The sequence below is a fragment of the Tiliqua scincoides genome, chromosome 1 (assembly GCF_035046505.1).
Source record: "Tiliqua scincoides isolate rTilSci1 chromosome 1, rTilSci1.hap2, whole genome shotgun sequence".
Taxonomy (NCBI): domain Eukaryota; kingdom Metazoa; phylum Chordata; class Lepidosauria; order Squamata; family Scincidae; genus Tiliqua; species Tiliqua scincoides.
The window spans coordinates 32,221,039-32,281,986 of record NC_089821.1 but is presented as its reverse complement, the minus strand read 5'-3'; the positions used below and the strand labels follow the sequence as shown (position 1 = coordinate 32,281,986).

Below are 60,948 nucleotides of genomic sequence, written 5' to 3'. Positions count from 1 at the left end.
CAGACATTTACCTCTTTTTTGGAGGTCTCCTGAAACTGCTGCAAAAATGCACCATCGGTAGAATATAGGTAAATCTGCATCCAGAGCCCCCCTTTCAAGCGGTGCCTAAGGCGATGTCCCCACTTGCCGCACCCTAGATATGCCACTAGTTCAAGCAAAGTCATTGTATGACAGGATCATTTCTCCTGTGTTTTAATTTTTTTATCTGAAGGCCCAGTTCTGCGATGCTATGAAAAAAGGTACATGGAATAAAGCATCTTAACCAGTAAATAAATAGTAGTTAGATATTAAAACAATGTTAATTGCTTAATAGTTGCTAAATATCATAGTTCGTGGCAAGATAGATGTCAGGAAATATCTGCAAATAGACTTATCCAATCCCTAAAGCATAACACCCTCCTAAACTGAAGATTAGTAGTAAGATATTATTTGCGAAGAAAAGGGTTTCCTGCTGGGCCATACTCACTGGGATACCAACCACATTGCTAACTTTGTGCGTATCTGTAGTGTCATAGCATTGCTTAATTTGGACAAATGCATGCCTAGTATCAGCTTCTATACAAGATTAGAATTCTTCCACTTATTGGGAAGCTCCACTGGTATGAACTGCATACCTCTTGGGATGAATTGTTACCCTTGAAAGTTCCATGACATATTTATTTGTCTCGCTTCACAATCTGAAGCATACCTATAGGCAATAAATTTTATCAAAATCAATGGGATAGAGAGATCCATGGGCACAATTCAGTCAAATTAGTCGTGCATGCTGCCCATTGGGGTCAATTCATTTTTTGGGAGCAACCCCCACACACACTCATCATAAACTGCAAGTTACTTTTTTCATGCCTTCAAGTTTAAAAACAGATTTATGGTTCACAGAACGGGGGTGAAGATGGAGATGAAGATGGAAGCTGCTTTGATGGAAATGAAAATTCCCCTGGGTATGTGCGTAGAACTGGTATTCATGGGGTTCAAAATTGCAGTTAATACATTTAGAACTGGAGTGTAAGACAAGTTGACGTTTGCTGGGAGAACAGGGAATTGAGAATGCCATAATCTAAGTATTAATAAAGCTCATGTAAAATGTGTGACAGCCCCACAGAGCTAACTGTATTCGATACGTACCAAAGTGCAAGTTCACATATACAGCAGAAGAGGCAATGCAAATACTGTATAGTTTACATGTTACTTAATGCTTATTAGCCTGAGTCCCTAGAGTACATCAGCCATCTTGGCTTTTTGATCCTTTGCAGCATCTCCATTCCCTGTTTCTTAGAAAAAAGAGGAAGACCAGCCAAAATACATTTCTCAAACCAACCAAGTGTTTTCCAGCTGAATCAGTTCAAGTGGTAACACAAGTGAAACAGATGGTTATGGATTATTTGGTGCAGACGCTGAAGAAAGAATGACATGAGACCTTTTTCTAAGTTTCAGTTAACAGCGTTAAGTAAGCAGATACTTTGTGTGCTAAATGGAAAGGGCAAGAAATCCTCTTAAATCTTGATATCGGCTTTTACCATAACTTCCGGGGCTTATTAAAGATGGACCTGGATTGCTCATTCCTTATTTCTCATGTTTCCAAGGTTCTTCTTCAGCAGCAGTGAAGTCTGCAGATTTTCCATTGGTTGCCAAGGTTACCTGCAAGTAATTATCACCAACATCTATCTTAAAGGCCAAGGCACTTTTGTATGTCAGCAATTAAACACCAAAACAGAATATTTACAAGATTTACATTAAATCCATGAGTGAAAATATGCATATATACATACATGGTTTTGTTCTATTTTGTACAGAATCTGTATTCAATTATTCTCACTTTGTAGGGGAAAAAAATTACAACAATATTCTCTCTGCGAAGCAGAATGCGGAGGGAATAGGGATTCGGTCAATAGGCTCGAAATGCACACATTACACATATATGTGGAAGCACACACATATATACACATTACAAAAGTCATAAGGGTAAATGGCATAATTGAACCTCCACAATAAAATACTGTATTGGAATAGATCATCATTCAATACTATGTCAAACTGAATGTGTTAGAGGTTCTGTTGGTATTTGGAACAAGTCTGCACTTTGCATAGGTGACAATAGTCATATCAGAGTTAAAATTTCACACTTCAGCATTAACTTGATAATAATGTTGGAAGACCACAAATGGGCAATCATTCCATGGGAAGTGCTGGCTAGTAAGCAACCTCTCAGCAGTCGATATTTTAAACAAACCAGTCATTGATCATCTTTTCGCAGCAGAGAATCACTACTCATGACTGGGTGAGCCAAAATGGCTACTTGCTTGACTGGGCAAAAATGAACCGGACCTTTACACAGTAAGGGAGCCTTTCAACTAATTCTAAATGGAATCCCATTATTTCCTAGCTTACCTTCCATGTTACTGTCCTCAGATTCACATGAAAACTTAAAGACAGGACTGATACTCCACATGACGGACAAACTGGATGCATGGGAACATTGGGACATGGAAACATGAGAAAATGCACCCCGTGTTTGAAACAAAGGCAGCCTTTCTCTTAGACAATTCAGAGGGAAACACATGCGTTATAAAGAATAAACCACAAATTTGGAGCTGAAACCATAGGTTAGATCACAAAGGACGCAATGTGAAAGGTGAGAGTAAAAATAACACAGCAAAATCCATGCAATAACATAGTTTGCTTATAAATGTACTATACATTAGTTATGCGAAGCTATCAAACTAGGAAGCCATTTAGAATATATTAGAGGAAAAAAGTAGTGGTTGCATGTTGTGTTAATAACTGGAACAGAAAACCCCATGCCTGACCAGAGTAACAGCAAATGTCTCCTCCCCCGCTGTGAACGGTGACATTCATATTTACATATCTTTCAGTACTACTTCTCATGTTTAAAAGTCATTGGGAATACCCCGAGTCAAATTCAAGCACAGTTAAATCCCATTTATTTCAAAGGAAAAGATTTAAGTACACGCTCAACAAACGTCAAACTGTTGACATTTTAAAGTGCCTGAATTTGACCTGATTATAGTGACTAGTTTTAAACAATGAAATTCTTTGAACCTTGTGGTTTTAGTTCTGTGTGTGATGTGAGAAGGGGTTAATATATGTTTGCTCCACAGAAATATGTGTTTAAACTCAGATCCTAGTCACAGCACTGCACAGTGCTACTAGTGCGGGAGGTCAGCATGTCACCCCTATGATGGACCTCCTCTCATGCAGTAGACAGGACAATGCCCCAGGTGGTGGGTGTGGTGATGTACCACTGGCTATAACTTTTGATGGAACAGAGATATTTCACCATGGTTTCTTCCACTGCATTCGGAATGAAATTACACATCAATTGATATATAACATGATGGAATTATTCGAAAATACCACAATTAAATTTTTGGTGAGTAGTGGTGTCGCCTTCCCATGCATTTCACCCAGCGCAGCTCGCACTCCCCTACTGACACCTCTGGTACTGCATTATTGGTGTATCTTTTAGAAAATGATGCATGTCTAACAGTTTTCCATCACAATGTGTTCAAAGTGATTTTGTTTTAAATAAATGCAGCTTACACTACAATCTGATGAACATTTACTCAGAAGCCCCACTGAATACAGTGGAATTGTAAGTGTATTCCCTAGTAAGTGTGTATATGGCTGCATCTTTAGAAACCTAATGTGAGGGCACAGTCATCAATGATTACCATCTGGAATTTAGAATATCAGTGTTAGGTAAACAAGTTTGATGGTCGTGCAACTGAAACAATCTAGAACCTGAAATGGTTATGACAATTCTGCGACAACAGCACATTAGGTAAAACAGCAGCTGTAGATTGACTAAAGAAAGCAGATTGACTAAAGAACTTTTTTTTGGTCCAGTTCTCTAGCCAGAACCAGCCTTTTCATTCTTAACTAGGCAAATCTTTAGATCAAAGCAGTCAGTCTGGTTCTTCATTCAGTCAGTGGAGTTTTCTGAATTTCATTTCACTCTTGGTCAGAACAATTCTTGTTATGCTCCTTTCTTAAACCAAGTTATTGACAGACTGGATTAGACAGAAAGCACAAAACTGGCATAGTAGTGACTCAGTGACAATGAAAACAATGCGTAAACATGCTCCATGAATACAACAGCTCCCAGATAGTGAGATGGTACAATGGTAGTGTGTCTTACAGTGCATCATGGAAAACACCGATCTGCAAAAACATTAGGTTGACTTTCTCTTGTGCCAATAGCTGGGTATGGGAGATGTATAGTAGGGTGCTTCCTTCCACATGCATTTGTCTGCCCTAGCCCTGAATGTATAAGAACTGCCAAATTTTTCTCCTCCAGTTTCTTTTACTGGAGAAACAGTTCCTGATCCTGATAACTGGAGCGGACGGATGACATCTGGATGATGGTGGGAGGGAGAGGGCAGGTTTAACAGCATGCAGCTAAATCGTATCCGCCTCCCTCTCCTTTTCCGCTGCCTTTACAAGCTTTGGTCCTGTTGCAGCAAAATAGCTGGCACAGGACCAAAGAGTCCCAAAACTTCACTTATCCCAATGGGACGTCTCCAACTGCCCCCCCCCCTTAGATGTGTGCCTCCTTAGCATGTCTGCATTGGTGAGGGAGGGGATTTAGTTGGATTGGGCTGTTAATTATTTCAATGGACCTTACTCTGAGTATGTGTGCCTAGGATTTCAGCCTATTCCTACTCATCTAGCAAACTGGCAGCCTTTGTTTGAATACAATGCATTATAATACTGCTCAGGCCCTGCCAATATGGCTGTCTTATGTAGCACAATTTCAGTAGCGGTTGTATCAGAGCACTTCCTTGTTTTGAAATCTTTTCATATTCTAAATGGTTAGATCTTGTATTTTGAAAATCACATTAATGTCATTTTCTTCCCACTTAATAAAGTATGATCTGGAGGGAGAAAATGAATCCTAGCTGAATTTTTTTTTTCTCCTGAGAGACAAATTTAATTGTTCTCAACACCATAAAATCTATTCTTCTCACCTGTTGGTGAATTAGCCGTGGGCCTGATTTTACTCAAGTGATAGCCTCTTTAGCCACAGGGGAAAAGCAGTTTGCCAAAACAGGGTACGATGCTACATTCCTTCTGAACCTTATGGCCTTCCATAACACACTGTGGAACACCATGTTATCTGTAAACATTGCATGCAACTGCAGTTTAAACAATACTGCAAAAAAATAAAATAAAAGTAGAAATAAAAAAGGAACACCTTTAGCAGATTCAGCATGCTTAATGTCTGGTATTTGGTGTTGTCACTTTGTCATTAGTGATAAACTAAAACAAAAAATTACATGCAGGTTAAAAAACACTGAACGATGAAGTGTGACCGGTGCTAGATGCAAGTCTCAATATCCATAAATGTGAAAGGTACCTTGCACTCATCTATTATGACAGAGTTGTGAGCTGTATAAACACACTGGTTTGAGTTGTTTTCCCTGTGGTTTTTCAGGTCATCGTAAGTGAGCGAGTGAGTCTTGGTCATTTCGATATCTTCATGTCCTTTGTGATGGGAATCAATGTTTTCCAGTTCTGCCTTAGAGAGGTGATAGACAATGCCGGCTCCAAATGAGTCCCCTACAACATTGACTGATGTTCTCATTCGATCTCTGCAAGGCGAAAAAGCCACAGTGAAATTCTCAAATCAGAGAAAAATTGGTTTCTATCACTTACTCATCTTGGACTCTGCACTGAGAAGGTTAATAGATGACTCTCAGATAACTGCCTGTCCAGTTATTTGGGATTTGTTTCAGTTTAAACAGCCTGAGGATGTAGACAGGATTCTCTATGAGGCCTGCTGCTTCTGCTCTTAAGCCTTGCCCAGTGTGGCTAAACAACAGCTGGGGGGGGGGGGAGGGGGTTGACTGAATGAGTGAGCAGGACAGTAAGTTCACCTCTTAGGAAGGGGGATTGTCAAAAGCCTTAAGGTTGTGGTAATTCACCCTCTGCTGATAAAGTCTTCCCTAGACCTGATGGTTCGGGGTAATTTCTGACCAGCGTCCAACTTCCCTTTTTGGGGCAAAGTGATTGAGTGGGGGGTGATGTCTTGGCTCCAGGGAATTCTAGATGCAGTTGCATAGCTAAAGTGGTGTGGTAAATACTGCAGGTGCCACAATGTGCCGTGCCCACTCGCCATCAGAATCATTCCAGGAGGTGACATGTAAGAGACTCCGTTTGATTTGGTGAGTGCCTGTGTGTTGCTGTCTCCACCTGGAATGGTTCAGACAGTGAGTGGGAGGGGCTGCTTACATGGTTGCGGTACCTGCAGTAGTTACTGCACTGCCCCCCCCCCCCGGTAGCAAGGCCACTGTCTGGAAGAAACAGATTAGCAGACAAACACAGAGAAACCTGTTTCCTTATGGATCATTGATGCTGGATTAAGATGACATTCTGAATTCTGTGTGCATTCTGTAAACATGTGCTATGCTTGATGTCAGGTGGTGAGAGAATTCTAAAGTTTACTTTGGATTACCTGAAAGAACTGTCCACGCAACAACCAATCTTTATCTTACCATGAGAATATGAAATACACAATGCAGAATGCTGATCCCAGACAGGCCCTGTGCTAGCCTACCATGAGCCTAGTTTAGTCAGGCAACATTTACTTCCATCTCTCAGTGCCAACTGCTTGCCACAGTAGCTGCAGTGACATGGAGAAAGCCTCCCAGATGATATGGTGCTCTGCTGCACACAAAAGAGTTTGCAGAGTCAAAACACATAGACGAACAGGCCTTGCTGAGGGAGAGTCAGCATGGCTTCTGTAAGGGTAAGTCTTGCCTCACGAACCTTATAGAATTCTTTGAAAAGGTCAACAGGCATGTGGATGCGGGAGAACCCGTGGACATTATCTATCTGGACTTTCAGAAGGCGTTTGACACGGTCCCTCACCAAAGGCTACTGAAAAAACTCCACAGTCAGGGAATTAGAGGACAGGTCCTCTCATGGATTGAGAACTGGTTGGAGGCCAGGAAGCAAAGAGTGGGTGTCAATGGGCAATTTTCACAATGGAGAGAGGTGAAAAGTGGTGTGCCCCAAGGATCTGTCCTGGGACCGGTGTTTTTCAACCTCTTCATAAATGACCTGGAGACAGGGTTGAGCAGTGAGGTGGCTAAGTTTGCAGACGACACCAAACTTTTCCGAGTGGTGAAGACCAGAAGTGATTGTGAGGAGCTCCAGAAGGATCTCTCCAGACTGGCAGAATGGGCAACAAAATGGCAGATGCGCTTCAATGTCAGTAAGTGTAAAGTCATACACATTGGGGCAAAAAATCAAAACTTTAGATATAGGCTGATGGGTTCTGAGCTGTCTGTGACAGATCAGGAGAGAGATCTTGGGGTGGTGGTGGACAGGTCGATGAAAGTGTCAACCCAGTGTGCGGCGGCAGTGAAGAAGGCCAATTCTATGCTTGGGATCATTAGGAAGGGTATTGAGAACAAAACGGCTAGTATTATAATGCCGTTGTACAAATCTATGGTAAGGCCACACCTGGAGTATTGTGTCCAGTTCTGGTCGCTGCATCTCAAAAAAGACAAAGTGGAAATGGAAAAGGTGCAAAAGAGAGCGACTAAGATGATTACGGGGCTGGGGCACCTGCCTTATGAGGAAAGGCTATGGTGTTTGGGCCTCTTCAGCCTAGAAAAGAGATGCTTGAGGGGGGACATGATTGAGACATACAAAATTATGCAGGGAATGGACAGAGTGGATAGGGAGATGCTCTTTACACTCTCACATAATACCAGAACCAGGGGACATCCACTAAAATTGAGTGTTGGGCGGGTTAGGACAGACAAAAGAAAATATTTCTTTACTCAGCGTGTGGTCGGTCTGTGGAACTCCTTGCCACAGGATGTGGTGCTGGCGTCTAGCCTAGACGCCTTTAAAAGGGGATTGGACAAGTTTCTTGAGGAAAAATCCATTACGGGGTACAAGCCATGATGTGTATGCGCAACCTCCTGATTTTAGAAATGGGTTATGTCAGAATGCCAGATGCAGGGGAGGGCACCAGGATGAGGTCTCTTGTTATCTGGTGTGCTCCCTGGGGCATTTGGTGGGCCGCTGTGAGATACAGGAAGCTGGACTAGATGGGCCTATGGCCTGATCCAGTGGGCCTATGGCCTGTTCTTATGTTCAGAGAAGCCTCCCATAGAAAGCAATTTTCAAACAGCCACTGTGGGGTTTCCATTTCATTGACACTGACCAGCACTCCTAAGTTTTGAAGAAACAATGAGACAATGGAGGAGGAGATGTGATCCTGTTTGTACTCCAGCCCCACTGCCTCTAGAGTTAGAGGCAAGTCTGCTGCTTCAATCCTTCTCCTACTCACTCTCAACAGGTGAGAAGAGGACAGATGGTGAAAAGGGTGGCACAGTGAGCTGGAGGAGATGTCTGGCAGGTACAGGACAACAACCAGTTTGCCACCTCCCCACCAACAGTTCAGTTGTGGTCCTGGCCCTAGTGCTGCTCGGGGTCATGACTGCAAATTTCCACCAGTCAGGCAGCTACCACCCCACCCATCGCAATAGCTGCCTCCTGCCCGGAGGCCTTCTGAGAGCCAGAGATGCCACACACAACCTCCCCAACCCATGGAAGACCTCGTAAGGCCTTCGGAGGGCCTAAAAATGTCACTTCTGGTTTCTCGGGGAAACTGGAAGTGACTGATTTAGGCCCTCTGAAGGTCTTATAAGACTGTCTGAGGGTCAAGGAGGCTGTGCATGGGCTCTCAGGCTCTCAGAAGGCCTCCAGGTGGGAGGCAGCCAGCACAACCAATGGGGGGGCACAGCATGACTGGTGAGTGCTACCACCCCCCAGATGTACTTCCTGGGTCACTTGACCCCCTGGACCCCCCCCCCCAGTATGCCACTGCTACCATTTGAAGTAGCTCTCTCACCAAGACTCATGATGAGACTACAGCCATGGTCATGCGTCCTGAACATGGCCAGAGGCCTGATCAAGGGAACAAAATCCAATGTTCAGGCTAACTTTTGCATGGGTAGCTTTACATTTCAGCAATTATTTGAGAAGCTGGATCTGCATCACATCCGCAAGGCTTCCTAATTCCTTGTTTCTCAGGGCATTGCAACTCTGTGTTGGGAGACCTTTTTGTGACATTTGGAAAGCTTGTCAATTTCCCCTTTGGAAAGTAAACAGCTTTTTGGCTATCACTAAGGTCACTGGATTAATTCCAACTGTTGGCAAATAGCACTGATGCCTCTTCATAGTCTGTTCAATTTGAAGTGGAACACTGGCAAAAGATCTGAAAACAGTAAAAGACTGCCTACCGAAAATCCTTGTCTTTATGACCCTAATTCTCCACCTCCTAAAGACAACAGAAAAGTAAATTCATCTAGTATATTTGACACACTTTTAGAGCTGGTCTTTGTAACTCAGTGCCACAGCAATTTTTAATTAGGTTCTAAGTAGTTACAGGGGTGCCCAAACATTTTGGCAGGAGGGCCACATCATCTCTCTGACACTGTGTGGGGGGCCCGAGAAAATAAAGAATTAATTTACATTCACAATTTGAATAAATTTACATAAATGAATATATTAGAGATGGAACTTAGATGAATGAATGATTAGATGAATGAATGAAGGTCTTGCAGTAGCTCAAGGCCTATAAAAGGCCTTATACAAAGCAAGGCCAGCCTTTCCTTCACTGCCAGTGCTACATCACAGATGTGAAACAGCATGTAGTGGAGTGAGCCCTTGTCCCACAGCTCACGCGAGGGGTCGAATAGTCGGGGTCGAACACACTGAGAGCAGTTGTGTTGGGCCAGCATGGGCTCCAGCAAGTCTCCGGAGGGCCAGAGGCTCATTGGAGACTGGGGGCTCCCCGAGGGCCTGATTGGGAGCCTCCGAGGGCTGCAAGTGGTCCCCGGGCCGGGGTTTGGGCACCCCTGAAGTAGTATAATAAAATAGAGTTGTGCTTTGTATGTAGAAGGTGCCAGGTTCAATCTCTGGTATTTCCACATAAGGAAGGAAATACCCCTCTGACTCCCTGGAGAGAGACTGTAAGTTAGTGCAAATAATATTAAGCTACATGAACCAATGATCTGTCTTGGTATAGGGCAGCTTCCTAGGTATACTTCCAAAAAAACACACACCTTATATTTAAGGCTAATCAAGCTATATGACAGGGTTGGACATTCAATTCAGGATGACACAACCCAAGTCATGCTGTTTTTGACAACTCGAGTCATGGACCCCGACTTGCAACTCAGGGCCAGTGACTCTAAAGAAGAGTCCAGACTCTAAGGCCCAAATCCTAACCAACTTCCCAGCACTGGCATAGCTGTGCCAATGGGACGTGTGCTGCATCCTGCAGTTTGGAGGGCACTCATGGAGGTCTCCTCAAAGTAAGGGAATGTTTGTTCCCTTACCTTCAAGCTTCATTGCCTTAATGTTGGTGCTGGAAAGTGGGTTAGGATTGCATCCCAAATGACTTGAGTCCCGACTCTCTCTTGTGCGTGAGTGTTCTCTTGCTTACTTTTTTGCCACTTCCTCATCACAAGAAGACCCTGTGGGCAATCCAGAAGCATGTATTCTGAAGAATGGCAGCAGACATGGTGGGAGGGTAGGTTTCAGGAGGCAGGGGGGCTTGAGGGAAGGAGGATCCTCCTTGACTCAATAAATACATCTTTTTATATATAAATAAATACATCTTTTTAAACATCTGGTTCATAGGCTTGGAGCTTTTATAAAATTGCTGCTATTGCCCCATTTTACTCTTTTAATGTCTGATTGCTTGTTTTTGTTACATTTTGCTACATTTTGTGAAGTGTTTTAAACTTGTTTTAATTGAGTTTTAAATTGTGTTTATGTTTTTGTATTCTTTTATTTATTGTTGTAAGCCACCTTGAGTCCCCTCAGGGAGAAAGGTGGGATACAAATGCAGTAAATGAATGAATGAATGAACTCGTTTCTCAAAATGACTCATGACTCAACTCAATATGACAAAATTTCTTATTGGACAAACTGCGATGGCTGGCCTGCTATGACTTGAGAGTCAAGTCAGGGAATCGCTGACTCGGGACTCGACTTGCAACGTGGGCTCCATGTCATGAGCACAGCCCTGTATATGGTCACTTGTGCCTCAGTCAAACATAAGAACATAAGAACAGCCCCACTGGATCAGGCCATAGGCCCATCTAGTCCAGCTTCCTGTATCTCACAGCACACCACCAAATGCCCCAGGGAGCACACCTGATAACAAGAGACCTGCATCCTGGTGCCCTCCCTTGCATCTGGCATTCTGACATAGCCCAGTTCTAAAATCAGGAGGTTGCACATACACATCATGGCTTGTAACCCGTAATTATTTGCCTCAATACAAATCTGGAAGCCTATTTGCCTCTATAGACTGCAACAGCTATTAAAAGTGGACACAAGAGTTCTTTCCGTGTAGGTCTTTGTTTTCAAAGTACGAAGTGGAATTCACAAACAAGTGTGAATCATATTGAAGCAGTTTTAAAACTCCAGACCCTTCTTTGCATGTCTTCAGATCCTATAAGGCTTGAGTTCCCTTCTTTTGGTGCTGCGGAGATCCTCCTCTATCTATGACCTCTTCTATTGAAGCAAATGTCATCACTGTAATTCACCACAGGAATTGCTTTAGGGGACAGGTATTTTTGCCATTACTTAACCTTATACTGAGTGGGATCAGATAACACCATGGTAAGCCCTTAGATTTGCCCTTTCTGTAGCTTGCCTCTGGTGGTGAATTATAATGATGGAGTCTGTCCATGCAGGTGGGGTTTCTCTGTCAAGTTTTAAAATGACATTTCCTTGAAATAACAAACCACATGCACTAATTTAACAACATCCTGCTTTGCTGCAAGTCTTTGCCCATGTTTGCTCCAACACAAACATCTATTTAAATATGAATATGAGCCCATCCATTGCCAATGTGTTTCTACATTTTCTTCCTGTTTTGAGTCATGCCTTTATAATACGCTTGAAACACAAAATGTTATCCTTTCCCTTTGCAAATTATCTTTTAGCAGCTGAGCCACACCCATTCCCATATATAGTGACAATTTATCTAAAATTAAGGATTCCAGGTTATTGTACTGGGATAGGATGAAGGATTATGTACTAGTTGTAGTAGCAAGTGGTTCTTATTCATTATTCAGTTAATTATGAATTCACTATGAAACTAAACTGTATACCAGGGGTGTCCAAACACTTTGGCAGGAGGACCACATCATCTCCCTGACACTGAAAAAGAATTAATTTACATTTAAAATTTGAATAAATTTACATAAATGAATTTATTAGAGTTGGAACTTAGATGAATGAATGAAGGTCTTGCAGCAGCTCAAGGCCTATAAAGGGCCTTGCACAAAGCAAGGCTGACCTTTCCTTCACTGCCACTACTGCATCACAGATATAAAACAGCAAGCAGTGGAAGGAGCCCTCGTCCCACAGCTCACGCAAGCAGTCAAACAGTCACCCTCACACGGAGAACAGTTGGGTTGGACCAACATGGGCTCCAGCAAGTCTCCAGAGGGCCAAAGGCTCATTGGAGACTAGGGGCTCCCCGGGGGCTGGATTGGGAGCCCCTGAGGGCCGCAAGTAGCCCCAGGGTTGGGGTTTGGGCACCCCTGCTGTATACCAAAGCATAAAATAAGTTCCGTGTCGCTAACTGGCTGTTCTGGATGGGCAAATCTGAACTGAATGCTGCTTCATGAAGCTAAGAGATGCAGAACTTCTGGATAAGTCTGTGTGCAGGAAAGCTGAGTTCTCTGTGCATGACCATCCATGGCCGTACCAACTAAGCCAGTCCTGACACTCCTGAACAGTCTGGGTAAGGATTAACTTTTCTAGCCACCTGGACCAGAAGAAAGATCCTGTCTGGATGTGGCTGTCCCTAAAGGAATCACAATTGTGTGCAAAATTTCTTGCATGCTTATGAGATTGGGGCTCATTTTTCCATCCCTTATTGCCAATTCTAAATCATACCAGAATGAAAAATGGAATCTGAAATGGACAAGACGGGATTCCCCAGCATAGTTGATAAGCTGGACACAGTAACTGTGAGTAGAATTATTCAACTTACATAGCTTTGCGATGATCACTACAGCAACTGTTACCCTGCACATGCCTGATCTCGTCTGATCTTGGAAGCTAAGCAGGGTCAGGCCTGGTTAGTACTTGGATGGGAGACCGCCTGGGAATACTGGGTGCTGTAGGCTTACACCATAGTCTTTCGAGACTGAAAGTTGCCAACCATTTACAAGCAGATGCCAAAAATAATTCACATACATTTTCCTAAATGCGTAACGATATACACATTGGTCAGCTGGACAATTTCTGGCACAGGCCCAAGGCTAATTCTCATCTAAGGTATTATTAGGGTGGATAGTTAACACATAGCACATCACCATTTTGACAAAGATTCCAAGAAGAGTGTCCACAGTGTTACTTACAGGAGCCAGTCTACAGCAACAAGCAAGCTAATGTCTTGAGTGGGAAGACCCACTGCGGTGAGGATGAGAAGCATCGTAACCAGTCCTGCACTGGGAATACTTGCAGCTCCAACACTTGCGAGGGTGGCTGTCAGACTGTAAAATGAAAGATTGTTTAAAAAGAAAATTCTTTTAGCATTTCTCTTAGCAATGGGACTGGGACTCTACACGCCTTGATTTTAAGCTGTAACCCATTCTAACTGCTATAGAAATATAACACTTTCCATGATCTATTATAGCTAAGAACATAAGAAAAGTCCTGCTGGAGCAGGCCATAGACCCATCTAGTCCAGCTTCCTGTATGGAGAACTCGTGCAAGGAAAGCGCCCTACAGGTAGACCCCAGCTGCGATACAAGGACATCTGCAAGAGGGATCTGAAGGCCTTAGGGATGGACCTCAACAAGTGGGAGACCCTGGCCTCTGAGCGGCCCGCTTGGAGGCAGGCTGTGCAGCATGGCCTTTCCCAGTTTGAAGAGACACTTTGCCAACAGTCTGAGGCTAAGAGGCAAAGAAGGAAGGCCCATAGCCAGGGAGACAGACCAGGGACAGACTGCACTTGCTCCCGGTGTGGAAGGGATTGTCACTCCCGGATTGGCCTTTTCAGCCACACTAGACGCTGTGCCAGAACCACCTTTCAGAGCGCGATACCATAGTCTTTCGAGACTGAAGGTTGCCAATACAAATACATCATCTTTTCCTGGTTGAGTTTTTAAGTATGGTTCATCATGTTATTAACACACCTATAGTTTAAGTTACAAGATGATGATTTTGCAACCACATTTCTTTCCAATAAACATGCAGACTGGTTTTTCTTACTTAAAATCTTTGGATTCAAGCAAAGTGTGAGTCATTTAATTAAAGCTACTGCAGGTGATCTCTATAGTTGCTAGTTTTTGCAATCAAATATAAGCAACATTTCTTTGCAATCAATAAAAGCATATGGTAGATAACAATAAAGTGGCACTTCATGTGGGGACATGGTGGCTCAGTGGGTTAAACCCCTGAGTTGACAAGCATGTTGACCGCAAGGGTGGCAGTTTGAATCCATGTAGCAGGGTGAGCTCCCATTGCTTGTCCCAGCTCCTGCCAACCTAGCAGTTCAAAAGCATGTAAAAATGTGAGTACATAAATAGGTACCACCTTGGTGGGAAGGTGACAGTGTTCCATGCGCTTAGGTGTTTAGTCATGCCAGCCACATGACCACAGAAACCATCTATGGACAATGACAGCTCTTTGGCTTAGAAACAGAGATGAGCACCACCCCTAGAGTCGGAAATGACTAAAACACCGGGGGAACCTTTACCTTTTTTACCACTTCATGTGTTATAAATTCCTAAACAGAAGCTAGTTCCTTGTATGAAATTCAGATTTTTACTATTTCCATCATAGAACAAGAAACCCACCTGACAGTGACTATCTGTCCCCCATCCAGCACAACACCATTCATTTGCGCTATGAAAATGGCAGCAACAGCTTCGTAGAGGGCAGTCCCATCCATGTTAATAGTGGCTCCAACAGGCAACACAAATCTTGTCACCCGCTTATCAATGCCCAAGTTTTCTTCAAGACAGCGGAAGGTAACAGGCAATGTACCAGCACTGAAGGGTGAAGCAACAGGAAAGAAAAAGATGTAGGTTCTATTTTTAATTTTTAAAGTTTTGACTCATTTTTCTTTTTAAAAAAATTCAGTATATTACACTCTTAGGGCACAATCCTAACCAGATCTACTCAGAAGTAAGTCCTATTTTGTTCAATGGGGCTTACTCTCAGGAACGTGTGGTTAGGATTGCAGCCTTAGTTGAGGAACTTCAGGGACAACTTCACATAGTTTTATGGATACTCTGAGGCAACCACTTTGCAAGCAATCTCTTTGCATTCCTGCCACTTTTGGATATATACAGAGGAATAGCTAGGACCTGGGCTTGTTCTGTTTGTCCCAAACAAATCTTACAGCTTGCCTTGCCACCTTGCATACATTGACTGATAATATATGTAGAAAAGAGACTGAGCTAAATATCAAACAGTACAGAACAGGAGCCATCTGTGCAATGATGTGATGAACCCTGGGTAACCCAGAGTAAATATTAATCCAAAGTAAAAGGCAGGTTGTTGACTGGTCGTGGTGGCCATGGGAACTAGATAACTCAGAGCAGGAGAGGCCTACTGGGAGATGGTCCCAAGAGGTGACAGTTGAAAAATGTTAGTTGTGGAAGAGATCTTTATGATGATGCTCTTCTGGAAAAACTAAGAGCCCAATCCTACGCCAGCGGTCTGCATGCTGCCCCAACAATGGCTGTCATGCAAGTGCTATAAGTGCCATCAGGCTGTCTTAACCACCCCTCCTTCCAATAAATCTAAACCCTGTTTGAAAAAGTATCTGGTTCAAATCAATACAGCAAAGGTTACACACACAGAAACACACATACACATGAAATTTCATATCGGATACCTTGAAGCAGTGCCTAGAGCAGTAATCCATGCTTGGAAGATTCCGGCAAAGAAGGAGAAAGGATTTTTCCTTGTTACAACAAAGTACAACAAAGGCAAGAAGATCCCTCCATGGATGACAAGGCCCACGATCACAGTTACCATATACATTCCAAGTTGCCTAGCAACTACTTCCAAGTCCTTGATTGCAATGATCTTCCCACAGATGAGACAGGCAATGCCTAATGGAGAATACCTAGAAGAAAACACAAAACATAGGTTAAAAAAAAAAAGTCTGTATGCAAATATTTGTTGGTATGCAAATATGATCCTAAGCAGACAGGTTTTCCAAACAAAACACCGGAAGATACAAGGACAGGACAACAATGCTCTGAAATCTTAGTTCAGTTTCACAGTACTTTTTCTTCTAGTAAGAGTTTATTCCGTTTCATGGGTCTTGTCTTGACATTTTCAATTTGCCTATGATTTCAAAGTTCATAAGGTTTGCTTTAAATGAATAAACCTTTTCTAACCAATGCACAAGATAAACGTTGGCCAAGAAAAAGCCATCCTCTAAACATTCATGTGAACCAAAAGTTGTGAGTCCACACAGTGTCCCTTTGCACATTCTCTTTGCTAGCCCTGGGTCAGGTGATACTTCAATCCCCCGACCAGCCCTAACATTAAAAAATGGGCATCCAGCCCTTCTCTCCTGGTGATTCAGGACAGCTTTCTTAATTGCTTAGAGTGGGTGGCTCATCTACACTGCTCTTCAGCACGTGCCGTTAAACCTACTTTAAGTTAGCGGCACATGCAGAAGGGGCAGATTGGATGAACCGCCCCCACACACCACTAAGAAAATTAGCCCCAACTCACCCCAACTTGAGGAGAAGTCCAGGATATGAACGTGCTATGAGCACATATGTCTTTTAACATGTGGGGGTAGGGCAGTGATTGAAGCATTGTCTGAACTGGCTCCATGAGTCATTTTCTGTCAGCTTCAGCCTTTTACTAGTGCTACTGGAACGGTATCTGATTAGATCTGACATGTATTGCTTTCTTTCAACTGTGTCTTGTATTTTATATTAAAGGGGGCAGAATAGCAGAACAGCAATCAAAACCAACCAGGCAATGAAAATATGGGCAGGCCAATTAAATCTTTGTTTAATATCAATCCTAGTACCACGCTTTTGTTTTCCAAACGTATGAGAGGTGTGAATGCATTCCTATAGTCTGTAGTTTATAATCCAGCAAGGGAGACTAGAAACTGTGCCAATAACATCTTATAGCCATTTATAGCCCTACAGCCCCAGCCATTTATGCCCTTATAGCCCCAGACATTTGCCCTATTTTGAAATTAACTTATTTTTCCCCAATGTAAAGCTTACTTTTTCCATTTGGGATATATTTTAATGGGACTTGGAAAACAAATCCACCTGACTTTTGGATGAACTACGTTAGCATCACCCAGAAGCAGGAATAAATCAGTATCTATGGGCCTCTCATATTCTCTGTTTTGTACACTGTTTCTTCAGGTGCCATGCAGTCTGCTTCCAAAAATATTCACTTAGCATAATCTTTACAAAGCATCCTCAGCAGATGTCCGGTTTTGTTTTATGTTCGTAAGGTGCTTACAAGAGTTTCATAAATCACTGAAGCTGCTGAAGGGGGATGGATCTTTCCACAGAGAAAAGTCATAAATAACTGGACAGAATGCAACTTGGAAAGGAATCTATCTCTATAGACAAAATGGTACCCTCTATACAAATGAAGAAGAGTCCTAGGCAGAAGGCAAGTCTCAGATCTGGTGTGCCACTGGCTACACCAGCACCAATACTGAGATTACCTCCCAGTAGGGGTCGGCTATTGGAGCTGCGGGGGGGGGGGGGTCAAGTGGAAACATTTTTAGCAGGGCCCAAGTTCACAGCCACAGTCTGCAGAATCTTAGAGATATAAATAAATTTTATTTACATAAAATAACATTTATACCTCTATGGTAGAATGGAAAGCAATCAAAATGTGTGCTTAAAAAGTGCAAGTGAGTTAATGGAACAAATGAATCTAGGCACATTTTAATATAAAATTGCATACATGTAAGCCTACAGGTAAACACACAAAAATGTGTAGATTACCTTTGAAAAGTACTGTATACTCGCCTATAGTACGTAAAATTCTTGCCAAGTAATCAAGCTCAAATTATCACTTTGCCTTATCTCCGGGTCAATCAGAGGGCAGAGACTTTCAACTCTGAAAAGTTTCTTTCTCAAGCAGCAAGCAGGCACCAGATCATTTGTTTCTATAGCAACTGGGAAATTCCAGCCAAAGTTAACCTTTTATTCTCCTTCCTTCTGCTGTAGCCTGGTTCTGCTTTGCAAATGCTTGCAAAGCAGGTCTGTTTTTTTCAACACCAGGATGGGATTCTCCTTTCCATTTGAAGCAAAGTCCGAGGCTACAATTCAATGCACCATTACTTAAGAACAACACTCATGGAAAGCAGTGGGTCTACTTTTGAGTAAAAAGGGTTGCAAATATATGCAGCTGCATTCTCCACTGTGAATTGAATTGCACACTCTCAGTTATGTGTTATGGGTTGTATGTTGTACGTAGAGCTTCTGGCTTAACACACCAGACACCTTAAAGGTGTATTTGATTCTTGGTTCTCCTGCAGTGGTTCCCAACCTTTTTCACTTGCATATCCCTTGGCAACCCATTTCCATAAATTGTACCCTTCATATTAGCAAAATGTTTGTAATTAATAATACAAGCCCTCCTCTCCTCTATATGAAAGCCCAGACTTCATGTATTCATCAGAGTGTTTTCTCTTTTCATCTGTTTGAAGAACAGAAGACTCTGCCTTTGCACTGTTTTGCACCAGAAGTGTGCTGAGAAACTCTGGGTGATTGATCACTTTCCATATTATGTTTTACTGTGCTGGTTTTCAAAAGCAGACAAACTATAGTCAGACACCCCCCTAAGTTTAACCCTGGACTTATCTGAGGGTCATAGAAAATTCCATGGTTGCTGGCTCAAAACCTGTCTTCGACTTATCTGTGGGGTCAACTTATGGGCGAGTGTCTGCGGTAAATAGTGCAATTAATTAAAATATTATGTAATTTGAGCACAGTAAAAACGTTTCAAAATATAAACAGTATAAACAAACAGTACTGACTTTTTAAGAATTCAAAAGAAAATTAAAATCGTTACTGTTTTCTATAAAACCTGCAATGTTGTGTTAGGTGTCTGTTGCATTGTGTGCAACTGAATTCAGATCCCTCTTCAGCACATTAAACCTATTGGATGACTTTGGACTAGTTGCACATATTCTCCCTCTCTATGCCCAGTTTAGTTCATAGAGTTGATGTGAGGAGAAAATAAGAAAATACCTGTGTATACGACCCAGAGCCCTTCAGAGAAAGAGAAAGATAAACATCTGGGGAGGGGGGGAAGTGTGAAACAATTAGCATAGTTTCAAACCAATACATTGAAACATAGAACTGCAGAAATAAGAGAAAAGATAGAAAATGATGCCAGGATGCAAAAGGAATTTGTTTCAGTGGGTGAAGTTATTGACCTACCACATGATCATGGTTACCAACTTCATTACAATCTCATTCAGGATATTGAAGAAGTCCACCATCATCTTGGCTTGTTCTCCCATCTTCCCCATTGCAATACCGAAAGCAATGAAGAACCCAATTAGACCTATTGAAGGAATATGAGGAATATGATGGCTTTAACCAAATGAAGCAAACACATTCCTGTGACCTTATTTAATTACTCTTAATAACAGCGATATTGTATTCAGGGATTACATTTTTTTTTACATGTAATTACATTACATTTTTATTACTACTTTGCTGCAATCTTCCATAAGAAATATTGATTTAGAGTTTCTCAGTGTTTGCCCTCCTCTGTACCACTTTTCATGGTCCACCTCTTGGAAGTACCAATGATGTCATCACCAGTTACTTCCCGATTGGGAGACCAGACGCAAGCCAGGAAACACCAGTAAGAGGCTCAGGGTGGGTGGAAGAGCTTTTTCGAGTGTGCAAAAAGTGCATGTTGGTGCTCTACCTGCCAGGCTCTTACTGCTGCTTATCATATTGCATTGCTGGTCTCGTGCTAGGTGGTAGGGGTCTGGGGTCCTGTGTGTGCCACTGGACACCACCTCAATTACCAGTGGTTGAGAAATGCTGATTTAGTGTCCCTAAGTTCATTTAGATGCATATTGTGTTGGATCAGACATATACTGGGCTGGATTTCAGTTGCATAGCTAGGTTGTTTCCACCCTCCCCTCCCCCACCATTGCAGCTTCCCAAGTCTCTTGAAAATTTGCTCTAGAGCAGCATTTCCCAAACTGCGTGTCACAAGCTGATTTTTTGGGGGTCGTGCATCTACCGTGACCAGAAGCCATTTCCAGCAGCCACAGACCCATCACTTGGTGGGTCGCACTGCACTGTACCTCAGAATGCCTTGCTAAAGCTGCCTGTAAGGTATTCTGAGGCATGAACCAGCACAATATGGCCAATGATGCGACTGCAGGCTGGCATTACCTGGAAGTGGTTTCCAGTTTGCTTACCACAATATTGCGCAACTTCCTGGTTGCGGCAGGCCCGGAACCTACCATAGACTATGTTGTGAAAGTAAGAAGTTTGGAAACCACTGCTCTATAGCAGGGGTGTCCACACTTTTTGGCAGGAGGGCCACATCATCTCTCTGACACTATGTTGGAGGCCAAAAAAAAAAAAGAATTAATTTACATTTCATATTTGAATAAATTTACATATATTAGAGATGGAACTTATATGAATGAATAAAGGTCTTGCAATAGTTCAGGGCCTATAAAAGGCCTTGCACAAAGCAAGGCTGGCCTTTCCTTTGCTGCCACTGCTGCATCACAGACGTGAAACAGCAAGCAGTGGAGGGAGCCCACAGCTCACATGAGAGGTCAAACAGTCGCCCTCATACTGAGAGCAGTTGCGTTGGGCCAGTAAGGGCACCAGCAAGTCTCTAGAGGGCCAGAGGCTCATTGGAGAGTGGGATCTCCCCCCAGGCCAGATTGGGAGTCCCCGAAGCCTGCAAGTGGCACCTGGGTCCAGGTTTGGGCACCCCTGCTCTAGAGGGTTGAAAGGTCCACTAAAATGGCAGTGCACATAGGGAACTACAGTAGATAAGGGAATAAATAGAAATAGGGATTCAACTTGCACTAGGCACCTTTGAAATCAACTCTTTGTTTTTATTTCACTCTTGCAAAAATAAGATGTAAAAAAACCACTGCATGATAAAATAATATCATAAACGGTACAGATAACAGAGAACAGTTTAATGGCAGTGCTTTTCCCTGAACAAACATGGATTTGTTTCCCCGCCCACAGGTGAACAAAGGAGGATATTCAAAAAGAAATGTCTGTGTGTAGGTGTGTGTATGCAAAGAGTACTTTCCTTTGAAGAACTCTGCATTAATAACCAGTCAGATCATTTCCTGTAATCAAGAGATTGTGTCATAAAACATAAAAGACAGGCAGCATTTAACACGTCGTAACTGTTGGATGGTAAAAGTCAATGACCAATTACTATCCCTAGCAGAAAGAGCAAATTTGGGGGAAGTATAAAATCAAAAGGTATATTTCACCTTATATAAAGAAAATATGGAATATAGCTTTCACTCCCAGTACTCCTTTTGCCTCTTAAGCAGGGATGGTCCAAGCAGATCCTCCACCCAAAATATCACCGAACTTCTAACCCCATAGAGCATGCACTTCCTCACCACCTTCACCTCATCTTAAGTGGGGTCACCAATGCTAACACCACTACTTCCTTTGTCTTCAGCTGTTTAAAAAGCAGCTGAGAAGGCAAAGAGAGGGGGGCATAGCACAGTGACCCCAGAGCACCCCGCATCATTGCCTCCTTACCTATATCTCCACTGCCTTCCATGTGATCCCGCATGGCTGTATTATCCAAAGTGCTCTTCAGCTTCCAGCATGCTCCACCCAACCTATTTGAGGATGCAGCCAGGCAGAATCAAATAGGAGGCGTTAGAAGAAAAGGTCTTTAAAAGGGCTGGGAGTGACCCGCCTCTTTCTTGCCCAGTCGACTACAACTGCAAAGGCAAGAAGAAGCACATGTGGAGCAATGCTGTTTTGGTTGCTGTCATGGGAGGGGAGAAGTAAGAACAGGATTGCCACTATGCCCTACCGCTTTCTCCTCCAGCACTGCAGCCGTGATTGCTTGTAGCACTGACACTGGAGTTATAACTACAGGGTGACGAGTGGGTTGGGAGGGCTGGCAGACAGACATGGGGAGCAGGGTACCCTTCAGTGGTTTGCCATCTCCTCTAGCAAGCTGCTTGAAGCAACCACCTCAGTTCACCTCCTGACTGAGCCAGCCCTGCTCCTAGGGTTGGTAATTTGCTATTGACTTTCACATGCTGCATACAGTACTACCTGTACTAGATATCTCAATAAAGCCACAGACAACAGCATCAAGTGCTATACTTCTGTGGGATTTTATGAGGAACATGAAACTATTCTGGCATTTGAAAATTCCTGTGAGCACAGGCCTAATTAAAGGCAATGAGTAACATATTGGCTTTCTTTAGCTGGAAAAAACCACACCCACTCATGTTTTATGATACAAAACCCTGATTACAGGAAATGATTTGTCTAACAGAACTTGTACAAAGATGTGGCTAGCGGCTTGCGCAAAGAAGCACTATGTACTATTCTGTATGCACTATGTACTATGTACACAGAAGCACTATTCCTGTGGTCTGCTGAAGCATACCCAGGCTCAAGGGGTATGCTTAATAACACAGTTTGGCAGAAAGTATGCAGGTACACTGGTGGAATGCAACAGGATAAAATATCGGGGCATCACCTCATGCACATTCTCCCTGCATGCCCTACTCCAGTTGAAAGAAATGACTTGCTGGCACAAGTAACCCTTTCCTTGAAGACCACACCTTTCATTCTCCGTTGAATCTACCTAGATTCATACAGAAACAAGGCACATAAGTCTAAGGTACTTACTGAATAAGGGCCCAGTCGTATCCAACTCTCCAGCACTGGTGCAGCTGCAATGCACCAGAAGAAATGTTCCCATACCTTGGGTAGGCCTCTGTGACAGTTTCCCCACCACAGGATGCAGTGCACACCCCATTGGCATAGCTGCACGCACTGGAAAACTGGATAGGATTGGGCTCTACTTACTGAATAGTACTTACTGCAAAAGATTAAAATATACTGTAGTATATTTTATTTCTTTACTAATTACAATTGTGAATTCATATTGGCTGAAACATATATAACTCAAGCAAGGGGCTTGCAGTAACCTAGTGAAAGTTTTGACTTTTCCCCTTTTAATAACTGTTTCCCATACTACTTTTGAAGGTTTCCTAATTTTAAAAATCAGTTTCTTAAATATCACATGGCGCTATTTTTTAAGGAAAAAGAACACCAAAACTTCCTTGATCTCACGGAACTAGTCCAGTGGTTCCCAAACTGTGCGACGTGGTCCCTGAGGTGTCATAGGATGTCCTCGGCAGCCTCTTCTTCCTGGCTATCCCATTGCCATCTTGGATATTCCCAGCTCTTCAGGGTGTCACCATCTCGGACCACATGAAATCTCATGTGAAAGATGGTGGCATGTGGGACAGCCAGAAAAAAAGAGGCCACCATGAAAGAAGGGTGCTGTGACCACTATAAATTTGGGAACCATTGAACTAGTCTCAGAATTTTTTGTATCCTGGCCATTAAAAAACCAATTCACAACTGAATTAATCCCTTACATTCTTACTCTATGTCTGCCTAAATAAATAAATACGTCTAAAATTGCTTCAAAATATAGTTTTTTTTCAGAAGTAGTTTGATGAAACTTTGGATGTTTTGACTTTAGACATTTTTCATAGGGAAAAATTTGTTTATAGACATTAGTGCTGTTTTGTTTTTTGGGGTATCTTCCCTTTTTTCCAATAAGAGAGGAATGATACTTGCAGTACAGAACAGAAATCCACACCAGAACCAAAAATTTAGGTTAACTTACAGAGCAATCCTATGCATGTGTACGCAGAACTAAGTCCCATTGTGTTCAGTTAGGCTTACTCCCAGAGAAGCATGTATAGGATTGCAACTTTAATTTATTTTATTTTTAAAATCAAGCAACTTTCATTGCCCCCAAGTAAAGAACAACAGTTTGGTGTACATAAATTCTGGTCAAACATGGTCTTCATACCTAAGACGTTCATTCCATCTTTAAACTCAAGGCCTTTCTTAATTACCACCTGAGGTTCTGGAGTCACTTCTGTTTCATTCATCAGGGCAAAGATGGAATCTGTAACATTGGCTGGTTCATCTGTCTCTTGAGGGACAAGCACTTTCTTTGTAACAGTTTGAATCTGAAAGTATGAAAAAAGCATAAAACTGTACATCAAGCTGCTATCTTGTCTATTCCATCAGACCATGATTTGCAAAAGTTGAGCTCAGATCCAGCCTTTAAATTTTGACAACAACTCAATACACTGTTAATCTGTATTGAAAGTGTAGAAAGGTGCCAGAACACTATACAAATATCCTATACCTAAGAGGACAATATGGCTAGTGAGTCAGCCAGATGGGATGTGAGAGTTCCCCCATCTTATTTTTCCAGTAAAGCTTCCTTTGGTGTGCAGGTTGGTAATCCTCCTCCTCCTCCTCTCTAGAGTTCCATTCAGCTAGACAGCAAGCATGTAGGATCAATCTATCTCCCCTTATCCAAGGGAAAATAAAGTTTGTCCTTTGTTTAGAATCACAAGCTTTAAAGTGATGTCCTTAGCAGATGCTTTCCAGATCTCACTGTGTAAACTACTATGCTAACATTCCGTACCACTGTAGAGCATGCAGAGCTCCTTGTATGTATTGATGTGCATGCAGCCTACTGCTTTGTGTAAAGATATGCAAGTTGGAGCACTAACCCAACAGTGTCACTTGAAAGGGGAATGAAACAAGGGTTGGAAGAGTGACAGCATGCCAATTAGATCTGCACAATAACCATGGATGTGGTGGAGGTCCGGCCACCACTCTGCCCCTTAAGGGGGCAGTGACAGGGCTTCCAGGACTGGGGTGGCACAACATCCCAGTTCGGAAACCTCTGGCTTAAGGCTTGTGGGTTGTTCTCTACTACTTTGATTTGGCTACTCATTAGCTTCCTTTCTGTCTCGTTGTTTTATGTCTCCCTGCCCAAGCTGCCATGACCAATTGCTTCTCTTGATTCGATATTGCAGTATACGTATATATAAAATGGTTTTGTCTAATTCAGCAACACTGTGAATGTGTTCTTTTCCACAGCTCTGCTAACAAGACAGACAATACGTAGGGTGCAATCCTGAAGCATCCTTGGGCCAGCGCAAGTCCCTTGCGACCAGGAGGTCACAAACATGCCGTAAAGCATGCTTGCGCCTCCTTTCGAGATGGCGAGGCCAGCACAAGGATGCGCACCAACCTCCCCGCACCAACACAGGCCACAGTCCAGGTGACTTTCGCACCAGACTTTCCAAGCTGGCATGGGGGTTGCGGGGCGTGGGAAGGGTGAGAAGGGGGTGGGGGGGTGTTTCAGGGTTGGGGGTGGGCAGGCAGTGGGCAGGCCCATGGATAGGCAGGGAGCACCCCATTCCTGGGCCAGCCCCGGGCTGCTTGGATTCACACCACCGCTTGAGGTGGTACAGATCTAAGTAGCTCCATTGAGGCTGTTGTGGCTCTCCCTGGGGTAAGGGTAATTTTTTCCCCTTGCCTTGCTTTGGGTCTCAGCATCCTGGATACCGCTCAGGTCAACTGGCCTGCCTGTTCCAGCACAAGTTAGGATTGTGCTGCTTGAGAAATATCACAGCAATAGCATTTAAGAAACCAGGTTGGGATTGCAGGGGAATAAATCCAAGCAGTCATCCTCACAAAGCCAACGTAAGTCAATGAGGACCCTCTTCTACAGGGCATTCAACCAACCCATATACGCCTTTGTGAGTAAGGTGAAGAAGACCCCATGTAACTCAGGAGCATATTCATTCCCTTCATCTTGTCCTCCTTCCAGGTGTTATGTGCCCCACCCAGGTCACACTTCACGGTTTAAAAACTACAAGAGAAAATTAAACCTCAAAAGTCAACAAGCTTCTCATAACTAGTATATACTTTAATAATAAAGCATGACACCTTACGTAAGCTGCTCTTAATTAACTTCACAATTGTACACCATAGGGCTTGGCTTAGTTCATCAATGGAGGTACATAGTGGGAATTTTTACTTGGCAAGAGAACTTCTCTACCTGAAGGTGTACATGTATTCTAAAATATAAGGTCCCTGCTCCTTAAAGAAAAATGCTTTGTGGCCTATTTAATATACAATAAAATACAGGAGCATTTAAGTCATCAGCCATTAAAAATACCTGCAGAATTTAATTTTGCACACTATCTCTAAAGCTCCTTACAAAGTCTTTACAAACTCGCTAAAATCATGAACATTTCTGCTCACTGAAAAATGTGAGAACAAGCAACATTTGGTAAATTTTAAAGTTACCATTTGTCTCTTCTCCTAAACTGGCACTCACGGCTTCATCATGAATGATGGAGACAACTATTCAGGATACACCATCCATTTAGAATGCGCTGGACCATGTTCACTGCAGGAATTTAAAAACTGTAGTTGCCACCCAATGTGAAAATGTTTTTTTTGTTTTTTTTTAAACACACTAAGTAAAAAGAGTTGGACTACAAGTGAAAAACTCATCAGGGAGTCTTAAGTCTGCCAGCATTCCTACATATTTTGTATCTGGCTTGAGTGACAATTTTGACATCTTTTAAGCATTATCGAAGACCCTGTGAACATTTGTGTTGAGTGAAACTGAAGAAATGATGGGCTACTACAGTCTGCACTGTAAACAAGCAAAATTACAGAACTTTGGGTGCTGTTGTGAGATCAAGCCTGTAAAACTTGTGATTGTAACGCATGGTTTGTTTGCACAACCAGATCAGTGCATGGGAGCAGTAGCATAGCTAGAGGGGGTGCAAAGCATGTTGCGTCACCGAGCTTGGCAAGTGGCCTCTCCTCCTCCCCTTTTGTTTTGCATGGTGCGTCACCGAGCTTTGCAAGCGGCTGCTTCTCCTCCCCTTCAGAGAAACTCCAGGCCACTAGAGCAAAATGGAGGTGTATGCTCCAAAGGGAAAGGGCCGCTTGCAAGGCACGGTGAGGTGCCATGCAAAAACTTAGTGCTTGCAATGGAAAAAAAATCTATATTAATTCCCAGCTATTCTAGTATATTTATTTTTCACATGTCCATTCTTCCTCCAAGACATGAGGGTGGTGTACATGAGTACACCTCACCCAGGAAGCTTCACTGCTGAGCAGGGATTTGAACTGGGATCTTCCAGGTCTCAGTCCAACACCAGAACCTAGTGGCGCCATCCTGGCTGTTCAACATACACATCCATATCACTGCATGCTGAATTCAATGTTTTTTGTGCCACCAAAACCACTGTAAGGGCCCAATCCTAAAAAGGACCAGCACCTGCATTCAGCCTTAGTGTGGCACTGGGTGCCATAAATGTATCGTAAAGCAGGTTTACAGCACCCAGTGAATAAGAAGCGGTGGTGCAGGGCTCATGCCAGTCAGTTGCCGGGCATTGACAGGAAGAGGATGCACTGCTACTAGGGATAAATGCAACCACCAGGCTGTGAACATAAGAACAGCCCCACTGGATCAGGCCATAGGCCCATCTAGTCCAGCTTCCTGTATCTCACAGCGGCCCACCAAATGCCCCAGGGAGCACACCAGGTAACAAGAGACCTCATCCTGGTGCCCTCCCTTACATCTGGCATTCTGACATAACCCATTTCTAAAATCAGGAGGTTGCGCATACACATCATGGCTTGTACCCCATAATGGATTTTTCCTCCAGAAACTTGTCCAATCCCCTTTTAAAGGCGTCTTTAACGCCAGCACCACATCCTGTGGCAAGGAGTTCCACAGACTGACCACACGCTGAGTAAAGAAATATTTTCTTTTGTCTGTCCCAGCCCGCCCAACACTCAACTTGAGTGGATGTCCCCTGGTTCTGGTATTATGTGAGAGTGTAAAGAGCATCTCCCTATCCACTCTGTCCATCCCCTGCATAATTTTGTATGTCTCAATCATGTCCCCCCCTCAGGCGTCTCTTTTCTAGGCTGAAGAGGCCCAAACGCCATAGCCTTTCCTCATAAGGAAGGTGCCCCAGCCCAGTAATCATCTTAGTCGATCTCTTTTGCACCTTTTCCATTTCCACTATGTCTTTTTTGAGATGCGGCGACCAGAACTGGACACAATACTCCAGGTGTGGCCTTACCATCGATTTGTACAACGGCATTATAATATTAGCCGTTTTGTTCTCAATACCCTTCCTAATGATCCCAAGCATAGAATTGGCCTTCTTCACTGCCGCCGCACACTGGGTCGACACTTTCATCGACCTGTACACCACCACCCCAAGATCTCTCTCCTGATCTGTCACAGACAGCTCAGAACCCATCAGCCTATATCTAAAGTTTGGATTGTGCATGACTTTACACTTACTGACATTGAAGCGCATCTGCCATTTTGCTGCCCATTCTGCCAGTCTGGAGAGATCCTTCTGGAGCTCCTCACAATCACTTCTGGTCTTCACCACTCAGAAAAGTTTGGTGTCTTCTGCAAACTTAGCCACCTCACTGCTCAACCCTGTCTCCAGGTCATTTATGAAGAGGTTGAAAAGCACCTGTCCCAGGACAGATCCTTGGGGCACACCGCTTTTCACCTCTCTCCATTGTGAAAATTGCCCATTGACACCCACTCTGCTTCCTGGCCTCCAACCAGTTCTCAATCCATGAGAGGACCTGTCCTCTAATTCCCTGACTGTTGAGTTTTTCAGTAGCCTTTGGTGAGGGACCGTGTCAAACGCCTTCTGAAAGTCCAGATATATAATGTCCACGGGTTCTCCCACATCCACATGCCTGTTGACCTTTTCAAAGAATTCTATAAGGTTCGTGAGGCAAAACTTACCCTTACAGAAGCCATGCTGACTCTCCCTCAGCAAGGCCTGTTCATCTAGGTGTTTTGAGATCCTATCTTTGATGAGGCATTCCACCATCTTACCCGGTATGGATGTTAGGCTGACCGGCCTATAGTTTCCCAGGTCCCCCCTCTTTCCCTTTTTAAAAATAGGTGTGACATTTGCTATCCTCCAATCTTCTGGCACCATGGCCGTTTTGAGGGACAAGTTGCATACCTTAGTCAAGAGATCTGCAACTTCATTCTTCAATTCCTTAATAACCCTTGGGTGTATGCCATCAGGGCCCGGTGACTTCTTGATCTTTAATTTATCAATGAGGTCTGAAACATCTTCTCTTTTAACCTCCATATGACTTAACTCCTTGGTCAGGAGGGGCTGTTCGGGCAGCGGTATCTGCCCGAGGTCTTCTACCGTGAAGACAGATGCAAAGAACTCATTTAATTTCTCTGCCATCTCTAAGTCTCCTTTTATCTCCCCTTTCCCTCCCTCACCATCCAGAGGGCCAACCGCTTCTCTGGCGGGTTTCCTGCTTCTAACATATTTGAAGAAGCTTTTATTATTCCCCTTAATGTTGCTGGCCATGCGTTCCTCATAGTCTCGCTTGGCCTCCCGTATCACCTTCTTACATTTCTTTTGCCACAGTTTATGTTCCTTTTTATTCTCCTCATTAGGGCAAGACTTCCATTTACGGAAGGAAGCTTCCTTGCCCTTCACAGCCTCTCTAACTTGGCTGGTTAGCCATGCGGGCACCCTCCTGGATTTAGTGGAACCCTTCTTTCTTTGCGGTATACACCTCTGCTGGGCCTCTATTACTGCTGTTTTAAGCAGCCTCCATGCACTCTGGAGAGATTGGACTCTTTTTACCCTCCCTTTCAACCTCCTTCTAACCAGCCTCCTCATTTGAGGGAAGTCAGCCCGTCGGAAGTCAAGGGTTTTTGTTAGAGATTTGCCTGGTATTCTTCCCCCAACGTGCACGTCAAAACGGATCGCAGCATGATCACTGTTCCCCAATGGCTCAGTAATGTTTACATCTCTAACCAGGTCCTGCATACCGCACAATATTAAATCCAGAGTCACCTGTCCTCTGGTGGGCTCCGTGACTAGCTGCTCTAAGCCACAGTCATTTAGCATGTCAAGAAATCCGGTTTCCTTATCATGACCAGAACACAAATTGACCTAGTCAATATGAGGATAATTGAAGTCCCCCATGATTACAACCCTGTCCCTCCTTGTCACCTCCATGATCTGTTTCCTCATTTCAAGGTCCCCATCCGATTTCTGGTCTGGAGGACGACAGCACGCCCCCAATATTACGCTGAACAAGCCTGGTAATTTAACCCACAGAGATTCTACGGTGGAGTCGGACCCACCTTCAATCTCTACTTTGCTGGATTCTATCCCTTCCTTAACATAAACGGCCACCCCAACTCCAACACGCCCCTGCCTGTCCCTCCTGTAGAGTTTATAGCCCGGGATTGCGGTATCCCACTGATTCTCCGCATTCCACCAGTGCGGCTTCTGGTGGTGTGGGGAGGGCACACGTAGGTGGGAGAGAGCAGGGGGGAGAAACAGGGGTGGGATTGGTAGAACTCTGCTCCACCATATCCTGAACTCCATGTCGGGCCTTCAGGCTGACACAGAGACTCTAAAGTTTACACTGGCAAAATAGCCAGTGCAAACTTAAGAAGCCTGATTGTGGGGCTTGGGGCTTTCCCTGGGGAAAGGGGACAAAAGCCCCCTTCCCCCAAGGAGACCTCCAGCTGGTTCCTGGCACCCTCTGGATACTGAGGTTACTGCTTTGGCACCACTGCTTCAGTGGACGCCGGGAAGCTCAGGATTGGGCTGCCCATCATGTATATATAACTGACCCAGAACATGCAGATAAGTCTGAAAGTCAACAATGTTGGAGGAAATTAAAAATAGTTTCCTCTTTGGGGGGGGGGGGAAAGCAGAGTAGCTTGGGTATCACCCAAGGGAACCTTCCTCACCCTGCTGTCATCTATTCAATGAAAAAAAGACAAAGAGGCAATGGCTTGTTAAAGTTGCAAAAAGAAGCTATTTACTTACAGTTCCATTGAGTGTATATTTACAGCATTTGATTAGGATCAGAGGTTCAGCTAACACTTAGAGATAGCAAGGCCCTGGAGCTACCTTGCCCTGCATGCCTTGTGCTCAAGATGGCCTGGGCATCAGAGCCCTGGTGTGCACATCTTAGCAGGTCGGTGGTCAGAGGACAAGAGGAAGAGCTCAGAGGAGAAGGGAGGGATAAAAAGTTCGGGCCACACCCCACAAGGATCACAGAGAGAACAGGTAGAAAGGTCAGAGTCACTGGGTCATAGCTTGACCCCTTCTGGACAGCATTCTGCCCCCTCTGGACAGCAGACGGAGTTGCACCAATTCCAAAAAACAGACCCTATGCTTTTCCTGTTGTTTCCATGCACTTGTTCATGGGAACAGGAACCCAGCCATAAACTTCACATTTAATCCTGCCAAATGCTGGGACAGTATGGTCATTCATATTACTTACAATGTGATCTATACTGCCTCTTTGCTGGTTACTACTACCACTACTACTACTACTACTACAATATTATGTTGTGACTGATTTATGGAAGAGCAGTTAACATGCAAGGTTATGTAGAGATTCTGGGTAATTATTCAGATCTGCCAAATCTTTTACTTAGGATAGGCATGGATCACATTTCCTCTTTTTACTTGGAAAAATGACTTCCTGGCTTTATTTTAGATCAGTACAGGATCATCACTTTTTGGGGTTTTTTGCTTCTTTTTCCCAGATCGGAATTAAAACTTCAGAAGCGGAAAGTCCTCTTTGCTGTGCATTACACCAAAAAAGCTGCATGAGCAGAATTTCTGTCTGCCAGGCAGTTCTTAAAGCCACAAGAGCTGGAAAAAAGGTGGCAACTTTTTTTCAAAAGACAGCAGTTTGAAAATCTGGCAAGCTCTGCAGTTTGTTTGCAAATTAAAATAACCTCTACTCTTTCAAGAGCTGCTAAATACTTCAGATCCTAGATCTTTCCAGCAGGGCTAGCAAGACTTAAGATATCAATTGGTTCTTAATTAACTCCTAATAAAAGCCTTGATTGAGCTTATTTGCCTGTAAAGTAAACTGGAGGTGAATACCCAGTATAGAATTAAAATTAAACCCAGTAGCATGTTTTCATCCACTATTCAGTTTTCAAGCATCACAGGATGAATCATTCTTTAAGCATAGGTTTGGGAATGCAAATTGAATAAATGCTAAAATCACAAAACCTGTTGGAACCTTTACTGGGAAAGCAAAGGGAGCAGAGAAGAAACAACATAGTACCCTTTTGAGCTTTTGCATTTTGACTGTTATGCTCATCTGTTAGAGATGAGTAGTATTCTTGTGTTTTGCTAAAGCAGGAGTCCTTAAACTTTTGAACCTCAGGTAATCTTTTCCTCATTAACTTGCCTGCTAAGATCCTGCTGCATGTTGCAGGGACTCTTCCAACTGCATACACAGTTCACAAAGGGCTGAGACTCCGAAGGAGTGACTTGTCTAGGACCATTTAGTGAATTCATAGCAGAGGTGAGATTCAAACAGGGCAGGCTTAATTCATAGCTGGAGTCTCTCAGTCGCTATACCAGTGGCATTGCTAGGGGGTGTGAGTCACACGGTGAAGTTCACGGGGGCGGGGGGGATTAATGTGTAACACCACTACTGACCAAAATTTTTAAAATCTTGGTATTTTTGAATAATACCATTATGTTATATATAATTCAATCTGTAATTTCATGCAGAATGCAATGAAACAAAACGCATTGAAATATCTCTATTCTATCAAAAGGTATACCCCCCAAACCAGAAGGGGTGGGGCAATGGTGCATCACCATACCTACCGCCCAGGGAGTTGCCCCACCCACTGCATGGGAGGTGGTCCATCATAGGGGTGACACACTGGCCTCTCACACCAGGTAATGTTAATCCAAGTGACACCACCGTGTTATAGTATAACACAATATGAGTGTCTATCTCATAGAGGAGCAAGAAAAGATGGAGGAGCAAGACCAGTTGCCTACCAGATGGCATGTACTGTACACTTTGCTTTCTAAAATTTCAATAAATAAAATAGTGAGATGAAAAGTAAATCCTGAAGCAACTAGACCTGTTGGAGTGTCATCTAACTACCCTAAGCAACTTTCCAGTGCAGCCACAATGCATCCTTGAGGAGGACTGCCCCCCCCATACCACATTGGCACAGCTGTATCGGTGCTGGAAAGTTAGTAAGGATTGGGCAGTAAGTCTATTAGTTTGAGTAGCACTGTGGCAGCAGAAGACTGAATATATGTGGATGGAACAAGGGGCACCATTTCATACTTCTGTTGGGGTAAACATTCGACCACTCAGAGTATCAGACCAGTGTATTGGTTCAGCTGCAATCACCCACAAAAAGCTGAATGCATGTGGTCAGAAACAGAAGGGGTAACTATTTTCACCCATTCGATACCTAAATACCACGGACAGATCAAATTTGCACTATGTAAAAACTAAGTTAAGAAGCATCAGTGAGAACACTAACTAAAAGCAAAGTCATTGGAGTGGGTTGGTTGCCAACAGACATTAAAGTTATAGCCACCAGTAGAATTATAAACAGAGTGGGGGCTGGGGATAAGAATAGGCCCTCAGTTTGGCTGTACTTGTCGTAAGAGGCAAGTGTCGTAAACAGCCACCGGGTAGATGGGACTCATCAGCCTGGGAAGGCAGCTCATCTGAGAGAAGGAAAACTCTGATCCCAAACCTCCACTGCCTTGTGGCCTTGTGCCTTGTGGCCTTGTGGCTTTTCCAGTTATGGAAAAGGCTTCAGGAGTCAACCTCGAGGCAAAATCCGGAGCCGGAGTCCCTGAGGCGGTTCATGGCTGAACACAGTCACATTCTGGCAACTCCTGCGACGCCGCTGGACCAACCGTATTGGCTTCTGCCTTTCCACTGGACCATTTCAGCGACGTGGAGAGGGGGGATTTGCTGCATGGGTAACAGCCTATCCTCCATACCTACTTTACCCAGGCTTCGCGCACTGGAGAGGACACTCTGTTCCAGAACCACCATTCAGAGCGTGACACCATAGTCTTCCGAGACTGAAGGATGCCAACAAGAGTGGTAATAAAAATTAATAGCTTAGTTCCCCTACCAGCCCATTATCCTGTTTCTTTAGCATTCAGCCAGTCGGGATGCCAATTCCCACAACCAGTCACATATAATTTAATGGAAGGGGAGCTATTAGTTTATTTAGTGTTTAAGAGCCACTTGTCTGTCGTGGGGACTTGCAGTGCAATCCTATGTAGGTTACTCAAAAGTAAGTCCCACTGTGTTCAGTAGGGCTTACTCCCAGTTAAGTGTGTATCGGATGACACTGTTACAGCTATGACTAGGCACCCATGTGACTTTTCTTTTAAAGACTCTTAACAAGTGTGCCCTCTAACATTATAAGCACATGAAGAATTATAAGAGGAGTGAGAATAAGTTAGTGCATTCTAATCTTGCCCATTATCTCATCTTTCAGCTTTCATCCATCAACAGGCTGATTCCAACATCCTGCTGAGAATGAATAACTTGCAAGGATTGAGAGAGAGAGAGAGAGAGAGAGAGAGAGAGAGAGCAGTTTAGTGTTTAACACACACTGTTCTAAGTTTTGGAACACAGTGTCTACCCATGTGACACTTCTTTTGACTCCACTGCGAACAAACATGTCCTTTTAAAACCACTGAAATTTAATTAGCATGCTTACTTGAAAACAAGACTCAGTGAAATTCATTCACCGTACTTCCTAATAAGCCTGGTGGTTTGGATCAAGCTGTAGGTGTGTAGGGGGAGGAGCGAAAACGACAGCTAGGTTTGTTCTGTTGTTGGTTTACTTTGCTTCTCTGTGTGGCACCACCCTGCCTCTGCTCCCCACCCATGCTCTATAGCCTGGAGCTGCAACCTCAGATAATAATGTTTTAAATCCTTTAAATGATGCCATTTAGGAATATTTAAGAATGATTTTGGCAATGGATCTTCTATGGTTCATTAACCAAAATGGGCTGTGCTACTGACAAATAACGTCAGCAAAAGAAAAAGAAAAACAGTTTCTCCTCATAGAGTTGGAAGAGTGTACAACATGGAGATATTTTATACATCCCTTATAAAGTAATGCTAATTTACTTTTCTCCTGAACAGTTTATTGCAGACTGGAGTGTACATCCACTAAATAAGTGAAGGATAGGCACTAGCAGAGAATTTTCCTTCCCTCCCCACCATTCATCCAATCACTTATCTCAGTTCCAATTTGGTGATTACACCCACTAAAAGTAGATTCAATCTTCTGCTGCCAATTTGCTATTTGCCAATTTGCCCTTTGCCAATTTGCTGTTCTTGGCATTTTCTTTTAGACAGCCAGTTGATTTACCCTGCAACAGCAGTCATAGTGATACTCCCCACAGATCCTCTGAATATTGAGCTGAAGGAAGCCAGTGGCCTAGCTCTTTATGTTTGAGAAATGTTTTAATACAAAGTATTATGATCTGTTCCAAGCCCTGAAGATGGGGGCAGGCCAAAAGCTTGAAGGGGTCCACAATAAATCACTTTGTTGGAATTAAATATAGATCACATCCTGTCAATGCTCATTTAAGCCATTGTTAGAATTGAGCTGAATTGTTGAGAGTTTCAGTTCCGTCCTTAAGTGTTCTAAAGAAACCAAAATACCTAATCACAACTGAAAACAATGAAACAACTTGCTATCAGTTTCAAAACAAAAAAGAATAAAATAGGAAAAGCATGCAGCAACATAAAGACAAAAATACAAGCAGGTAAGAAAAACCACCCTAAAGCCAAACCCTAAGCCAACAAATGAATACACAGATCATTAAAAAGGCGTAGACCCAAAGGAGAAATTCCTTCATCCAAACGTAAGTAATTGCATGGACACTGAAAGTATTCACTAGATTTATACCCAAAGATATATCTTAGAGTAAATATGTTCTTCCTTCTAATGTTTTAGTTTATGATCCTAAGCACATTTACATAGAACAAAACCTTGTAGGCAAACTAACTACAACATATATGAACCACTCATGATAAGGAAGACACGTGCTTAAAATTTGGTGCAAGTTCCTTTAAAATGCTTGATGTGATCTCAGTCCTTTCCAGATGCAAGTTGGGCATCCCTTAACCAAAGTACTTGGGACCAGATCTGGTTGGCAACCTTCCGTCTTGAAAGACTATGGTATAAGCCTACAGCACCCGGTATTCCCAGGAAGTCTCCCATCCAAGTACTAACCAGGCCTGACTCTGCTTAGCTTTCGAGATCAGACGAGATCAGTTGGGACCAGAAGCATTTTGGGCATCAGATTTTTCTGTATTTTGGAATCCTTACATATGTTCAATGAGATATCTTTGGAATGGGGCTGAAGTCTAAACACGAAAGTCATTAATGTTTTGTATACACCTTATATACATAGCCTAAAGGTAATTTTATACAATATTTTTAATAATTTTATGCAACCTGAGGTCAGGTGTGGAATTTTCCACTTGTGGTGTCATGTCGGTGTTCAAAAAAGTTGCGGTTTTCGGAATACTTTGGATTTTAGAATTCCGGATAAGGGATGCCCAACCTGCACTTTTTAATAGTAGAATCAAACAGCCACTGAAATCTATGAAAATATCTTGGGGACTGAGGGACAACAGTACTACTTGGAGGCTATTGCTCATTTGCATATATTTAGTTACCCAAAGACAAGCATCTTTAAAATGTCTAGTGTCTTACATTGAGAATGAACATAAGTAGGAAGCTACAGAACAGACTGACCACCCAATCCTATGCATGTCTACTCAGAAGTAAGTCCCATTAGAGTCAATGGGGCTTACTCCCGGGAAAGTGTGAATAGAATTGGGTTGTGGAAACATTGCTGTTTGACATAAGTTTCTTTTTTTTTTTTTAAACTCTTAACAGAAAAATGATAGGACAGCAAATCAATACCAAGCATATCAGTACAATATGTATAATTACTATCTTCTTTTATTTTTATTGTCATTTGTGTGCGCACGTGTGTGTTATATGCATAGTGAAAGACAAAACACTGTTATTTACCTGTTGAAAGCATGCTTGTACAAGGTTTTCAGGGAACAAGTTTCGTATAAGATCCAAGAAAGCATCCAGACTGGACACTTCATCATTCTTTTTCCCTTCTCCCAGCTGCTTCTTAAGTTTTGGATTGCCTGGATGGATGGCTAAGACCAGAATAACCCCCAACACTGCAGCAATGATAGTTGTGGACATGTAGTAGACCATCGCTCTTGTACCTAGTCGACCACTAGCCTTAGCATCCAAGCCTGACAGACCTGTGCAAAAAAATGCATTGAGAGAAGATAAAATTTCAAAAAGAAAAAACGAGAGCCAAACTACATATTAACACATGGCTAGATGTTATGTTTTTGTACAGGTCTACATTTTTAAACTGTATAATTGTTCAGATGTTAATTTTTCTGTACATCAGCTTCAGCATCTCATCGAAAAGGTGATTACTGCCACCCCCATATACATGGATCCCATATCCCCTGTTTCACTTATCCGTAGATCGGCTCCCCGGCTTCCCCCTGCGTGCATCACCCTCACCAGAGGGTGTTCTGAGCCCCGCAGAAGCCGTGCGCATCTGCCTACGACCTCTGCCAGGCTCAGAATGACTCTTACAGCAAAAAAAAGTGATTTCTGGTTTTTCTGTAAAACTGGAAGTGACGTTTTTAATGCCTTATAAGGCATTAGGAGGTCGGGGAAGCTCTCAGTGGGCCATTTTTTGTTCTAAGAGTCATTCTGAGGCCTCCAGAAGCAGCAGGTGGATGTGTGCTGCCTCTATTGGACTCAGAACACCCTCCAGAAGTGAGGTTATCTGCTGTTTCACTTAACCACAGAGGGTTCCAGAACAGGACCCCACAGATGCTAGGGCATGCCTGTACTAAAAATTAAATATAAATAAGTTAGGAGGGATTCAGTATACTTGATATAGACTCTGTAGTTTCTGACTCTTTGCTGACTTTCTATGCCTTGTTGAGACAATCTAGCAACATACATGCGCCCTGGACTTAAACTGGTTTAATAGTCATTCCTTCTTCCTAGCAGTAGAATTCCCAGAAGGGGGGAACAACACTAAGGGCACAATCCTAACCAACTTTTGAGAACTGACTTGGCCACAATGCAGCCCCAAGTTAAGGTAACAAACATGCCCTTACCTTGAAGAGGCCCCCTTGACTGCCTCCCCACTGCGGGATGCAGTGCATGCCACATTGGCACAGCTATGTCAGTGCTAGAAAGTTGGTTAGGATTGCGCCCTAAGTTTTACAGGCACCTCAATGCAACATGTAAGCTGCCCCTCCCACCTGCCATCGGAGCCATTTTGGGCGGCAAGAGCAATGTGGAGGCATCTCCTCTGCTTTGCTTTGGCCACCTGGAATGGCTCTTAAGGCAAGTAGGAGTAGCCACTTACACAGCGCATTGAGGCACCAGCAAAACTTAGCTCTTCCCCCCCCCAATGCTATTGCTTCCTAGAGAACTTGACAGCAGCCCAGAAGTGTGTGACAACTGCCCAACTTCTGTGCCACCATAAAGGGTTTTGTACTTCCAGAACACTAGCTGTGGCAGCACAAGGGTCCGATAGGATTGGTGGCTGTATTTTTAAAATCTGGGTGCATAGTTCTTGTGCTCCGGGAACTTGAGCATATCAAGACAAAACAAGGATCTATATGAAAAATGAAATGATTATTCCATTCAGAAGAACAGCCAATGTGATTCTACAGTTCACTGCTTTCCAGAAAGTCTTCTGATTGTTTATAATAGGCCTTACCTGTGATTAAACTTGAGATAATTAAAGGAAGAATCAACATCTTTAGCATCCGCATCAGGATGTCTCCTGGGAAGGCTATCAACATGACAATATCAGGATTAATAGGTGTTGCCATGCGAAGGAGAGCTCCACATACAGCACCCAGGATGACGCCTGAATAAGCAAAAAAGAAAAGTGAGAGAGTGAAGGAAGAAAATGAATAATTAACTGAATCTTTAGTTACCATCTAAAAGAAGAACTGTGACAAAACGCTGTTCTGAAACAGAAGTAATTATGCTGAACCAGAGCTGGACAATGTCAACGGTCATATTAGAAATATGTCATGAAGACCAAGGTATGATGGCCTTGGGGGTTAAAAAGGAGATTTTATCCATCTCCTTTAGCTTTAACTCTCAGGGAGTTCCCAAAATTGTAAAAGTTGTAAAAACTCAAAATGTAAAGTGAACAGGCAGACACCAGTGACTGAAACCCACAGACACATTACACAATGGATTGAAAAGTGGTTCGGTAATTAGGAAATCTAAACTGCTGTTCATTTAAACATAAACAGAAAATGATTAATCCTTGCCTCTCCCAGCAAATCCCAACCTTTTGCTGTGGGGTGGCTGTGGACAGTTGCCTGGGTCAGACAAGGACTGAAGCTTGTTATTTCCCATTGGCCTTGTGGCCAGCAGGGAGAGTCAGGGAGATGATGGTGTAGATAAGAGGGAGGTGAAGATGCCAGTCATCAGTCACCATGGGGGCCATAGAAAGAGCTGGGGGGGGGGGTTCCAGCCTATGGGCCTCATGTTTGACATCTCTGGCGTACAGGTTAGGCCCAGGCCTCCAGCACACAATTCTCCTTCACTGATCTATCAAGGATTCCAATTTCAAAGAAGATCTCCGTTTCCTAATTCCTTCTTGAAGGTTTGGGATGTAAGATAAAATGGGGCAGAGAGAGACCTAGAGATTAGGCTCAGGGTATTGAAAATGACCTTCTGCTGCCAGTGTTTCTAATTTTTAAGATTATTATTACTTCTTTTAGTAACTGGTGGACTTTTAAAGGAATTTATAGTCTTGTTTGATTGTATTTTGTATCCATATTAAAGGTAAAGTTATGGTGAGGGAGAAATGTTAACTAATGTAAACAAACCCTGTTTTTCTTGGCAACCAGGTCAAGTGTCTAATAAATCTTCATTGCTCAGAGCCTAACAATTTAATTACTTAATTGTTAGTACAGTTACTTACTAAAAATAAATATGATTATTATGGTTTATTCAACCTATCCTGTATACCTATATGTGGTCCTCTTCACACATTGTGTTTTTCCAGGTGTACACTTAAATACGTGAGGCATGGATGAAATAAGCAGTACACTGAAACAGGAGGATCATACCGCAGTGAACTAAGACTGGCTCCAAAGTTTGAAACTACATAGTATGTGGACAGGCCATTAGTCTGCTGGGGAAAGGAAAAAATGGCACGAAGACTCAGATTGAATCATGGCCAGTGGTTCCCAAACTGGTGGGTCTCAACCCACCAGCCAGGAAAGCACTTATCCCTGTCCCTTTAAGAGGCAGGGAAGGGGGAGAAGGTAGCAACAGATCGTGCTCCTGCCAGGGATGGGAGTTTTTTTGTTTTTTTGTTTGTTTTTTACTTATTTCCAAGGCTCCCCAAGCCTCTATAACTGTCCATTCAAGCTCCAGTGAATTACGAGCTCTGTGAAGGCCATGCATTTGGTTGTCAGACTCACAGTGCTCTGTGTGTGTGTGTGTGTATGTGTGTGTGTGTTTTTAACACAGTCTAGTAAGCTTGGGCATGAAGCCAGTGAACCACACTAAAATGTCAAACTGCTCCATATTTGGAGAATGCTATACCCAGAAGGCAACAGAGAAAACTAGATCACTGTATCACTGGCCTAGTCCCTTGCGCACAGCAAAGGAAAGAGCTAAAAAGCAGCAGCAACTTGTAAGGAAAGTCTAGAATCCATTTGCTTCCCTTCTCTCTCCCCAGAGGAGAAACTGAAACAAAATGTATTTTTTCCAGTGTTGATGAACTGAATGAGTTTTTTTGAGAACAGAAAATAATTTGATTCAGAGTGTATATACAGAGGATACACCTCAGAATTCCTGATTCAGGGAATGGGAAGCAAAGGTCCAAGTCTAATAATCCAATCTGTGTTTCAAAGATGGCCCATCTAGACTGATGCCCATATATGTGAAAAGGCAGCTGGGTCCCCAACTCCATTCCTGTCATGACTCAGGGAACCAGGACCTCCAAGACCTCCAGATGCAGCATGTTAAATGCTGCTCCCCTTACCTGGGCCAACCCTTGTTCCTCCTATTCTCCAATGTTCTAGCGCAGCACATAATCCTCCCTTCTACATTTTATCTTCCTCTCTGTCCCCCATCTTTCTTCTGTCTTCTTCCAGTGAGTGAAGGAAGAAAGAGGAGCAGTGGAAGGAGCACTGGGGCATTTGGTGGGCCGCTGTGAGATACAGGAAGCTGGACTAGACGGGCCTTTGGCCTGATCCACTGGGGCTGTTATCATGTTCTTAACTACAATTCCCAGAATGCCTTGCAGGTCTTCTTGTTGTCTGGTGTGCTCCCTGGAGCATTTGGTGGGCCGCTGTGAGATACAGGAAGCTGGACTAGACGGGCCTTTGGCCTGATCCAGTGGGGCTGTTCTTATGGAAGCAAGTAGGGGGACAGAGAGGAAGACAGAGATTGGTGGTCCCCCCACAACTGGTACTTGAAGCTTCAGTTGGCCTCATGGATGGGACAGTCCTGCTTGGATATTGGTCAAATTTGATTGTTGGGGTGTCATTTGGAGAGACAGAAATTTATTTCACATGTGATTATTCCTTGAAGCATTCACATTTCATGATTACTGTTGGGGCCTCTGTATCCACAAATTGTGCATCTGTGGAATTGGCTCAGCATGGGTCCCCTGAACCCACATGGAGCCAGAGTTGGCCCCACCTGAGCCCTCCGGAGGCAACAGGAGCTGCACTCTGGTCGCTTCTAGAGGGCTTCCTGAAGCTTCTCCAAGCATCAGAATGTTTTATGTGGCATAAAAATGTCACTTCCAGTTTCCTTTGGGAAACTGGATGTCACATTTTTTTGGCTGAAAAGGCCATTCTGAAGCCCACAGAGGCAGTGGTTGGATGTGCGCTGCCTCTGTGGACTTCAGAAAGCCCTCCAGAGGGAACCTGGACTGCAGCTCTAGTCCCCTTTGGAGGGCTTAAGGCAATGGTTCTCAAACTCTCTGGGAGAGTTTGAGAGCCACTAAGTCTTTGCTGCAGGCAGCCAGGGTAGGGGGAAGGCAGAGATGTGATGTCCAGTATTGCGCCTCTGATTGGGGTGCAGGAACGCACTGCCACTCACTGCCACCTGCAGAAGCCTCCTGGGGGTCAGGGGAGCCTGGCGCCAGACTCAGCAGGCCTCTCCACACAGCGCAGAGCCCTCTAGAAGGCAATCACAACCACTTCCTATATCTCAATCGCAAAGTTGGAAGTAGTCGTGATCGCCTTCTGGAGGGTTCTGCGCTGCATGGGGAGCCCTTCTGAGGCTGGTGCCGGGCTCCCCTGACCATCGGGAGGCTCCTGCAGGTGGCGGTGGGTGGCATCGCGGCCCTGCGCCCCAATCAGAGGCGTGATGCTGGACATCACATCCCTGCCTTCCTCCCTCTCCGTCCCTTAAGGGAGAAAAGCCCAGGGCTTTCAGGCTGGCACATCGCAACACCCCAGTTTGAAAACCACTGGCTTAAGGGACTGTGCAAAATTTGAGAATGGATGCACTGTGGATACTGAGGCCCCACCTGTATTTTGAAATGGGAAAAAGAAGTCATCATAAATCTCAGAATACACTGCTTTTTTCAGTTTAATTATTGAATGCATCCATCTGAGAGTAGGTCTTTTGTCACCAGGGCTAGGCCTAGTAAAGGGCTCCTCAGGAGTAGGGAAGCCGGGTGAGTACTCCATGGATACAGCCCACAGGCAGAGGACCTCCTCGGGAGTAGGCCCAAAGATCACATGGCCAGAAGGGTGGACCCATCTGGGGTGGCTGCTGGGTTCATAAAGAGCCAGAGGGAGAAGTTGCTCTTCCTGGGGCTTGGGTTCCATGAGAATGACCAGGGACTGCCTAGGCAAACCCATTACCTTACCTTTACTGGACCCTTGCCTTGGAGGGGTGAGAGTTGCCCCTCTGTTTGGAAGGTCAACCCAGACCCTCGACAACAACCAGAGAAGGACCCTCAAGGAAGGGGCTGCCCAGAGGAGTGGGGGAGTGTGGAACCACCTGGGAGCTCTGAGAGGCCTCACAGCACCTGGGCAGTGGGAAAAACTAGGCAGACCAGAGCAGCAAACAGGCAACCCGGGCTGGAATGCTATCAACATGGTGTGGCAGCCATCTGGGGGGCTAGCCCCCACGCAGCCCCAGGTGCACCCCATAAATCCTGGGTGGCAATGTCGAAGATTCTGCTAGAGCCCCAACTTCTTACCAGGAGATTGTGGACTTACCTAGAAGCCGTGGACTTTTGTATGCCCTACCTATGGGGTTTTGTACCTTGTCTGTGAACAAGGCGCAGGTCCCTGTGAAGGAACTGGGGCCTGATGAATGTTAAGCATTTGAATCAAATAAACAGGCTTTGTCAAGACAGCCACCAGTCGCTGTGGTTACTGCCGAAGTGGGGTAAGTAGAGCATCTTGCAAATTGAGCCCGAACTACCTGTAGACCCCCCGGGCGGGCAGCGGAATCCCGCCATGGCGCAACATTTTTGAACCTTGATGCGCATCTTTGTCCTGCAATGAAATCTATTCTTTCCCCTTCTCTGAAACCTGTAATGACGCTCTCATTGACTATCTGCCCCTACAATCCTCTACTGCACCTCATGTTTTACTGTTTTAGTAATTGATTGTAAATATGTACTGCTGTTCTGGGGAAGCAAAGATCAGATAAAGAACTTCCATAACCCACAGAGCAAGATATGAGACTTCTCATGTTGCAACTATTACTATTGCAACTGTCCTGCCTGCTTCTTCTGTGCTATGGGGTTCCAATTTTGTAGCAGGGAAGTATAGAGCTGGACAGATCTGTTGCCATAAGACCTTTAGAGTCTCTAGGTCCCTTCTGAGATAAGGATCTGGTAACACGACTAAGGGCACAATCCTAACCCACTTTCCAGCACTGACATAAGGGCAATGCAGCTCCTAGGTAAGGAAATAAACATTTCCTTACTTAGAAGAGGCCTCTGTAATGGCCACTCAACTGCAGGATGCAGCACATGCCCCATTGGCACAGCTATGCCACTGCTGGAAAGTTGGTTAGGATTTGGGCCTCGGGCTTTATAGTGGTAAGCTCCTGCCAGACTGTCAACAGTGTGTTTCTGATGTTAAGCAGCCATAATGTTGTTATGTTCATTTATTGGCCCAATAAAATATGTGATGACTTACCAAATACAGTAAGTGAAAGGAGCAGATTTTTTCGGAGCGAAAGGCAGAGTCGCACGCAGAGGTGCTTTGGCCGAGTCTCCACCGGACTCAGGTGGCTTTCATGCATCCGCACTTCTACTTGCTTTGGCATATTGTTGGCACTAAAAAAAGAAAAGAAAGGAATAAATACTGTTAATAATAATAATAATATTAAGACACTGTAAGGTGGGACTGGACAAAACATTTAACCAAAGGTATAATGTATGTATGAAAGATAGGAAGCACGCCACCACTATAGGTAGGTTCCCTCTCCTTCAGGTGAAAAAAAGGACATAAAATAATCCCTTATATTATAGGTGAGGCTTCAGTATCCGTGAGGGATTCATTCTCGGACCCTTCACTGATACTGAAAATCGTGGAAAAACAAATCGGCAATTTTCTTCCCTTTTCTCCTTCCGAAGAGGACTGGAGCTGTTGACATACAGAATCTAGCTGTGTTAGGCATTTAATACAGGTGGAGCCTGCTTATCTGTGGAATTTACATCCACAGATCTGGCTCAACGCGGGCCCCCCAGATCCCACAGTGAGCCCAGTTGTGCTCTGGTCCCCTTCAGAGGGCTTTCTGAAGCCCACAGAGGAAGTGTGCGTCCACCTGGAGAGGTGAAAAAAACATCACTTCTGGTTTATGTTTTTATGCCTTTTAAGGTGTTCTGAGGCCTGGGGAAGCCTCCAGGGACTTCCCCAGGTCTCGGAATGTTTTATATGGTGAAAAAATGTCACTTCTGGTTTCCCAAGGGAAACCGAAAGTGGTGTTTTTGCACATCCATGGGCCATTTTGAAGCCCGCAAAGGCAGTGGGTGGATACGCACTGCCTCTGCAGGCTTCAGAAAGACCTCCAAAGGGGACCAGACGACAGTTGGGCTCACTGTGGGATCTGGGGGACCCGCGTTGAGCCATAACGAGAACTGCAGCCTGGTGCCCTCCCTTGCATCTGGCATTCTGACATAGCCCATTTCTAAAATCAGGAGGTTGCACATACGCATCATCTTGTCCATTCCAACTTTTTCCCCTAGCTGCCGCTTTATCCAACTATACCTGAATTACTGTAAGTCTCTCTTTTAACAGGTAAAAGGACTAGGACAGTCCATTAAGCTCAGGCACAACAGCAGAACACGAGATGCTCCCCTTAGAAGTAGCAGTTGCCAATGTGGTTAAGTACGTTTGAGATGGAGACCACTGCCAGCTGATTTATTCAAGCTTCTTGACATCTGTAATCTTTGGTACCAATTGGAATCCAATTTTAACTGTAGTTCAAAGTCCATTTTAGGTTTGATTGTGGATTTTCTAGAAGCGACCTTATAACAGGGATCTCGGGGATCCTCGGGATCTCGGGGGACCCTCGATGAGCCAGATCTGTGGATATAAAATCCATGGATAAGCAGGCTCAATCTGTATTAATAATTAAATGCATAACACAGCTAGATTCTGTATTACTACAGCAACAAACAAAGACTCTCCCTGTATATTAAAAGACTCTCCCTGTATAGTAAAAGTCATATTATCAACAATACAAATAAGCAAAAAAGAAAATAAAAAAATTTCAGGAGGAACCAATATGATCCAGTAAAGATATTAACTGAAGCTTGAAAAGCGAAGACAAATCATAGGGAAATCACTGAGGATGTAAGGAACGACCAGAGAAAACACATGTTGCCAATCAAATGAAGAAGAAATTTATTTAGAAAGTCAGAAATTGAATTTGCCATAGGAGTGGGTTGGAATCAGTGCTGCTGTCCTGTTGATATCCTAACCCGCTTCCCATGCCTGATCCACAGAGGATTCTGTGGCATGGAGCAAAATAGCTGTGGGAGGTCCAAGTAGATCACACCATGGAGGTTTACCCCACCCCACCCCTCAGTAAGGGAACAATTGTTCTGCTCTGCTGCACCAGATCCTGAACTCCATGTCAGGCCTTCCAGCAAAATAGCCAGTGCGGATTTGAGAAGCCCCATTGTAGGGCTTGGGGCTTTCCCCAGGGGAAAGGGACAAAAGTCCCCTTCCCTCGAGGAGACCCCTGGATGCTGCCATGATGCCGCAGGATAAAGAGGTATGTACTTTGGCACTGCTGCACCTGGTGGTGCCGTGGCCTTTAGGATTGGGCTGTTAAAGCTTAAAACCTTCCTTACAATATCTTTGTTTTGTATCTACTGCTGTATAATTAACATTTTTTCCCTTTTCCTGCTCATTCCTCCTCTTTCAATAAAGCTGCATACTGTGACAAGTGTACAATTACCACTACATAGACTGTTTCTGTTCACTACTGAGAAAGTGGAGAGCCTTTGTTCAGGCATAACAAGCATATTTCATGGAAATCACTGTCACATGTGGTAGATTCCCAGTGAATGGTGGCCTTAGGCTCAAACATACCCTCTCCCCTACTAGCTTATATTCAGTTCATGGCTTTTTATTTAGTACAAACCACAGTTTGCTGTTACATCTGAATCAGTAAACTATGGTTTGTGCTTGCCCTTCCAACCTGGATTGTAAACCATGGTTTTACTGTGGTTTGCAGTTTTGGTTTGGAGAGCAAGTGCAAATCATAGTTTGTTCATTCAGATGTGTAACTGCTATGCATTGAATCTTAACATGTAAAAACAATTAATTACATTTTATAGTGCAGAGAAAGGATGGAAGTGAAAACAGAAGCCTGAAGCACTTGCAACAATGCATCTGAACTAATTCAGTGTTTAAATTTTTTTGTTTTGCAGAGCCCTCACAATGGTACATAGCTTTTAAATAGTAGACTTTTAAAATCTGGACTGCCAAAACCATCACAAATATAGAGCTGAAATGTGTATAGCTGATGAAAAAGTATTGTTTCCTTTTTGTCCAACCTCACAGAGTGGGAAACAAGGCCTCTCTAGATGGTTGGACAACTGGTTATCTAAATCTACCCACCCATTCATAGAATCATCTACTCCATTAGTTCGCAGAATTTGTTCATAGCTTATTTGGCATTCAGTAGTGACCAGTAATGGTCTAAAGCAGCAGTTCCCACACCCCCCAGTAGGTCACAACCTGATTTTTGGTGAATCACAAAAAATCTGCCACCAGAGCTTGGTGCTCTTCAGCCCTCTCATGTTCTCTCTCATGAACCTGTTTTTTTTTTTTCATCGCTCATCAACAAGAACACAAGGCCTACAGTGGGCTTCACTTCCATCTCTTCACTGTGTGCTCCAAAATGCTCTTGTACATATTCATTCATATTAACAATACTTGAGAACTAAGAGTTTAAATTGCAGGTAAGTTCTATTACATGTAAGGAACTCAGAAAGCTATTGATCAGGTTCAAGTTCCAAGCAGACTTCTCTAAAACTATGTTAAACGGAGTAGCCACAGAATACGCATTAAAACATGTCACTGAAAGAGTGCAAGAGCTGGCAAAGTGTACTCCTCAATGACTACATAGGACAAACATGGCTTAAATATAGAAGCCCTGCTTATCCTTCAGGGACAAAGGAGACAAATATAAGGACAGACAAACCCGGATCCAAAACCCAAATGCTGCCCAAATGCTCTTAAACCTCAAATCCACATGTGAATTTTGCAGTTTTGATCCATGAGGTTATTTTGCCAGCATTCCTCTGCCAATGTCTGTGCCAAGCATTCTCCTAGCACATCTGCATTTTATTATGTGAGGCTGAAATATGTTTCCACTGTTCTCTTCTTTTTTTGGTCAACTCTTCTTACAGATGCTGCCAAAGTACTGTTAGCTGCTTATTAGAAACTCATTCAATTGCTCCCCACTGCTAGCTAAACTGAAGCCAGTATAACTACTATTATGATTTGTTTGGCCCAATGTACACTTTTAAATTACTTATGTAGATAGTGGGGGGGGGGGGAAACACTTGATCAGATGGCTGGGCATTAAAAGGCTGGATGCTGTGACCATTATTGTAAAGATATTAGCAGAGTGCTGCTCAGTCTGGCAAGTAGTGAGAAGGATGGCCTGTGAATTGGTTATCTATCACACAAAGCCACATTACTTCCCTTATTTTTTTATTACACTGTGCATGTCCACTACACTAAAGGCTCACTGGAATGGAATCTAAAAAAATTTAAAGCCTGGATTCAATCTGGATATTGTGGCTTGCTGATAGTGTTGACTGCACTGCAAGAGGGGGGACGGAATGGGACAGGGAGGGAAGTAGAATGGAGCAGGGAGGGGTGGATCTAGGAGGCACCAGTGTGCTCAGGGATCCTATCCCCATTTCCTCTTCCTTACTCTCCTCAGGTCTGTGCTAGTAAAATGGCTGGCACAGATCTGAGAAGATCCATTCAGGCAGTGGAGGCTTGCCCCAGGTTAAGGGAGTTAATATTCTCTTACCATGAAGGACATCAATGATTGCCCCCCACCACTGGATGCATCATATGCTCTGATCCTCAGTGTATTTCTGTTGATATGATTTCCAGTTCAGTTTTTTCAGAAACATAATTTTACACTAATGACCACACTCAATGGCACGTATCTGTCTTGTTTGCTCTTCCACAAAATGTTCCAAACCCTCCTTTACAACTCCATCATTCAGCTTCCATCGCCCTGCCCATGGTCCACTCTAGCCCAGAATGGATGCAGCAATTTCAGGACAATTTACAATCTTATAGGAAATAGCTAATATAGGATCAGAGGAGACAGAAGGATTCCTGATAGAAATGTAATAGTTACTTTTGTCACACAAATCAAGTTACTATTATCACATTTTTAATATTTTCACATTTAGTCGAGCCTTTGCATTCTGCTTATATGGAATATAAGCAGAAAAATGCAAACAAATAGTTAAAATGTTGACCAAACACATAAATCTAAAATGCACGTTTTAGATTTATGTGTTTGGTCAACATTTTAACTATTTGTTTGCATTTTTCTGCTTATATTCCATATAAGCAGAATGCAAAGGCTCGACTAAATGTGAAACGTGCTAAATGTACTAAATGTACTAAAACGTGCATTTTAGATTTTAGAAGTGATTGTGAGGAGCTCCAGAAGGATCTCTCCAGACTGGCAGAATGGGCAGCAAAATGGCAGATGCGCTTCAATGTCAGTGAGTGTAAAGTCATGCACATTGGGACAAAAAATCAAAACTTTAGATATAGGCTGATGGGTTCTGACCTGTCTGTGACAGATCAGGAGAGAGATCTTGGGGTGGTGGTGGACAGGTTGATGAAAGTGTCGACCCAATGTGCGGCAGCAGTTAAGAAGGCCAATTCTATGCTTGGGATCATTAGGAAGGGTATTGAGAACAAAACGGCTAATATTATAATGCTGTTGTACAAATCGATGGTAAGGCCACACCTGGAGTATTGTGTCCAGTTCTGGTTGCCGCATCTCAAAAAAGACATAGTGGAAATGGAAAAGGTGCAAAAGAGATTGACTAAGATGATTACTGGGCTGGGGCACCTTCCTTATGAGGAAAGGCTATGGCGTTTGGGCCTCTTCAGCCTAGAAAAGAGACGCCTGAGGGAGGACATGATTGAGACATACAAAATTATGCAGGGGATAGACAGAATGGATAGGGAGATGCTTTTTACACTCTCACATAATACCAGAACCAGGGGACATCCACTAAAATTGAGTGTTGGGCGGGTTAGGACAGACAAAAGAAAATATTTCTTTACTCAGCGTGTGGTCGGTCTGTGGAACTCCTTGCCGCAGGATGTGGTGCTGGCGTCTAGCCTAGACACCTTTAAAAGGGGATTGGACAAGTTTCTGGAGGAAAAATCCATTACGGGGTACAAGCCATGATGTGTATGTGCAACCTCCTGATTTTAGAAATGGGTTATGTAAGAATGCCAGATGCAAGGGAGGGCACCAGAATGAGGTCTCTTGTTATCTGGTGTGCTCCCTGGGGCATTTGGTGGGCTGCTGTGAGATACAGGAAACCGGACTAGATGGGCCTATGGCCTGATTCAGTGGGGCTGTTCTTATGTGCAAGGCAAATGGGATTGTGCCCACTCAGTTTCCCCTCAACCAAGCAAACTTCCTCAGTGTAACAGACTCATGTATGCTCCACTGACATGGAGTTAGGGGAGGTGGGGGGGGGGCACAGAGCCTCACCAGACCCAACAAGTGAAAAATCAAAGCACAAAGACTCAACAAGGAAAAAGAAGTTCCTTGCCTTTCCGCTCTGCTCCTTTCTTCTTGAGCAGTGAGTTAAGCAGTGCACACACACAGACCGATTACAATACACAGGGAAGCAGTCAGCAGCCAATTCATTGTCATCATGGCTGGCTTCCAATGAGGGGAAAAAAAAAAAGGCAGGGTGCCTGTGTCAGCAATCACTGTGAGGCAGCAAGTAGAGTTGCCTCCAGCAAGTTAGGCTGTAGTCATCGCTGGCTTCCAATAAAAAAAAAAAACCAAGCTTGCATGAGCAAGCTCTGTGGCGGCAGCAGGAAGAGTTGCCTCCGTTCTGTTCAAAAAAGGCTATGAAAAAGTAGGGAACCTGCAAAGGACCAGCTCTCCCTAAAGCATTAGGAGAGGCAATTTTCCAGTGGCCGGCGGGGGGGGGGGAGGCATGTTGCTGAGCTTTCCCTAGGAAAAGGGGGCAGAAATGCACCAGGCTTGTGACTGGTAATGTAGACTAGCCTGTCAGCAGAGTCTTCATGCTTCCTTTTATAAGGACTCCTAGAAGGTTGGAGACAGAAAAAGCAGGAAGCCCTGCCCAGAAAAGCCTATTTTCCAAGGCAGAGTGTGCATGAGAACCCATGACCCCTGAAAAGTGTCATGTCATGATGACTCATGCACGCAGGTAAGATGAGTCAAGCGGCAGAGTAGATAGGTGCAGTTCTGCTGCCTCAATGGCTTGATCACTATGAAGAGGGTTCAGTGAAACATTTTGTTCACATCCTTTACCTTCCTCCGATCCTACAGCTCTATGCCTTTATCACATCCTGTTTCAACCCCTCCTTTTTTTCCTGCCACACATCCAGAACTTTCCAAAACCATAGGGGGAATACAATTTCCACAGTGATTTCTTGCCAAGACAGCAGTTCTTTTAGATGCATTATGCACAGTCCACTTCCATTGCTTACAAGGAAAAATCCCATTAAAAGCCACTTGGATATGAATCTATGAAAGTAAAAGGAACATCAAACAAAAAATTCATTTTTTTTGAAGATTTGGGGGGAGGGGATGTTTAAAGGATTACAGAAATCAAGTCTAGCATAATAGAATCCCCTGTGACAAATTATTTTAGGTCCTAAAACTTTGCATGTGCAGCTTTATACTTCTTGACAGCCGTTTCTTGGAACAGAATGTATGATCACAGTGTAGCCTGTTTTGATGAGTGCGTGCCATCTGGTGGAACCAAGAAACACTTTTAGCAGAGAGAAGCTTAAAAATGATCCAACGACTGGTTTTCATCCAGTGCGAAGTAGTTTTTTTACCTCTTGATTCCAACCTTTGCATAATTTAGCAGCAACCCATTTTCCCCCTCACTTTCAACCTAACCTCTGCCTTCCAATAGCTGATTGCATCATTATAGAAAGAGATGGGAAAGAAGCCCACAGCCCCTCCATGGGTGTCTGAAAGGAACTGAACAACACACACACACCCGGCGGGGGGAGGAGTCTTTTGGCTATGCCCAAACTCCAAAGTGGATTGCAGAATCTGCAATGGATTCTGCACTCCACTCTGGACACCGATGCAGTCTAGTGTTGATTCCTCTTAAGAACATAGAACATAACAGCCCCACTGGACCAGGCCATAGGCCCATCTAGTCCAGCTTCCTGTATCTCACAGCGGCACACCAAATGCCCCAGGGAGCATACCAGATAACAAGACCTGCAGCCTGGTGCCCGCCCTTGCATCTGGCATTCTGACATAGCCCATTTCTAAAATCAGGAGGTTGCACATACGCATCATCTTGTCCATTCCAACTTTTTTCTCTAGCTGCCGCTTTATCCAGTTATACCTGAATTACTGTAAGTTTCTCTTTTAACAGGTAAAAGGACTAGGACAGTCCATTAAGCTCAGGGCGCAACAGCAGAACACGAGATGCTCCCCTTAGAAGCAGCAGTTGCCAGTGTGGTTAAGTACGTTTGAGATGGAGACCACTGCCAGCTGATTTATTCAAGCTTCTTGACATCTGTAATCTTTGGTACCAATTGGAATCCAATTTTAATTGTAGTTCAAAGTCCATTTTAGGTTTGATTGTGGATTTTCTAGAAGCGACCTTATAACAGATGCTGGAAAATAGGATTAACACATGGCTAGCAGGAAGCAGCCCTAGAGAACTATGCAGGGGTGTCCAAAGTTTTTGGCAGGAGGGCCACATCAGCTCTCTGACATTGTGTTGGGGGCTGGGGAAAAAAGAATTAAGTTGCATTTAAAATTTGAATAAATGTACATAAATGAATATATTAGATATGGAGCTTATATGAATGAATGAAGGTCTTGCAATAGCTCAAAGCCTATAAAAGGCCTTGCACAAAGCAAGGCTGGCCTTTCCTTTGCTGCTGCTACTGCACCACATACGTGAAACAACAAACAGTGGAGGAAGCCCTCATCCCACAGCTCACACAAGAGGTCAAACAGTTGCCCTCACACTGAGAGCAGTTGCATCGGGCCAGTGTGGGCTCCAACAAATCTCCAGAGAGTGAGAGGCTCATTGGAGACTGGGGGCTCCCTGAGGGCCGCATTGAGAAGCCTTGAGGGCCACAAGTGGATTACAGTTCAAAAACTATTTTGCTTCTCTAGGGATATGTATGTCTCCAAATATTTTAGAACTTTGGCAAGGAAAGTGGAGGCGGACATTCCCAGGACATTCTGTGCTGCCTTTTTGTAGCTGGTGTCAACACTCTCATACCTATGGATGATTCTTTAAATATATATATAAAACAGTGCAGAAGAGTCTGAAGTTCTTGTTCCAGTCAGCATTTATTAGTTCCACCGGTTCGATCATTCTAGCCACCCCCCCACCGCCAAACCACCATGTTTAAAAATTAAGAAAGATTGTCTTTACACCAAAAATCCTTTAAGGATGTTGAAGATTGAAGAGTAAAGTCCTTGCCTATCTTCAGTTATCTCCAAAGCAAGAGACAAATTGCATAATAATCTCACATTTGGAAATGTTCTTTATGGATTGGGGTGTTCCATGACAAATTCTAAAGCACATTACATAAACATAATCTAGGATAAAGTGAACAGTCAGAAGGCAGAACTGAACGGATGACAAGGGCTGAAAAATCAGCACGCAAGGATAAAAACTTACTGGATTCACAGCCCTATCCTATCTAAATTTGCACGCAGAGATACAGCAGCGCCAGCATGGCTACCACTGTATCCCACAGTCAATTTCTGGCTGCAGGAGGTCTCCTTGGCGGGAAGGGATATTTGTCCCCTTGCTCTGGGGTAAGCCCCAGCAGTTGCTATGCAGCAACTTGAATTTGTACCAGCAATATCGCTGGCAGGCCCAAACTGCCCTCTTCCCTGCCCCCATCACTGTTCTACAGGTTGAGCCTCATTATTCATGTGGGTTCCATTCCAAACACTCAAAAACGCACTATAGCAAATCAATTTAAAAAACAAAGTTTCTTTGCTCCAGTGATTTAAAAACAACCTTGCTGACCTTTGTGATGTAAGATAAGAGTCATTAAGAAGACAATTCATCAATCAGTCCTCTTCCAAGAGCTTACAAAGGCACCTCACTCAGCCCTTCCCTTCACCAATGCAAAGTGATCACCTTTCTTTCACATGCTCAGGGAGAAGGGAGGGGTCCGCTGGAGAGAGAAGGATTGATGGATTGTCAGCCAGCTGCCCCTCCCCTCATTAAGGAGGATATTGTTAAAGGACTGTTCAGTTTTTTAAACTGATTTTAAAAGGGTGCCTTTTTCCCCTTCTCCAGAGATCAGCACATTCCTTCTCGTTTGCAGGGGCCATTCATGTTGAGTCGAATCCATGTATAAAAAATTCATGTATAACAAGGCTGGACCTGTACTCACCTCATTTCAGCCTCTCCCTGTCTCCAACCCCCTGTGCTGGCTTACTTGGGCTGGCAGATCTTTGGCCTTCAACTGGCATGCAGGAGGCCACACCGCCCTCCCTGCCAGCGGGCAGCATGTACCGGTGGAAGCTGCTTTGCAATTGCCATAAAGCAGCCTCCACCAGCACAATGCTAGTTACACCAGTGGCCACAGGGGATAGGATTGGGCCATCAGCTTTTTATACTCAGGTCAACCTTACTGTATGTTGTTTCATAAAGAAAGCCATCCTTAGACCAGTCTAAGAGATAGCACTGGACCAAGACTTGAATGATGAACTCTTATTATTAATAATAAAGGTAAAAGTTTAACTTATTAAGGGCGCAATCCTAACCCCTTATGTCAGTGCTTTCCAGCAGTGACATATGGGCAATGGAGCTCTGAGGTAAGGGAACAAACATTCCCTTACTTTGACGAGGCCTCTGTGAGTGACACCCAACTGCAGGATGCAGCACATGTCCCTGGAAAGCACTGACATAAGGGGTTAGGATTGCGCCGTTAGGAAGTTAAATATGTGTTTGTACTCTTGATGATAATGAGAAAACACAATCACAACTATCAACAACAACATCATAATGATACCCACAGCAATTTTAGTATTCAACAAGCTTGAGTTATTTATGTTCCAATTCTATCAGGTCCATTGTGACATTGTAAGTATTGTTATAACATTGTAAAAGCCTTACAGCAATGGTTACCAAACTCTGTGCCATGGTGTATGACAGTGTTGCAGGATGTCTCTGGTGGCCTCTTCTTCCCAGCTCTCCCAGGCACTGCCACCTTGGATCTTGCGCAATCCAAGATGTTGACAGCCATCTTCCTGGCTCTCTCGGGAGCAAGAAAGGCACTGTGACCACAGTAAGCTCGGGAACCACTGCCTTAAGGTGTGATGCAGAGCAGGCTGCCAGTGGCCATTTCGGATATACCATATGCCAGGGGTGCTCACACTTTTTTGGCTCGAGAGCTACTTTGAAATCCAGCAAGGCCCGGAGATCTACCAGAGTTTTTTTTACAATGTTCGCGCCATCATAACATATAACATTTATGTGTACAATGTATGTTGGTGTACCTTGAGACCCACTGAGTATAACAGGACTTACTCCTGAGTAGACATGCCTAGGATTAGGCTGTGAGGCTGCAATCCTAGCCACACTTACCTGGGAGTAAACCCCATTGAGTACAATGGGCCTTACTCCCGGCGTTTCCTCCCAGAGGCACCTGAAGGGGGGGTCGGCACTCCGCGATCTACTCATTTTGCCTCGCGATCTACCGGTAGATCGCGATCCACCTATTGAGCACCCCTGCCATATGCAATGATTGCAGCAGCAGTGGTCTGCTCCAGTACCTAGCTCCACTTGGAAGTGCAGGTAAGCTGGTAGGGTGGGCTGAATGGGGCAGAGACTGGGAAGGGCAGCAGGCATGTCAGGGGAAGAAGGGCGGGCGGTGTCCTGACACGAGCAACCTGCACCATATGCTGTCCCCTTACTAACCTTCCAACACACCCCTTTCTCTCCTCAGATTTGCACCATCTCAAGATGTTGGCCTAGAGCAGGAGTGGGAAAACCCGGCCCGGAGGCCACTGGCAGCATTTGGGGTTCACCATCCCGGCCCACAGGGAGCCCCCAGTATCCAATGAGTATCCCAGTATCAAATGAGTCTCTGGCCCGTCAGAGACTGTTAGAGCTCATGCTGGCCTGCAACTGAAGGTCGTGACCACCAGACTCAAGCTGTGGGCCAAGTTAGAGCAAGGCCATTTATAGTTTCCGTGTGTTTTCTGCATTTCCTTGGGCATTATTTTAAACACACACACACACCCATTGCCTCTGAACAACTTAGGTCTCCATATGTTTCAGGCTTGGTCTGTATGTTTTCACTGTGCAAGAGGTGTGTGTGGCAAACAGTTCATAGTTCTCATGTGGTTCTACATGCCTGCATCATAGTTCTCATGTGTCTTATAAATAAGCTCAGTAAAATTCATTCATTTCATATAAGTTCTGTCTCTAATACATTCATTTATGTAAATTTATGTAACTTTATTCAAATTTGAAATGCAAATTAATTCTTTTTCCCCCGGCCCCAGACAAAGTGTCAAAGAGATGATGTGGCTCTCTTGCCAAAATGTTTGTCCACCCCTGGCCTAGAGCTTCAGCATTCAACCCTCCCCCCCCCCCATTCTATCTATTGCAGTAGATAATCTACTTAGTATGTCTAGATATCAAACATATATTATTAAACTCCTAAAATAAATATAAAGTACTAAAATATCAACTATTTAGACTAACTGGAGATTATTGATGCATCTACATGGAGGAAAAAATATTACAGGGTTTATTCTCTCCTCTTGGGAATCAGTGGGACAGGGCCCCATGGAATCCATGGAATAGGCTGGGCAAGGTCTGCCAGCGTATTCAATTGTCCATATCTGGGTATAAGAACTCAATGGGACTTCCTTTTGAGTATACATGTATAGGACTGTGCTGTTGAGTATTTAATTTTGTTGGCATTGCTTTTGGTTTGGTTCATTTATGTCTTAAAGAATGTTTAGCAGCTGAAGAAAAAAATATCCAGGCAGTCTCCTCTCCCACCCTGGGATGCTGCATTTATGATGTAAAGTTTGAGCACAATTAACACAAAGTTAAGTACAGTACTCTGAAGTCCTTCTGATTTTTCGTGGAGTGCTTTGTTTATTAGGTTTAGCTTTCCCACTGAAATCAGTGAGGCATCAAAGTATTTCACTCTGATTGAACTGCAACCACTGTTCTTTCTCTCTTCCACCATGAAATAAATAGCTGTTATTAAAGTGGCCAGGATCCTGGAAGCTGCTAAACTGAGATTATGATCAGACTTTAGAATGATGTAGAGCCCAGACGCTTTCCTTAAAACAAAAAAAGAAGAGAAAAGTAAATGACTTATTAGGATATAATAAAGAAAGATACTCCAACTCTAACAAAGTATTTTTAGAAAATGAAGTTTATACAACACTTTAACTCTTCTTGCCGAAGTCACTTGACCTTTAAAGAGATGTTGGAAGGAACAGCTTGTTTAAATGTGTGTTGTAGAATTTTATGAGCCAACAGCTGCAAACCTATACACACTTTCCTGGGAGTAAGTTCCAGGAAAACACAATTGAACTTAATTTGAGTAGACATGCATAGGCTTGTGCTGAATGTCTGTGAAAGAAAAGGATCACTGTCCCTGCTCTCTGGACATTATTTAAATCCTACTAATTCTGCTTTGTGACCAAGGACAAGATGGTGTTAAATTGGCAGTGGTCTTCTCCAGAACTCACTAGTGCTTTCTTCATTTCCTCATTTTCACTAGAGAGAAAACTAGACCGGTGATTCCCAAACTCCTACAAGGGAGTTGGGAGCACTGTAAGTGTGTATGGAGGGTGAGGGGCTATGGTAGCAACACTATGTGCAGGATCATGCAGCTGTGCAGGGTGGTGGTGATCCAATTTATCTGAGAAAGTGCCTACCTTTGGGGGTGTGGGAATCCCTGCAGAAGCTTCCAAAACAGCAAAAAATTAAAAAGGGGGTCAAAATAATAGAAAACTGGAAGTGGTTTTCGGTTGAGTTTGGCTCTGCAGGGCTCCCCTTACAGCCCCTGGAGGACAGCTGTTATGGTAAGTTGGAAAAAAAAAAAACTCTCCCCCCTGGCAGCAACACAATCCTGGAGATCATGTTGCTGCCTCAGGGACAATTGCTTCCCTGGCTGGTGGGTTGCAGCCCACCAGTTTGGGAACCACTGCACTAGACTGAAGTGTGTTTCCCCCAACATGGAGTGGAAGAAAAACTTTTATTTCAGAGACAGATGATGTGAAAAAATTCAACCAGATCATATTAAAACTAACAGCCACTGACCGATTTCATCTGGCACAGCTTTTGTTCACATTTTTCAGTGAACTACATGCTCTGCCCAGCATGCGAAAGTCAACTTTTAATGTAGTCCCTGTATTCAGTGCATGTTTCTACACTCCTTTGTGCAGAGGAAGCAAAATTGTCATTAGCAGGAAAGGACTCTGGGAGACAGAAATGATGTTCATTGTGCCGAAAACAAATCAAAAATATAAATTGAGAGGTGAGTTCTGACATGTCAAGAAGAGAAATTTACTGCTATCTGATATACAGCCCAATCCTAGCCACACTTTCCTGGGAGTAAGCCCCATTGATTCTAATGGGACTTACTTCTGAGTAGACAAGCATAGGATTGGGCTCATAAGTACCTAACTTATAACTGATACAAGTTAGAAAGAAGCATTCACTACAGGCAGAAATTACTGTCTCTACTAAGCTTCCTCTACTATTATACTTTGACCATTACACATTTGATGACAAATGTGTTATTTCCTGGATTCCTCCTTGACAGTTGACTTACGTCCGGTCATAATGATTGTTCATTTCTAAGACCAAACAAAGAGCGGGATCATAACTTCTTGTTCCTAAAAGCGAGTATATCCAGATGGTACAGAAGTGATGGGTGTTCTTCTCCCTGTACCCAACCAAATATACGAATATACCTTATCTCTCCCATTCAAGCATTCATATACAACCTGTATTGGGACAACCAACATTTAGGCAGCTTCTTTCAGTGCGCAAATACACAAGCTTTTACTCATGAGGAAAGAGATTAACTCAAGAAGATATTGAAGACACTGGTCTCTTCCCAAGATCTGTTCAGAATCATTCTGGATGTTCTGAGTAAGCATCACTAGAAAGGGAACACTTTTCCCCATGTTGGACTAACCAAACCTACTTTGCTTCTTTCAAAAGAAGCTTTCCCAAGTTAGCTGAGGACAGCCTGTATCCCTTTGTCTCTTGCTTAATAGGCCCTTTAATCTCCTTAGTTTTTCATTTCTTCCCCAGCTGATCTACTTCACACCAGACCGGCACACCATTTGTGTTAGTTTATTCAGAGATTTGTAGTATTACATAGCCCAGCTGTTGTCTGTGGTCATTTACAGAGGTGACAAAATTACTTTCCATTAGACAGATTGTCTCACCATCATCTCCCCAAAGTTTGGGTAGCCCCTGCTAATTGGGTAAGAGGCACTTTTTCAAGTGGGTGCTCCTTTTTTTTAGCAGGGGAAGAGTAACTGGCCCACCTCACCCCAGCACTGTCTGTTTTAGTGACTGTCTGCTGGTATTCTTTTTGCATCTTTTTAGATTGTGAGCCCTTTTGGGACACGGAGCCATTTAGTTATTTTTTTCTCTGTAAACCGCTTTGTGAACATTTAGTTGAAAAGCGGTATATAAATACTGTTGTTGTTGTTGTTGTTATTATTATTATTGAACAAGATTTTATTTGAAGTCCATTTCAAAATTATTATTTATTCAGTATTCCTAACCACCACCTTAGGGACACAGAAGTCTGACTTACCCGGACACCAATCATTGATCCATTTGGCTCAGTACTGTCTACTCTTTTCAATTGCAATCCTAACCCATGCGCCACCCGGGGTCAGGACCACAGAATGCACCCCCAAGACTACTGTCTCCCACTTACCAGCTGTGTCCAGAGCCTTGCATGGCATCCTCTACCCTCCAAAAGCCTTCTGAGGCCTCCGGAGGACCTTTAAACATTACTTCTGCTTTTTATTGGAAAACCAGAAGTGATGTTTGATACCCTTCCGGAGGACTCAGAAAGCTTTTGGAGAGCCAGAGGATACTGCCCAAGGCCTCCCTGGCCCTCAGAAGGGCTCTGGAGGGCAGGCAGCTTTGGTGGCACAGAAACTTGGAAGGTGGTAGGCCCCAAAGTCGTGGTGCTCCGTAGCATTTGTCCTCTCTGATCCCCCACCCCAGGAATGCCTGTAACTCTTTTACAGAGTTTTAGACAGGTGTCTTTCCCAGATCTATGAGGAATGTCATCTGGGACTTTTTGAATGCAAAGCATGTTTCATTACTGAACTACAGTTCTTCTCCAGTTGTAACCCAGGTTCCCATAAGCTTTTAAGATATGTCAGTATTAATATAAATCAATATCACCTTATTGCTAGTACAGAAGGCCGTGGGACTAGAGGTTTGATGAAGACCACCAGGGAGTTCATGGTAGAACTGAAGCCTTATACTGGAATAGGACACTTTCCGACTCAAGACTCATTCTCAAGATCTTAGCCATTGCACTACACTCAGGGCTGGCTGAGCCATGAGACAGACCAAAGTGGCCACTTTGAGTTGGAGGCAACAAACTGACAAGGGCTGTTCCGCATCTGCATCCCCACAGCCCACCCAATTGTTTCACTCTGTGAACCAATCCCTTTCTCACTTGCTGAGGACCAGAGATGTATCACAGGCAGAAGCTGAGGGTCATGAGCTCCAGGTGCCATGCTGGGGGGGGGGGTGCATGACTGCCCCTAGGTTCCATCCAGTCACCTCGGGATGTTGCAGGCTTCACAGCACCTCCTTCTGGCTCCAAGCCTTTCCCGATGCTAGGAAGAAGTACACAAAGCCCTGCCTTTAGGGAGATTGTTGTGTTGTTCTCCCTGAGGGTGGAGCACTGCAGGCTGCGCCTCATCTCCTCCTGCCACTGGGGAAGGCTCCAAGCCTTTCCCAATGCTGGGAGGAGGCATGCCTCTGCTGAGGAACACTGAGGCAGCAGCAACCCACTTCTTCCTCCAGCACCACTTCCAGAAGCAAACAGGTGACAGTGCAGGAGAAACAGAGCAGCAGAACACTGCAGCCATCCTGCTTCAGTTGCTCCACAAACA

At 43.8% G+C, this 60,948-nt stretch overlaps 1 protein-coding gene and 1 pseudogene across 1 annotated transcript; one reads left to right on the top strand and one right to left on the bottom strand.

Moving 5' to 3' along the window:
- Window positions 1-1,563: 1,563 nt before the first annotated feature.
- Window positions 1,564-44,361, bottom strand: SLC1A2 (solute carrier family 1 member 2). The gene is made up of 10 exons (XM_066613378.1): window positions 44,226-44,361; window positions 38,795-38,947; window positions 37,048-37,298; window positions 24,127-24,289; window positions 19,473-19,599; window positions 15,920-16,153; window positions 14,874-15,068; window positions 13,431-13,565; window positions 5,378-5,612; window positions 1,564-1,638 (listed from the first exon to the last, which is right to left on the bottom strand). Exons 1-10 carry the CDS (start codon window positions 44,353-44,355, stop codon window positions 1,564-1,566), a joined length of 1,698 nt encoding a protein of 565 aa, XP_066469475.1. The 5' UTR covers window positions 44,356-44,361.
- On the top strand, window positions 13,077-13,196 carry LOC136638441 (5S ribosomal RNA; annotated as a pseudogene).
- Window positions 44,362-60,948: the final 16,587 nt, after the last annotated feature.

Bases quoted from the DNA above. Each gene is read 5' to 3' on its own strand.
- SLC1A2 (XM_066613378.1), bottom strand. From the start codon at position 44,355: ATGCCAAAGCAAGTAGAAGTGCGGATGCATGAAAGCCACCTGAGTCCG. The intron at 19,600-24,126 runs GTATGAAGACCA...TTCCTTCAATAG, and splicing joins AGATGGAATGAACGTCTTAG to GTCTAATTGGGTTCTTCATT. The intron at 16,154-19,472 runs GTAGGTCAATAA...GTTTTCTTCTAG, and splicing joins TTGGTAACCATGATCATGTG to GTATTCTCCATTAGGCATTG.